The 70,273-nt window shown below is 33.0% G+C and overlaps 9 protein-coding genes, 1 long non-coding RNA gene, 1 other non-coding gene and 1 pseudogene across 12 annotated transcripts in view; 6 read left to right on the forward strand and 6 right to left on the reverse strand.

Annotated features, from left to right (window-relative positions):
* LOC18046662 (cytochrome P450 78A5) overlaps positions 1–1,710 on the forward strand; it is a 2,351-nt gene extending 641 nt beyond the window's left edge. Inside the window, exons 1-2 of the mRNA XM_024188764.1 lie at positions 1–493; positions 819–1,710. The exon at positions 1–493 is cut by the window's left edge and continues 641 nt beyond it. Coding sequence (XP_024044532.1) covers positions 1–493; positions 819–1,430 — 1,105 coding nt within the window. The 3' untranslated portion in view covers positions 1,431–1,710. The remainder of the gene's footprint in view (positions 494–818) is intronic.
* A 9,616-nt stretch (positions 1,711–11,326) lies between these two features.
* Positions 11,327–13,097, forward strand: LOC18046663 (pentatricopeptide repeat-containing protein PNM1, mitochondrial). Its single transcript, XM_006440731.2, has one exon. It carries the CDS (start codon positions 11,347–11,349, stop codon positions 12,856–12,858), a length of 1,512 nt encoding a protein of 503 aa, XP_006440794.1. The 5' UTR covers positions 11,327–11,346; the 3' UTR covers positions 12,859–13,097.
* A 2,475-nt stretch (positions 13,098–15,572) lies between these two features.
* On the reverse strand, positions 15,573–20,129 carry LOC18046664 (cleavage stimulation factor subunit 50). The gene is made up of 14 exons (XM_024187946.1): positions 19,759–20,129; positions 19,590–19,673; positions 19,359–19,501; positions 19,089–19,161; positions 18,920–19,003; positions 18,750–18,836; positions 18,376–18,446; positions 18,083–18,134; positions 17,906–17,963; positions 17,256–17,356; positions 16,999–17,153; positions 16,429–16,537; positions 16,214–16,270; positions 15,573–16,136 (listed from the first exon to the last, which is right to left on the reverse strand). The coding sequence occupies exons 1-14, from the start codon at positions 19,876–19,878 to the stop codon at positions 15,981–15,983; spliced, it is 1,350 nt and encodes a 449-aa protein (XP_024043714.1). The 5' UTR covers positions 19,879–20,129; the 3' UTR covers positions 15,573–15,980.
* On the forward strand, positions 19,388–32,974 carry LOC112100093. Its single transcript, XR_002906365.1, has 2 exons — positions 19,388–19,425; positions 32,584–32,974. It is a non-coding gene; the product is annotated as an uncharacterized LOC112100093 (long non-coding RNA).
* On the forward strand, positions 29,104–32,921 carry LOC18046666 (protein COBRA). Its single transcript, XM_006440734.2, has 5 exons — positions 29,104–29,346; positions 30,090–30,169; positions 30,439–30,895; positions 31,163–31,322; positions 32,506–32,921. Exons 1-5 carry the CDS (start codon positions 29,241–29,243, stop codon positions 32,555–32,557), a joined length of 855 nt encoding a protein of 284 aa, XP_006440797.1. The 5' UTR covers positions 29,104–29,240; the 3' UTR covers positions 32,558–32,921.
* A 6,273-nt stretch (positions 32,975–39,247) lies between the features above and the next one.
* LOC18046667 (protein COBRA) lies at positions 39,248–42,620 on the forward strand. Its single transcript, XM_006440735.2, has 6 exons — positions 39,248–39,465; positions 40,212–40,291; positions 40,561–41,017; positions 41,285–41,444; positions 41,594–41,868; positions 41,972–42,620. Exons 1-6 carry the CDS (start codon positions 39,360–39,362, stop codon positions 42,262–42,264), a joined length of 1,371 nt encoding a protein of 456 aa, XP_006440798.1. The 5' UTR covers positions 39,248–39,359; the 3' UTR covers positions 42,265–42,620.
* A 34-nt stretch (positions 42,621–42,654) lies between these two features.
* LOC18050337 (COBRA-like protein 4) lies at positions 42,655–45,236 on the reverse strand. Its single transcript, XM_006440736.2, has 6 exons — positions 44,991–45,236; positions 44,788–44,867; positions 43,981–44,437; positions 43,728–43,875; positions 43,365–43,642; positions 42,655–43,271 (listed from the first exon to the last, which is right to left on the reverse strand). The coding sequence occupies exons 1-6, from the start codon at positions 45,091–45,093 to the stop codon at positions 42,988–42,990; spliced, it is 1,350 nt and encodes a 449-aa protein (XP_006440799.2). The 5' UTR covers positions 45,094–45,236; the 3' UTR covers positions 42,655–42,987.
* Positions 45,237–47,180: 1,944 nt separating this feature from the next.
* On the reverse strand, positions 47,181–49,304 carry LOC18050338 (COBRA-like protein 4). The gene is made up of 6 exons (XM_024189211.1): positions 49,288–49,304; positions 49,114–49,193; positions 48,451–48,907; positions 47,995–48,142; positions 47,569–47,846; positions 47,181–47,464 (listed from the first exon to the last, which is right to left on the reverse strand). Exons 3-6 carry the CDS (start codon positions 48,893–48,895, stop codon positions 47,181–47,183), a joined length of 1,155 nt encoding a protein of 384 aa, XP_024044979.1. The 5' UTR covers positions 48,896–48,907; positions 49,114–49,193; positions 49,288–49,304.
* Positions 49,305–50,918: 1,614 nt separating this feature from the next.
* Positions 50,919–53,711, reverse strand: LOC112100276 (annotated as a pseudogene).
* A 6,524-nt stretch (positions 53,712–60,235) lies between these two features.
* LOC18050339 (UDP-arabinopyranose mutase 3) lies at positions 60,236–62,955 on the forward strand. Its single transcript, XM_006440738.2, has 4 exons — positions 60,236–60,698; positions 61,619–61,869; positions 61,968–62,136; positions 62,274–62,955. Exons 1-4 carry the CDS (start codon positions 60,366–60,368, stop codon positions 62,622–62,624), a joined length of 1,104 nt encoding a protein of 367 aa, XP_006440801.1. The 5' UTR covers positions 60,236–60,365; the 3' UTR covers positions 62,625–62,955.
* A 952-nt stretch (positions 62,956–63,907) lies between these two features.
* TRNAD-GUC lies at positions 63,908–63,979 on the reverse strand. Its single transcript has one exon. It is a non-coding gene; the product is annotated as a tRNA-Asp (tRNA).
* Positions 63,980–64,136: 157 nt separating this feature from the next.
* Positions 64,137–67,694, reverse strand: LOC18050340 (squamosa promoter-binding-like protein 12). Of its 2 annotated transcripts, none has more exons than XM_024187944.1 (4): positions 67,611–67,694; positions 66,546–67,390; positions 66,038–66,174; positions 64,137–65,484 (listed from the first exon to the last, which is right to left on the reverse strand). In XM_024187944.1, the coding sequence occupies exons 2-4, from the start codon at positions 67,196–67,198 to the stop codon at positions 64,610–64,612; spliced, it is 1,665 nt and encodes a 554-aa protein (XP_024043712.1). In that variant the 5' UTR covers positions 67,199–67,390; positions 67,611–67,694; the 3' UTR covers positions 64,137–64,609. The 2 variants fall into 2 exon arrangements, with proteins under 2 accessions (XP_024043712.1, XP_006440802.1); XM_006440739.2 differs by having other exon boundaries at positions 64,137–65,493.
* Between the last annotated feature and the right edge of the window lie 2,579 nt (positions 67,695–70,273).

A 70,273-nucleotide genomic window follows, 5' to 3' on the forward strand; every position in this document is an offset into this window, starting at 1 on the left:
TGTTCTTGGGAAATTTCGCGAGACTGTTGGGCTAAAAATGGTGAAAGAAATTAGGGTTTTGATGGAGAAAAACGGAGCCGTTGAAGTGAGAAAAGTGTTGCATTTTGGGTCACTGAACAGTGTGATGATGAGTGTGTTTGGAAGGAGTTATGAGTTTGGTGAAAAGTGCAATTATCATGATGATGATGGGAGTCATGAACTTGAGGGTTTGGTGAGGGAAGGGTATGTGTTGCTTGGGACCTTTAACTGGAGTGACCATTTTCCTGTTTTGAGTTGGTTTGATTTACAAGGTGTGAGAAAAAGATGTAGAAAATTGGTGGGTAAAGTCAACAGCTTTGTTAGCAAGATCATTGAGGAGCATAAGGTGAAAAGGATTAACAAGAATATTAATGGAGGTTGCTGTGATGTTGACGAGGGTGATTTTGTTGATGTGTTGCTTGGACTGGACGGAGAAAACAGGCTCACTGACTCTGATATGATTGCTGTTCTGTGGGTATGTTTTATCAAATTTACGGGGGCTTTATTTTTATTCTTCACTAAAACTAAAGTATTTCTGTTGATGTTATGCAGATGCTTTTTGTTCTCATTTTGGGTTTTCAAAGAAGTTGGGAATCTGAATATTTCTTCCTTTCCTCTTGACAGACAAACACTGACTTTTATTCTACTTTCTTGTCTTATTCCTTGCTTTTAGTATGGATCGATCAGAAACAAATCCAGATCTCAATCAACATATCTAATTATCTTATTAACTAATCAATTCCCTAGGTGTATGAGTCTTAATGACTTTTGTTTCTTCTTTTTTTTTTCTTTTATTACAGGAAATGATCTTTCGAGGTACTGATACGGTGGCAATTCTTCTTGAGTGGATTCTTGCAAGAATGGTTCTGCACCCAGATATCCAGGCTAAGGCTCAAATCGAAATCGATAACACGGTCGGCACCGCCCGACTCGTATCCGATGCCGATCTCCCCAACCTCCCCTACCTCCATGCCATTGTGAAAGAAACCCTAAGAATGCATCCACCAGGTCCACTTCTCTCATGGGCTAGGCTTGCCATTCATGACACACAAGTAGGCCAACACTTAGTCCCGGCCGGCACCACTGCCATGGTGAACATGTGGTCTATAACACATGATGAAGAGGTCTGGCCCGAGGCCAATGAATTCAAACCGGAGAGGTTTTTGTATGAAGATTTGAACATTATGGGGTCTAATCTTAGGTTGGCTCCTTTTGGCTCAGGCAGAAGAGTGTGTCCAGGCAAGGCCTTGGGGTTAGCTACAGTTGAGCTTTGGCTTGCTCAGTTGCTTCAAAGTTTCAAATGGGTGCCGTCCGATGCCGGCGGTGTTGATTTATCTGAGTGTTTGAAGCTTTCTTTGGAGATGAAGAACTCCTTGGTGTGCAAAGCTGTTCCGAGGTTTTTTCTTGAGTGATGAAGAACTTAGGTTTTGCCAACTATTAAAACTAAATAGTAAAGTTTGTGTCTTTTAAGAATAAGCTTTTTAGAAGATGTGTTTGGGTTGCAAGAAATTAACGAAAAAGATCAAGAAAAAAAAATGTGCATACGAACATTTACTTCAATATGTACTCAACATGAAGCATTACAAAGTCATAGTTTGTTATTTTGTACGAATTAATTATTTGCTTGGGTGTGGATTCAGTTTGAAGAAGGTTTATGATAATGGAGAGTTATATGGTTTCCATACATTTTTGTTCCCACTTGTTATACATTTCTTGCGATGATTAAATTTCTGTAATTTGCTGCAATATCGGAAAACTCTTCCTCTATTGTACTAGCTTTCTAGTATGTATATATAGGCATGCTTTTTTCATGTGATATAGTCATGTTTATTGTCATTCATGTTACAATCAGAAAGCACGTTAAGCAAAAGCAGATAGTACATGCAAGAGGCCTGAGGGTGGCTGCTTTTGCCATTTCCAACCATCAGTATGACATGCAATTAGCAAATTTGCTTTCTGCATTTATGATTCATACTTAGCTTGTTATTCCAAGCGTTAATTGCGTGAAACATTTACATTTAAAGTAACCTATTGGCTGCATGTTAAATTACTCTCATTTCTCACACATACGAATCGCAGTTTTAAGTTTCTTTGTGCATTGTGAAGGAAGGTTCTCTTCCCATTATATGTCTTGTTTGATCCACTTATTTGGTCTTTCATCATTGGAGAGTATTCATGGATTCAGTACTGAGCTGCACATTTTATAATATGTGATTGGTAATTATTAGAGAAGAAATAATATGTAATTAAATCTTAAGTATTATAAATCCACGCATAGCAAAAGACTGTAAAAAGTTTAATATAACTCAGCTCAGTAGTAAATTCAAATTCTATTAAAAAGCTATCACAGTAGCTCAAGATATATATGTAATTGTTAATATATATAGATCGATATTATGTAATGAGCATTAATTAACATTGCAATATTATTTCAGGAAATTAATAATTACCTGTATATTCATGCGCACATGTATAATAAGGATTAATTATTATTGCAATATTATTACAGGACATTAATAATTACCTATATATTCATGCGCATGCAAATATGGTGACGATGGAGATGGTAATTTTTGTATTATGATCCCTGTGTTCTTAAACTTAGCACACGACAATGCAAATGGAAATTAATGAAAAAATACAAATGAGTTAACAAAGAGTAAAAGTAGTGATCAGTCTCAATCATTACTTTAACTAATTAATTAAGTTTTTTTTTTCCTTAAATTCATTTTTTTTTTTTTTTGCCACAGAAGTGCATGTGGTCCAGTTGAAGAAAAAAGAACTGAAAAAAGCTTCAGGTTATATTATTAAAAAAAATTCCCACTTTTTCTTTTTATTTTGAGAGGAATTAAGTTCCCACTTAAATCACCTAAACTGATTTTTTTTAGCAGTGCTTCATGTGGGGTTTTTAATCAACATATATTTATAAGCCTCGATTAAAAGAAATTAATTAGTATATGAATAATTATTATTATCCTCCCAATTATCTTTAAAGAGTTGTTTAGTTGGTTAACTTTTTGCAATGAAAGCGAGAGGTAATAATTCAAGCCATATTATTAACTTAATTTTGTAGGGTTTAAAATCATTTATTGGACAACCATTTCTTGACTTAGTGGAGTAAACTGAGCTGCAATTGCGAGGTTCAAGTCTTCTTTTGTGTATTATAGAAATGAATTTTCTCTTTGTTTGAGAATTAGAGCTTCAATTAAGCTGCATTAAGACACGTCTCGACATACAGCTGATCATCAACTTTGTAATTATTGAAGATATTTCAGGTGGCAAAAATTGCATGCATGGTGGCCCAAGAAGCTATTCTTTTAGGAATCATATTATTTTACGTACTACAGATGTTTACACGTTGTAATTATCAACTTGAATCAATTTTTTTCATATTCTTCTTTCACTCACCATCTCATTCATTGGGTAACATCATATTTATTTACCTCCTCTTTAACTTTATTCGTTCGTGTTTTTAGTGCATCTTTATCCCTTGAATATAGCCTTTTTGAATGAAAATTTTAATTAAAGAAAGAAAAAAGATTCCTTAATTAAGGCTGTAATTAATGAATCATAAACAAAGAAATTTTGTTCCCTCTTTTGATTTGATCACCACTGTGTAGAATCTTTAAAATGATTGAGGAATAAGAACCCAAACCAAACAATGATATGGCTTACCTCTTTTGCAGGAATGCAAATCCTTCTTAAGAATATATATATTTTTTTTTTCCGAAGCTGTTCTTGGCTTCTTGCATAAAAGCTTTGATCCTTTTTAGCTACCACCTGTAAAAGATCAAAAGATGTATTAGGGATTTGAATATCCAAATTAATTAACATTATTTTTCCTCATATTATCCAAAGCAATGCAATGTATGCAACTTGGCCTTGGGGGTCCTCTTTTCCTACTTTAGCTTTCTTCGTCACACCCATTTCTCTCATATATTCCTTTCCTCTCTCTCTCAAGTCTCACCGTCAATTTATGAACATAATATATACAAGAATATGTGAACAAAAAGCAAATAATTTCTGTTCTGCAAATCGCATGTCCGTACACACTGTTTAACATATTGTATATATGCGGTTGTATGATAGAACACCAATTAATTGATTGGGAGAGTATTGATACTTTTGGATATTTTGCCATGTCTACCTCTCACCAATTATTTAATAAACATATGTATGACAAGAATTTAAAGATGAGTATAACTAAGAGTACCCAAAATTTTTTCTTAATTAATAATTTTTTAAAATAGATGTCAGAACCAAATTAGGGCATTTGGCATTAATATTTGCCAATCATGCTTCCAAAGCAAAGTATTTAGTAACAATTGCAACTTTATTTTGAGAGCCAAGTTGATGATATCCCACAAAACTGCTTAAATTTAACTACCCTTACCTAACTTTATAAGCTACAATTACCAATTAATGTATATATATCCACTTACATTTAATATTCAGTGCTTCATTTCACAACAACGTGACTTTAAAAGTACAATATCACAATCAAGCTAAATCGAATGGAATGTATTTATATGTTTAGTAGTTTGCATTCCATTGTATATAACATTACATTAAAACATTGTTCCTATGATAATCCAGGTTTGGCTACAATTTCTGATTGCATTACACTACATTAGAAAGGTGACAAATAGAATGAAAGGTCTATAAAATAAATCCATGGGGGATAAGGTTTAAGTTGTATTGCATTAAAATGTCGTTCATATATATAATATAATATTGTTTTACATAACACAATCCATACTACACGAAACATAGTATTGCATTACAACTTATGGTGTGTTTATTTTATGGAATGGGAATGAGATGGAATGAGAATTGGCTCAGAATTAGAATCAGGAATAGAAATGAGATTCCAATGTTTACTTGGCAAAAATAAATGGGAATGAGAATGTGCTGAAATGTCATTGATGTGTTTACTTGGTAAAATAAATGTGAATGAGGAATGGAAACGAAAATCAATTTACCAAAATACCCATAGTATTAAATAATGTAATTTTATTAAATAGATACATGTATAAATATTATTATAAAAATAATATTAATTAAAAAAATAAAATTAATAATAAAAATAATAAATGTTAATAATGATAATATTAATAAAAATAACAATAATTAATAATAATTAAAATAATAAAGTTAATAAAAATTAATAATAATAATAATGACATTTAAAATAATAAAATTAATTGTGATTTGAACGAAGGTAATTCGGAAAATATGAAAAAAAAATTAGAGGAATATAAAAGTAAACATGGGTTTCATTTTCATTCATTCATTTACATTCCCAACCGTCCATGAGAATGGAGTTTCCATTCCTTATTCCCAAATTGTGTGAGACCCACACATTTTATTCCTATTCCCATATTACATTTTGCCAAGTAAACATTGGTTTCATTCCTATTCTTTCGTTCCTATTCCCTAAACCCTCAAGTAAGCACACTATTAATATAATGCACCTTAATGTAATATATTATAATACAATATAATTAATACAATATAATGCAACACATTGTACCAAACACAAACCCAATTAATTATTGGTACACTTTCTCTCGTAGTTTCCTTCAACATTTGATGCTTATTCTTGGTCCTAGCTTAGTATGTGTATGGCTGTGATGTCATGAGTAAATCTTATAGGAGAAACTTTATTCATGGAATTGTATCTAAGATTTAATAATTAGTGCAGAAGATTTGATGAAGAATTAACTATAAATTAATCAATAAAGCATATATAGGTAAATATATATACCGTACCTCTAATTGGCGGGTTAGAAAGGAAATTGATTATGCTGCATTCTTTTAGTTCAATAAAGTGATAAAAAATCAAATAATAATAATTAATTTGTCAATAAATAAAGTGATCAAAAATAAAAGTGGGATCGTATTAATTCCTTTGACCACCAATAGACTAGCTTTGCTCTGAAATTGCCAATTCCTTCACTGCCTCTGTTCTTAGCTTTTCTCATTTGGGGTGAAAATGCGTTATACACATAAACCATTTTTAGCATATATATTAGATCTGTATTTGGTGTGAACACTATAATTTTTTAAAAAATATACACGGAATTGAGCTAGTTACAACTTACAAGCATAAGCAGCTGTAACTAATGTTTAAATACAAAAGTTCATCAATTTCTAATGCACGAAAAACACAAAAACATTGCATTAGAGTTCACATTTTATTATTATAATTTTTTTGTATAACTAGTTACTGATATATTAGCTCATATTTGTATTTTACAGGTATGTCTGTACTTAATAATTTTTACTAAAATATTGGAGACAATGAGGTTTTTTTTATTATTTAAATTATTGACTTATGTACGTAAGTTTGAGGGGAAAAAAAGTTTCCTAAAATGAGGATAGTTCTTTTGTTCAAAAATTAAGAAGTATGATTATTTAGTCCTTATAAATATTTTTTTCAAATTTTGAGAGAGTTGTGAGTCACCCACTTCTAGAAAATAATTACAATAAGTTCACAATATTTTTAAAAAATATAAATTAATAAAAGTTTAATACAGTTAATTAATTAAATCATTCCATTAATTTTTTATTAGGTTCTTTGACCATCTTTAATCATAAATTTTAATATAAGCTTTATTTTACTATTTTATTATTATGATGTAAAAATAAAACATGAGTTATTGTGTCTAATAATTTAGATATTTAATTTTGCGACTTATAATCTAATATTTTTAAATGAAACCTAATTATTATTTCACTACTCTTACGTGTAAATGACATAAATTTGACAGCCTACTGATTTACATGAGAATTGTGCCATAAAGACACTATGTTAGTTTAATTAAAAAATAATAATCATACTAATAAATTAGTATTAGAAACAACAAGTTTGGTACAAATTAGAAAAAGATTGAAGTTAAAGTAAATTCTTGATAATTTTACAAAGCAATCTTTGTATTCAAATATATTAAAAAAATCTAAGTCACAAAAAAGTGAATTAAGATAGATTTAATTAATTAATTCTTCAAAACTCTTCTTGATTTTAAAATTTTAAAGATAATGTGCAATTTTTTTAATTATTTTTTGAAAATACAGTGAATTCACAAAAAATGTGGAGCGGAGATATCATCACTCTTTTTTTTTTCCTTCAAAAAAATATGTACGGACGGTTTTGCTTATAATTTTTTTTTTGTGGATATTGAACCCAAAACAAATCTATTCATAATGAATTATTCAAGTGATGAATACTGGCCTTGCGATTCGATTGCTTCTTATAAATTAAGGTATTAGAACATATCCTTCTGTCTCTTTCCCCCTACCCACCCATCCAATTTACACACAATGAATATATAAAAGCCAAAAAAAAAAAAAAAAAACCAAAAGGTGTCTGTGAGAATCCCATAACATGAAACTAACCCTAATGAAGATAGAGGAAAGTGTATAATATTTTTCCGGATGCCTCTAGCATGCTAGCTAGCACATGAGGCCCACCATGGCCTTCATGCTTGCCCTCGAGGAAGCCATGATTTAGGGCGAAATAAACAATTACAAAAAGCAGTGTTGCATTACTATTCAACTTGATTACAAAAGGGAACCAAAAGGAAAACCCTAGAAGAATTAAGCATTTGAACAAATCATCACTCACCACCATAACCCTCGTTACCTAGATATACCTCCATTTAAAATTCGAATATTAAAATATCTTGTACTAGCTGGGATTATTAAAAAATTTAAAAAAAAAAAACTTTTTTCAGGTTAAATGTAATGCCTACACATATAGTGGATGATTTGGTAAAACCATCATCATAATATTCTCTTGTTCGATGCTTCTCCAGCGTACACATGTGGCTTTAACATAAAAGTACCTATCTGCTCCTAACGGGCTACTATTAAAATTGATGAAGTGCTTAATTAGTTAATTAGATTAATCATGTACTCAAAGGGATGCTGATTGAGCAATCAACGAACGATTATGCTGGGGATTATAAGACCAACCTTCTTCACAGGGTGCAAATTAGAAAATTTCTACGAAAAAATTGTTTGGCGGCGTCAAAGGATTCATACCGTAGGCTAATAATTAATTTATATAGTGGATCCCTTTCTTGATCATCAAATTATCCCATCTTATGCTTTTTTTTCATATCCTAATTTCCTTTATTTTTCATTTTATATGTAGGTCCATGCGAATTGGGTATGTTCTTTATTTATGCTCTATGTCAATGAATTGAATGGGATCCAGAGTTCATACCTAAGTTCCTAATTATGCATCTTCTTTATCATCTCTACCGTTATGTGATTGCAACGATGACAATGACAATTAAAATCACAGTAATACTAAGAAAGAGGGGTAAAAACTTGTTTAATCCCTATATTATGAGGTTAGTGTCCATTTAGTCCTTGTATTTTTAAAAACACCTCAAAACGTCCCTGCTACTAAATATTGACACTTATGCCATTATTTTTTATTATTTTTAACTTGCTTTTACACTATTACATTTTTACAATAATGTTTCTTTTTTGGATATTAATAAAAAATTAAATTATCAAATTAAACTCAAAAATAAAATAAAAACAAAAAAGGTATATATTAATTTTTGTGGAAGCTCACGTATGTCTAAAAAATTAATATCGTAAAAAATTACATTATCAATTTTTTTAGAAAAATTAATATTTTAACTCAAGAGTGTGTTCCACAAAAATTAATATATATTTTTATTTTATTTTATTTTTTGGTGTTAAACTGGCAATTTATTTTTTTCTTTTTAATAATGTCTAAAAAAATTATTATAATAGGGTTATTTTTTTCTTTTTAATAATGTCTAAAAAATTATTATAATAGGGCAATATTATAAAAATAAGTTAAAAGGAACAAAAGATAATGGCAAAAGTGTCAATAATTTAATGGTAGGGATGATTTGAGATATTTTTAAAAATATAGGGACTAAACGGGCACTAACTTCAAAATATAGGGACTAAACGAGCTTTTACCCTAAGAAAGAGCATAATCAAGTTTCTTAAACATTTGTATTAGTGCCATGTCGGATGAGCAAGATATGCGGAAGATGGGGGGGCTTGCCTCTCCCTTCCCTTTTACCTATGCCATGATGCTCATGGGCAGCCTTTCTTCGGGTTCGTAGAGTCGGGGTCATAATCAAGTTTCTTAAACATTTGTATTAGTTTTGAGTGTGAATATTTTCCTATTACAGTTCAAGGCAAAGCAATACAATCGAAACCTTTGATTTTGACTAGTTTCATCAATTTTAGTGCAAATTGATTGGTACTTATTCCTCTTAAAATGTTTGCTATCTTTCTATTAGTTATGGCGAATGAGATGGGACAAACTTGATTAATCATATGCAATTTTCCGCAACACATGAATTTGTATTGCTCAGAACTTTGTATAAATATAGTTAATTAGTAAAAGATAATAAATACGTAAAACCTGGCAGAAATTATATTCCAATATGATGGCCAAGACCATAGTATTATCAATGATGAGTTGCATTTAAATCGTTTTAATTGTTATGCAGATTAAATTCAATTGGCGTTCAATTGATGTGAACTCTATTAATGTTTTTCACATTTGATCTATTATATATTCAAACAATTCCTAGATCAACAACTACTTAATTTCCTTACTTACAGTTTTCTTTGATCTTTTGCTTCCATTTTTTCACAATAATTAATTCGAAGCAAATGCCACTTGATATTGTATTTATGAAACATTTTTGCAGTCAATGATGAAGGGATTAGATTTTTTGTCATGCATATATACCTATAAACTAGGTCGAATATTCTTATAATTACATGGCTTCTAAATCCAGGAAATGCTTCCAAAGATTGTCTATTCCAATCTTGTTCAAGGCATTTCCATTTTAATAAAAGAATACCATTTTCCACATGCATCCTCGATTTTATACGTTTCAACTCAAAAAGGTTAGTTCTCATGTCACTATATTCAAAGATTTGTTAGGTTGAATTTAATGTGATTTCCCACGAAGATCACATTACAGTAGTAGGTTTTTTATTAGATATGGCATCCCATAATTAATTAAAAACAGGCAATTTTGACCATAGAAACAACACAAGCTTCTGAACAATAATTACAAAGTTCCAAAGACTTAGATTAATCAATTAACGAATGTATAGAGTCAGCATTTTCGTGTATCTCTGTGTGCGCGTCTGTGTGTGTATATATTGGATATTGATTATTAACTTGTTGTAGGAGATAGTTCTATTTATGGGTTAGTTCTATTAATGGATTATATAATTACCAAGATCTTGAAGTCGACCTCTACCATTTGGTTTCACTTTCCCTCAAATGCAATGTTGGGTAGAAATTTCTCAGAAGTCAGTAACTTGGGAATTGACATGGCGTCCTCACTGATTCCAAATAAATAAATAAATAAGACTTGGTTCGAACAGTGTTACAATCTCGACAAACAGTTGATTACATATTCTAATGTAATTTGGGTTCTGTGATAAGCTAATGGATTATAATCTCTCAAGCTCCAACAATTAAAACACTTACATGCCAATGTCGTATTGGATATTACGATCGTTTCTTGTTATTAAGTCTTACTATTTTAGGTTGATCATGATCAAAGATACAATAACACAATTCAATTATAGCTAATTCAAACCTCAATCTTAAAAGTTAAAAAACACTAGCTAGCTCGAATTCATTGTTTCTTAAACACCGAACTTAGAATGACCTCACCTGTTTTTATAATTATTAAGAATTAGTCTCATACCCCATGTCTTTTGTATACTTATATACGTAATTAAAGTATTATGTCAGTTTTACAACAATCCAATAACTACTTGTCATATGTGAATTTACATTAAAAATGGATAAACAAAGTAATTCAAAATTACATTTGTCTTTTTATCAATTGTTAGTTGTATAACTTGCAATATCAATTGTTGTTGTCATCTTTTATATGTATGAATTTTCATTTTTTCCCAGGCTTACGGACAGAATAATAGTGTAGCAGACACTTTAGCCAATCACGTGTTGGCTATCATGAATTTATTTCCCCAACTATAAGAAAACCATTTTAAGCCTTAGGCTTTCTTTCATCCATATTTTTTGGTGCTTCCTTAATAGAGCCTACCCACATTTTATAAGACTGAAAATGGATAACTAAGCCTAAGTATCATTAGGACATGCTATGTGCTCACTTAGCACCCTTACCCAAACAAAACTCATTTGGGCCCTACGCTCTTGGGTTGGGCAGCCTAATTGGACCAATGTTATGGCCCAAAACCCAATTTTGTAGCTTCTCAATTGCTCCCATCTCAGCGTTTTACTCGACTACCCCCCTTGATTCTGCCTCTGCGAAAATGCCTCCTTCGACCTCTCTGCTACTCGGCAGACTCCTCCTTCAACAGCGCCCCCACCGCTTCATTTCTCCACAATCCACTTATTTTTCCCGTTTTTCCCCCACTCATTACCTCAATTTCCTCTCTAAACCCTTTTCCTCTAAACCCACCTCAAACCCTAAAACCATAGATGACCCAGATCAAGTAATCGCCCGCTCTCTCTCCGGAGAGTTACTCGAGAATCTTGAGGCTGACCCATTACCCATTTCTCAGAGACTCCATCTCATCTTCTCTCACGTAACGCCCACGCCTTCGCTGGTCCAATCCACACTCAATTTTTCGCCTGAAGCCGGCCGTGCGATTCTAGGGTTTAACCACTGGCTTACTCAAAATGCAAATTTTTCACACACTGATGAAACGCTGTCCTTTTTCACTGACTATTTCGGTCGCAGAAAGGATTTCAAAGCCATCCATGATTTTCTTGTTGACAATAAGGAAGTTTTGGGACCTAAAACCTTAGCATCTTGCATTGATAGATTGGTTAGGGCGGGTAGGCCTACTCAGGTTTTAGGGTTTTTTGAGAGAATGGAGAGAGATTATGGGTTTAAAAGGGATAAAGATTCTCTTAGATTGGTTGTAGAGAAGTTATGTGAAAATGGGTATGCAAGTTATGCGGAGAAATTGGTGAAAGACACTGCTAATGAGATATTCCCCGATGATAAGATATGTGATTTGTTGATTAAAGGTTGGTGTGTTGATGGGAAGCTTGATGAAGCAAAAAGATTAGCTGGGGAGATGTACAGAGGGGGCTTTGAGCTTGGTACAGTCGCTTACAACTGTATTCTTGATTGTGTTTCTAAGCTTTGTAGGAAAAAAGACCCGTTTAGGCTTGATTCTGAGGCTGAGAAGGTGTTGTTGGATATGGAGTATAATGGGGTTCCAAGAAATGTGGAGACATTCAATGTGTTGATTAGTAACTTGTGCAAGATTAGGAGAACTGAGGATGCAGTTAAGTTGTTTTATAGGATGGGAGAATGGGGCTGTCATCCGAATGAGACTACATTCCTTGTTTTGATTAAGAGTTTGTATCAGGCTGCAAGGGTTGGAGAAGGTGATGAAATGATTGATAGAATGAAAAGTGCTGGTTATGCAATTGGTAAGAAGGATTATTATGAGTTCTTGACGAGACTGTGTGGGATTGAGAGGATCGAACAGGCGATGAGTGTGTTTGAGAAGATGAAGACAGATGGGCACAATCCTGATTCCGAGACATATGATTTGTTGATGACGAAATGGTGTGCTCATAATCGAGTTGATAAGGCTAATGCATTGTTCGATGAGGCAGTGAGAAATGGGGTGGAGGTTAAGCCAAAGGAGTATAGGGTGGATCCAAGGTACTTGAAGAAACCGATTGCAGTGAAAAAAGGGAAGAAGAGGGAGACATTACCTGAGAAAATGGCAAGAAAGAGGAGACGCCTGAAGCAAATCCGATTAAGTTTTGTGAAGAAGCCAAAACGAATGATGATGCGATGAAACTTTTGGTGTTCACTTAATTTTTTTTTGCAATGTGGAATTACCAAGGGCCAAGGTCCTATTCTGAAATTTGCTAATTTGTTTTTGAGGTTCAGTGTTGTTTTTAATGTTCTTGTTGTTATCCTTTCAGTAATTGCAACATTAGAAAAATAAACTTTTGTTTACTCTTGATTTGAAGTATACTCTCTTCATTTTTTCATGAGCATCGATTGTTTAGTCTAGTGAACCCTTTGATGTCTCAAATTATTCTTTGTACTAATAGAACCTGTGAATTTTTTGCTTCGCTTGCTTGTAATCTTTATCAATTTTGTTTATTTGATAGATGTAAAATATTTGATCTGTTTATGTGATCTACATTTTATTCTATTTTTGTTCGAGAAATGTGTAGTAAAATAATTAAGATAAAATCATAAATAAGTTGCGGTGGAAAATAGAATATGGTTATAAATAAAACAAATAAAAGTCAGGGCGTGCTGTGCACGGTCTTTAAGACTACATTTGCCCCTCAAAATAATATTTTGATGCAAATAGGTTATTCATATATAATTTTCAGGATACACACTCAATACAATAATTTGGAACACTAGAGAAAATATACAATATGATTAAAGATGGTCAACGAACATGCCGTCAAATTTTGGTCCACTAGGGTCCATGGGCTGACATGGTATAACCCATCAAGTTGGTGGGTTATGCCTAAATTTTTTTTATAAGGGCCCGGCACGGCGCACGGCTCACGGCATGAGCCCACTCGTGCCGTTCCCAAAAAAGACTCATCAATTTTTTTTTCTTCAAACCCACATGTCAAGCGTGCTCCCACGTGCCTGACATATTTTATTCAAGCTCACGTGTTTGGAGTACTTTTTTAAGCCGATCAACAACAACAACAACAATTTTTATTAAGAGAACAATTAACATTTTATTATTAGTTTATCATAATTTTACAATTATATATTTAATTTCACAATAACTAATCATAACATAACAATATATAAATTTAATTCCATAAATCATAGTAATAATTAATGAAAATTAAAATTACAATCCTAGAATAACGATTACAAGATGTCACAACTACAAGATATCAATTATAACAAATCACAAGTCACAACCTACAAATATTTCGTTCATAATTTTTTTTGTGTATAAATACGTAAAATATTAATGTCGTAAAAATGAACTAGGCTATGATTTCAAAAATGAAATATTAATGTTGTAAAAAATTTATTTATCATTTATAAAATTATTATATTTATAATTTTATTTATTAAAATCATTATATTTATTAAAATCATTATATTTATTTATTCATTTAATAAATTATAAACACAAAACAGTTATAATATTTATTTAAACTAAGACTTAAATTAATTTTTAAAAACTTATGCTAAAAAATATATTAAAAATTTTAATTTTAAGATATTTATAAAATCATAACATTTTATATTTACTTTTCATTAAAATTTTTTATTTTGATATACTTTGGCCCATGTGCTATTGATAACTCACGGGCCGCGTGTTATCCCATCAATCAAGTGTGTTTATTACGTGTCTTTTCGCGTGCCGTGCTTTGGTCTATCTCTAATCGTGTCGTACTTTTAAGATCCGCGTGCCTAAAATTCTAGAACCGGCCCAACTCACGTGCACGTCGAACCTTGACGCGTGCCCTATCGAAACGCTCTCATGCTGTGTTGTGCCGCATGTTGCCCGGCTCATTGGCCATCTTTAAACATGATGATTTATGTTGTAGTGTTTGGAATGTGGAAGAAGTAGAGTTGAAGAAGAAGTATTAGAAGAAAAATGTACAATACGTTGATTTATATTGTAGTGTTTGGAATATAGAAGTAGAGTTGAAGAAGTAGTAAAAAGAAAATTCGATATTTTACCGTAATCTGTAGACTCCTATTTATAGAATAACGGCATTTATTCCAAATATCTCTTGGAATAGTCGCCATTTAATTTAATTCTCTTTTAACTACTTTCAACCTTTTTTTAACCTTATTTTCGTAAGTACCATAACTTCCACAGAAACGTTTAAATTTGAACTCTTGTAGTTTGATTCAAATTCAATCATGCAGGATTCAGTATTTTGAAATGCGCTCGCATGCTCACAACAAAATGAATATTCAGATTATGGTCATTTTCAAATGGTTAATCTTTGGGATCAGGCTTTTATGTTCGGGTTTATTAATATCTGATTGTATCATTTTTATCAAACCAGAAGGATGAGAAGTTTTACTGTTTTTCCTCTGGGGTCCTTTTTGAACGTACTTTTATGCATTTGGCGTAGATAAAAATGTGGTTTCCTTACTAATCTGGATGCTTTGTATTTGTTTGGATTCCAGTAAGATGAATTTACAAGGCGGCAAATAAATGATGTTATAATTGATGGTACTTAAATGCAAACTCAACAGATGTTAGAAACTGCTTAACATCTTTGAAGTTGTATGTTTGTGAATAAAGAAAAATTTTAATCTTTGAAGTTGTATATTTGTGAATAAAGAAAGATCTGAGATGTGGCTGCGAAGGGCGTTTTCACAAAATGAAAATGGTAGCTTCAATTATGCATTGCGGGAAGATACGTGTGATTAATTTTCAAGTCATCGTTTGCTGCAAGGAGCTCAATACAACATGATTGATCGTCAGTACCATTTGACATGTATTGCATGGCGTAACGACGATCTAAAAATTCATTCGCTGAGAATTGTGGATGATCTGTAGATTCGAGGATGCTTGTTCGTAAGAAATTTCATTGTCATTTGCCCTTGGGCTCATTACATACTTTCATGAAATAGCGGAAGAGACAAGCACGTACAAATATTAGTAACAGTTAAAAAGGATGCAACTTTTATCTTAGTTTTTTTACCAATGAAGGCAACGCACAAGTATTACACTTTCGATGTAATTGGTACCACTTAACTGTACAAAGTGTTCTAAGATTAATAATAGCGGTAAAAGCACTCAAAATTGGACTTAAAAGGGGAATTTGCTTTAGCATTTCAAGATTCGTTGTGCTCGCGCAAAAATGTTGTAGTCAATTCTCAATCACTTTTGAGTCTTCATCAGACAAACACATGAGATGCTTTGAGTTGAGAAGGCCATTCCAAAGCTCTTCCATGTCCCTACAGAATCTCTTTCCAGAACCGGACTGACCTGTCAGTCCCACAGGTAATGAAGGCAGCCTCTGCTGGAGAATGCTCAATCCAACGAGGTGCGCCAATATGATTCGACGACCACTTTGCCACCTTTTCAGCTGTTAAAGCATCCCAGATAACAATCTGCAAACATCCAGATTTATATGTAAAACACAAATGAATGACGGGACAATATTGCTTAACTTATTAGCTCAACAAACCTCATTGCTAGGTTCGTCAATGGACAGTACAAACTCTTCAGTGTCGTTAAAAACAGCCTGCAGATATTATTCATAAAATAGTGGTGAGATAGAAACAGTATCATTTGCTAAGGGCATTTGGATGTACATGGAATTTTTGAAAGAGGTTAATTAAAATTCAAGGCAAAAGAACAAATACACAGTTAATTCCAAAACGAAGCCATTTTTCAATGTACCTGGAATCGTAGTTGTGTATGCGTGGCTCCAAGATATTGTTTGACCAATCTTCCACTACTAACTTCCCAAAGCTTCACAGTTGAATCCTTCCCACAGGAAAGAACAAACCTAGAAAGTCACCACTTCAGCCATACTGCTAAACCATTTGCAAAGACTTACCATTTGAAGCAGCAATGTTCCATCTACATTACCAATTGTTGAAAGAAATGAAATATACTACTTCACAAGAAATCTGTGCTGTAACCATTTTCTGCTCTGGAAAATAAACTCTAATTCATCCCCATAAACTAATTACTTTGCTTTGCTACTTGTTGCAATTAAGATTCAGAAAAAGAGAGTGCTAGTTGACAATAAAGATTAGCATGGAAATTTATTTCAACCCTTGACAAATAAGTGCACAAGAACTTCTAAGAAACCTACAGCCACATATTCCTCCAAATCATGTTCCTAGATCATTAATCATTTTACTCATCCATAATTCATGAAATAGCTTGCTTGACCTAACATGATTTTACACATGTAGCAACCAACAATATGCGGTGTTTCTGTACATATTCTGTTAAGCATACCTTTGATCCTTCGTAAAGTTTGCGCTGGTGGCCTCCGCAGTTCCATGTGCACCGACTATGGAGCGCACACAATTGGCACTTACCCCATCCCACAAACGAATAGCACCATCTTTGGATGCCGTAACATACATACCGCCTGTGGATGAATACCTCACCTTCATAACCGAAGAGATCAAATTGATTATCTCCATGAACTCAACCTAATATATAAATATGGATAACATGTCAAACTGAGAAAAATAGGTCTTTGACCATACCTGATTTATGGCTCCATTAACACTGATCTCTGGAACATTTGCAGATAGGTAACACTGAAAAGTATTAACATCATACAAGTGCGCAATTGGATGATCAGTTCCTGTGTTGTTTTTCCATATCAATCTTGTGAGTGGCCATATGCCATTACAGATTAAGATTAATATAAGATATAGTATTAATACAGAACTTCCATTACAACCTTCCAAGGACAAAAGGTTCATGCAATAACACATCACTGACATACTAATCACTGGTGAAGCAGTAAGTAACATATTCATATATCCACGAGGAAGATAAATGTTTTTACAAAAAGATCCTGCTGGCATTCTAATCATCTAGAATTTATGGTCAATACAGTAAGACATAAAATTAATAACAGTACTTCTATTTTAACCTTCAAAATAAACAAAGTTTACGCAATAACACATTACTTACTAATTGGAGGAACAGTCAGGAATATATTTATACAACCGCCAGGAAGACAGATGAAACTACCAAAAGAAATTTCCAGCTTTCTAATCATCTGGGAAATTATCGATTCCTCTGTAAGGTATTAGAGAAAAAGATCCCACTGACTACCTAGATACTTTTTTGGCTGTTAGTCAGCATACCTATAGGGTTTAGTGGAGAACGCAAAGGAAATAGCTACCTGCAAGAAGGAAATCCCCAGAAGGATGAAATGATACGGAACGCACATTGTGAGTATCCTGTCTCATTACAAACACAAAAATTCATTAAAACAAGTCTATATATGCCTGAGTCATAAAATCTACAGTTCAACACCATGAATCCATGATTAAATCTACATCAAGATAACAAGAAAAACCTGGATAACTCTGAATGCTCTTTTTGCAGTAGCTTTCGAAAAATCGAAGAACCTGAAAGTAGTTAATAAGCACCATAAGAAAAAAGTGAGCTCAATATCAATTTCTTAAACACCAAAATAAGACCATTGGTCTTATAAGACATTTAAAAGTGGATTAGAAACAATTAGGTGTACCATAATTGGCAAAACATTATACAATTTTGAAAAATACACTAAAATAGGAACGTAGTTAAAGATTAGGCTGAACATAAATTAATGAAGACACCTATTTTTCACAGTAGAATAAACCATACTTTATTGTGTGATCCTTGCCCCCAGATATCAGGACAGTGTTTTGAGGATGGAAATCCAAATCATTTATAGGCTGCAGATGCATCGGCAAAACAAAAGTCAACAAGAGATAGATCTTAAGACATTCACATCAGAAGGGAGTACATCAGTGTTTTGAACAGGGTATAAAAGAATGGAAGAATTACTAAGTGGTAGATTGGTAAAAAGAAAATTGAAAAAAGAACTTGGAAACTTGAGGCGAATAAAGCACAACTAGTCAGTTTTCTAAACTAAAAATGGAAATGCAAGAAACTAGACTCCACAGAACAGTTTAATGTAGTAGAGACTTTTAGAGCAGTTGGCACACAGCAATAGCCAGAAAATAAGGTGGGTTTACTTGTATATGGTCATAAAAAGTCCGTATGACTGGCCGCACAGGACCATCCGTTGAATCTGGCAGCATCATTTGCTTGATTTTTGCGACCTGAAAGAGAATATAAGAACTTTGGAGTTAGACACAGACACCCAGAAGAAAAAAGGTCAGGATAAGATTATAAATATCAAAACCTCAAAGAGCTTGATCGATGTGTCTGCACTTCCAGTCGCAATAAATCTTCCATCAGGACTAAATCTTGCACATCTGGCAATGTTCTAGAAAACGAGACCCATCAGTCCATAAACAGAAAACTAACACGAATTGTAGAAGCCACATTTATTTTCCCCTACAATGGCATACCTTGTGCTCAGAAAGATGCCGTGTCTCATGCTTAGGAAAACTCTTCGACGAGCCTTTTGTGTCTTGTACAGCACTGATTTTACAGTAGGCATGCAATATTAGTCTTTTTTGTTTCCATAACAAGTTAACTAATAACTTCTAACAGAGAACAGATTTGGGTATGAAATCCAGACACCAGCAGTAGTCATTTCACCGAAATACTAGTCCTTGAACACAATATTACATAATAAGGAAACAATTAAAGCAAGTGTTTTTGCAGAAATGCATTGCCTGAAATCAACAACAGTAGCAGCACGGGGAGCCGGGATTGAGCCGTATGCTGCAGTAGCAGTAGCAGGTATCAATGTGCTGGTGTCATACAATGAATTAGACGGAACCCCTCTTAATATCTCATCTTTCTCCACTGCAAGACCCTGTTATTGCCTTAGAACCAATGTCCAAAAGTGATCCAATAGAATTTTCTCCATTAATTTTTTCAATTTTAAAATAAAAACCAATAACCTTGGCAACCAGTTCAGTGAGCCTGTTTTGGGGAGCTTCAGCATTTAAAGGCGTCATTGTGGCTGAAGCAACAGCATTTGCAGCCTACAAAAAATTATCAATTTTATTTTTCAGTGCGCGCGTGTGTGTGTATACTAAAGATTTTGATAAAACGAGAAAAGGGGGTTGCCTGAGAGAGATTGTGGTCGCGAAGATGAGCCACAATCAGGGAATTGACTTGACGAAACAGCTTCCCGTCCCGCAATGTCTTCTCTAAGATGCTGCAGCTGTTGTTATTGTTGCTATCCATTTTTGGTTTGCTTAAACCCTATAAACAAAAAATAATAATTCTGAATTTTGCTTCACTTCTATTGCCTTAAACCCTAACTTTTCACTTCAGCGACTTGGGCCATCCAGATTTTCCACTTCTTCATCTAATTTAGACTAGTCACGTAAATTTCTGCCAGTACTTCATTCAATTTTAATGCTTGAAATCTTTTGTTCTCTCCTTCGGTACAAGAAATTTGCAGGAATTAGTCCCGGCCATACCTATTTTTAAAAAATAGGGTATTTAGCTAAATACATGTATTGTTTATAGTTATGTAATTGGATTTTATAAGCAATTAGTCATTTACTACCTGTTTATTCAAATATTTTTAAAAATACACAAACGCCTGTGCCGCTTGAAATTAATATTTTATTACACTCATCTACTTTCATCTTATATTAATTAATAAATTTAATCGAATATTAATTAAATAACCTTTTTTATTTTATGTGTAAAATTGTTATTTTACCTAGAATAATGTTGGTGGTATGTATGTATTGGGAATGACAAATGTAGAGAATTACAGTAATAATGGTAAAATTTTATTGTGTTAAAATAATGTGTTTACAACTCTATGTGTAGGAATAAAATAATATTAATAGGTAAACTGTAAAAAAATAATATGTACTTCAAAGCATGTTATAAATATCATTTTTCTTAAGATGTTATTTGTCCCTATAAATTGAGTGATGCACATGGGTTAAGCAAATACATTTTCATGATACAATGAATTACTTATTTATTTGTTTGCATTATGCATCGACGAAAGCAAACCATAATATTCTTAAATATTACAAGTCTGTCAAGAATCAATATATTATTCGTACATAAAACAATCTATTGGATATTTAAGGCACAAAAAATATATGATTTATGATTAAATTCATTTTAAAAAAGAGGACTGAGAAAAAAGTGGTGTGAGATTATTATTTTCATATCTAAATAGCCTAAACATGTCCCCTATATATAGATAAATTTGTGTCCCTCTATTTTGGTTGTCACCTTTTATGATATATCTCTTCATTCAGGCCATTGGATCAAGATTTGATATTAATCAATGGTTCAAATTGAATCATTACCATTTCAAATCAAATGCTACCATGAATGGATGTATCTTTGAGTAAAAAGATATCTCTTTTGTAAGTCGTAATTAATTAGATATGTCTTTAAATTCAAATACCATTTATTTTGAAAAATGTTCCAACAAATAAATGCCCGAAAAATAGCAATTGCAATTTCTAATGGAGTGGTAGTTCTTTAATTAAATATATTAGAACCTTAGAAAGCTCGGCATAAATAAAGGTAATTTATACCGACTTTAACCATTATTTATTTCTTTATTTCAAAAAGTCACAAAATAAGGAAGGGGGAAAAAAAAAAAAAAAAAGGCTACAGCGAAACTATTTGTAAGCCTTAGAAGAGCGGGGGCTACCTCCAAAATATTTTGAAAATTCGAAAAAAAAATTTTGGAGTTAGGTGAATAAGAAATAATGCACGTTGCGAAATTATCAATGTTGGCCCCACGACAATCTTAGACGCACGTACGCACGTATGACAATTTACTTCATCAGATAACAAAAAAGCTCGCGAGATCGCAAAATTCTGATTTTTTTTTTTTTTCAATTTCCCTCGAGATAGGTATGTGATTGAAGTGATGCAATATTGTCGTATTTTTTCATAAGATTTTAGTATTTTACATGTAATATAAGGTACAATCTCTCACAAAACTGTGGATCCAAGTGAGATCCATAATGCAGCTCTCTTTTTTATATATTAAAGATTTGAATAATATAAATTTTTTTATTTTTGCTGCAATATTCTTTTTTACATATTAATATTTTTAAGCTAAACTTTAAATTTATCCGATGAATATAATTCTAATCAAACATTTAAACAAGTACACTTTGTCCCATCAAACTGAAATTTTATTTTCACTTTCGCCACTACTACGGTACTATTCGATGGATCTACTGCAGCTTATGGCTTGTGAGTCATAGCTGTGACATCAAATATGCAATGCCTCATAGTTGGGCACTATCAAGCATCAAGTAGTGAGAAAGCTATTAGAAGTCAAATAAGACATGATCATTTGTGAAATATCTTACTTCGGGTTATTTTAGTCATGGGCTACTTTTATTGATTTTATGGTAAATGCCGCCCAAAATATTTTTTAAAAATATTAAAAATATATTGTTATTTGGATTTAATTATGTTGTAACTGTACCAATAGGCCTTTGGCCCAGTGAGAGAACCCTTACATTTATAATGTTGAGTATAAGGGTTCGAGCTTCCATAAAAGCATTATGAGGTTTAATTTTAATCCTCATTCAATTATCAAATAATTGAGTGGAACCAATTTATTCATCACGAAATGTGAGTGGAGGGTTTAAATAATCTGTTGTATAATCTATTTGTAAATAATAATTGTCTTGGTCGCGCTTCAGAGGAGTACATGTCACGAAGAAAGTCTCAGTTTGTATAATCTGTTTGTAAATAATAATATCTGATGTAATATCAGTAATAGTTCTGTATAGCAGTATTTAAAAAAAAAACTATATTGTAACTATGATACAAAGAAAAAAATTTGTAATTTTGAAAATTGACCACATCCTCCTCCGAAGTCAACAATGGCGCAGTGGGAGCTTTATCAATAACTCCACAATCTCGCAACACCTCTTAGCCTCAATTGCTCACTTTCACTCCCTTCTATTGTATCTCCCTCAATTCCTATGTGTACTGCGGCCATGGCGACAAGAAAATAGCCAAAAGAAAGTGTTTCAATCACTCCTTCGAGAACCCGAGGTAGTGTGCCAAAGAAGAAAGGTAGAGGACCACCCAGAGTGATGGCACCTACTACCCGCCGAGGGGAGACTGGTTTGTGACTATGAGAAATTGGGTATATTTTTAAGCCTATTTCGTTGATGAAAATGGATGGAAATTGCAGATAAATTGGCTAAGTCTAAGCGTAATCAGGCAACAGAGTTAAACACGAAGGTGGTTGATGGAAACTAGAGAAAAATGGTGTTTGTTGCTCGCCTCAGTTAGAAATAGTATCGTATTTGTTTTATTTTTCTTTTTCAGTTGAGTTAAACGACATTAATTTTTCTTTTTTTCCCACAAATCACGTTATACGATGTACTTTTCACATGTAGTTTTCACTGTACGAATGAAATGACCATTTACCCCTCCAATGTCAGCAACATTCTAACAGCATCAAGACGGAAATAAACGAGTGCATAAAATGCTAACTTCAAGTGGCGCATTGAAAAAAAAAATATTTGTGTACTTCTGAAAATGTCCGAAAAATAAGTGGTTAATAGATAATTATCCAAATTTTACTGATAGAATTTGTCATAACCAAGTCACTGTTTGATTTAGCTTATTTGATAGTTTTATTTAATTTCGTAATTTTAATAGAATTTTTAAAGATTAAATAGGTTGTTTTATTTTTATTAGAAAAATTTTAAATTTTAAGATTTTGAAAATAGATATTAAAAAGTTTTCTCAAAATGTTAACATATTTAAAATAACTTTTATTTATTTAACAATCTTATCTCATTTCTTTCGTAACATAACTTTAAAAAATTTATCTGTTAAAATAATTTTATAAATTTTAATAAAAACTCTCATTGATAATTAAACAACTAATTTTTTTTGTTGTAAAAACTCTATTTAAATAAATTCTATTTAAAAAATTATATTAAATGAAGAATTTTAAGTGTTATCTTATGCACAAGTGTGAACGTATTTTATATTTGTGAGCGTACTATTGGCCAATATTAATCTTTTGAGTGAAAAACATATTTATCCTTTAAAACATTTGAATGATATGTTAAAGAAAATTGAGATTATTTTAACTATTTTTTAATTTATGAAGTAACATGAAAAAAAAAAGATCATACACATAAATAAATTATGATCTTAGATAAAAAAAAATGTCTAAGTTATAATTTACCTTGAAGATTCAAGTATATAAAATCCACGTGAGGATGGCGCGTTACACATTTTTCACTTGTGGTAGATTGAATTCAAGTGGAAGTGGTGTTTCGCATATAAGAGATTGAAACACTCTTAATATTCGTGAGTTTTCATGTGACTAAGGGCTTGTTTCTTTGTGATTGCTTTTAAAAGGTCAAAAGTGATTTTTTTTAGGATAAAAATTTATTTAATTATTATATTTTGAAGTTAATACATGTTTAGTTTTTATATTTTTTAAAATACCTCAAAACACTCATGCCGTTAAATTATTGACATCTCTATTGTTACTTTTTTTTTTTTGCTTGCTTTTACATTTACCTTCCTACAATAACATTCTTTTGTTTTTGGACATTAATAAAAAGAAAAAAATTAAATTACCAATTTAACCTCAAAAAATAAAATAGAACAAAAGAATATACATTGATTTTTGTGGAATACTCTACTAAGGAGTTAATATATTAATTTATTTATTAATATCCAAAAAAATTGATAATTTAATTTTTTGACAATATTAATTTTTTTGGACATACATGAGATTCCACCAAAATTAATATATATAGTTTTTATTTTATTTTTGGGATTAAATTTGTAATTTAATTTTTTATTAAAGTCCAAAAAAAGAAACGTTATTGTAATAGAGTAATATTATAAAAGCAAGATAAAAGGAATAAAACGTAACAACAGTGGCATCAATAATTTAACGACATAGATGTTTTGAGATATTTTTTAAAAAATAGCACTAACCTTAAAATATAGTGACTGAATAAGGTTTTACCCATTTTTTTATAAATTACTTTTAGTAAAATAACTCATCCTACAACAATTTTGAAAAGAAAGAAAAGAATAGCATTTCAAAATTTAATTTTAAAAATAAGTTTTATACATAATACAATTTCATACACATGTAAAATATATTATAAAAATCTAAAATTATCCTTAATTCAATCAAGAAATAAAACGATCAAATTCAAAGAGATTACTATTATTACCAATTATATTGAGATAACAAAATAAAAAGTACAATTAATAAAATAAAAATATTTATTTTAGTTATCAATTATTATATATACATATAAAATTTTATATATATATATGTTTGTGTGTGTGTGTGTGTGTGTGTGTGTGTGTGTGTGTATGTATGTATTTATAAATATATAGATAAATTTTATTTAACATTATGTTCATTTCAATCATTTACATTTTTACAGTATTTTATTGGTGAAATTTACCAAATATATACGGTTATTTTTAAAACTCACAGCATTTCTAAAAATAAATTTCACCAAATAGTTAATGGTAATTATTTCTCTTCACAACTAATTATTTCTATAATATAATTAACAGTAATTATTTTAAAAACTACAATATTATCAAATTGGCACGAAGAATATCATATCAATGTAAATAAATGAAAAAAATAGAAAAAAAAACAGATTTACTATACTATATAATTTAACACAATGCTTTTGCAAGTATTTTACAATCTCACAAGTCAATTCACATAAAATAACAACCATTCAAGAGTGAAAATGACCCATAGAGACTAGTGATTATATTATTGATTATTTGGAAGAGACAACAGTACGTTGAACATTGAGCAAATCAGGTATCATGTTTCCATCAATCTTAGGGTAACATGCATCAACGACAGCTATTATACATTAGGCTTCATTGCATGCACAATATTTTATTTGATAAGCAATAATTAAAATATTCATGCTATTAATGTGCAAAAGAGTATCATGCATAACATACGTTATGTGAATAGTAAAGTTACATATAATATAATTTACATCAGAAATTATAATCTAAAAGTGATACTCAGTAATTTATAAAAATTGATTATTAAAATTGCATTTGAATTTTTTGTTTTTAGTGTTAGTTTAGTTTGATGTAACTTAAAAAGTTGTACATTTGATTGATATTTTTCTTATTTTTCTGTCGGCACAAATCCAATTTCGGGTGGTTGTTTATTACAAAAATCTTAATTTAGACTACAATTTTTTTTTTTTGTGGTAATTTAGCATAATATATAATCGATAGTCCACAATTTTGTTGAAGAAATGTAGGGCACAAATAATTAGCTTTACAAGTTTCTTAGAATAAAAACAAAATCTAATATATATATATATATATATATATATATATATATATATATATATATATATATATATATATATATATGAGGAAGAAGCAGCTTAGGATAAGGATTTTGAACTTTGCTAGAAGTTGTGGACTATCGATTATATAAAAAATTTGTTATAAAAAAATTTGTAAAAAGATACCAGAAGGAAATAGGATCGAAGGATGGATGTGTTTTCGAAATAATTCTTTATTGATTGCTTTAGAAAAAACAAATTGGATCGCGGTTGTTCAAATTTTAAATTCAGTTACCAACTTTAGATTAAGTAGATTTGCTTTGGATCGTGGTTGGTCAGGTTTTATATTTATTAAATTAGTACGTGGCGTTGTTAAACCAGATCGATGCAGAAAGGAATCTGCCTTTGGACCCAGATCTGACTTAGAACAGATCAATAGCCCGCACGTTCGGGTTTCCAGCCGATATACCAACTTAATTTTGCTTTATCAAATAATAATTAAGTTCTTTAAACGCGGTTGTCAGATTTTAAACAATTTACCAAATCTTTATTAAATTCTTTAGCAAGCCTAGCAACACATACATCTAAAGGCTTTGGTACAAACACAGTACCAGATCCGGTTCCCGGAAATGGTGCTCTGAAGGAATGGAGGGAGAAGAGAAGATTTACAACTGAGGATCGAGATCTGGTCTCTTTGCCTCAGAGGAACGTACAATTTATATGGCAGATCAGATACAGATCAGTCTGCAGAGCATGCATAGAAAGCTTTAAAAGACTGAAATTTAAATGGTTTAAATGTAAATTGCGGAAATTTAAATGTTACATAAAATTAAATTACAGAAATTTAAATTGCTGAAATTTAAAGTGCGGAAATTAAATTACTTTAAATAAAATTACAAATGCTTTAATAAAACTGGAATGAAATGCTTACATCGGTTGGTTTTCTTTGTAGAGAAGAAAGGAAAATAATGGGAAATTAATCTGAAAACAGGAGAAATTCCTTATATATATATATGTATAATTTGTTGGGTTAGGAGAAGATTAAAGATTCAGACAATCAACTGAAACATCTCAAGACTTGAGTCATCGATTTTTTTTTTTGGTAATTTTTAAAAACCTCCCCTGAGGTTTAAGGCTGTTGCAAGTAGATGGTGAAAATTATTTTATTTGTAAAAGACCCCCTACCGTTAGTTAAAATTTTTATTGACTAACTGTTGACTTTAAAAAGACAATATTACCCCCAATAATAGTTTACGTCAGTTAAAATTTCCTTAAAATCTTAAAAAAATAAAATTACAAACTTAAAAAAATTATATTTTATATCAAATAATTAAAATTTGTAATTTTATTACAAACTTTAAAAAATTACATTTTTATATCAAATAATTAAGATTTGTAATTTTATTACAAACTTAAAAAAAAAGTTTACGTCAGTTAAAATTTCCTTAAAATCTTAAAAAAAATTAAAATTACAAACTTAAAAAAAATTATATTTTTATATCAAATAATTAAGATTTGTAATTTTATTACAAACTTTAAAAAATTATATTTTTATATCAAATAATTAAGATTTGTAATTTTATTACAAACTTAAAAAAATTATTTTAAGATTTGTAATTTTATTTTTTTAAGATTTTAAGGAAATATCAATAACTTGATCATGGTGAAAATAATTGTTTTAATTACTTATGAAATTGTAAATATTTAGAATTGTAAATATTAGGGATAATATTATCTTTTCAAAATCAACAGTTAGTCAATAAAAATTTTAACTAATGGTAGAAGACCTTTTACAAATAAAATAATTTTCACCATCTATTTACAACAGCCTCAAACCTCAGTGGAGGTTTTTAAAAATTATTCTTTTTTTTTTCTTTCCTGCACCGACAGAGAGCGATTAGAAAAATTCAAGCCAAGGCCTACATGGCCCACATTCCTAGCTGGCTTGTGTTTCCCGAGTCTTTTTACACCGTTAGATTTTTTTTTAATTATTTTTTTCCTTTTGACACTTCTACTGCCTACGCGCCCCGCGAACTACCGAAATTACTAAAATATCCCTACTGAGTTTTTATACGTAGGTTTATTTTATGAATTTATAGAGAAGTTATAATTTTACCTAAGCAAATTTTAGTTTGATTTGTGTTTTCTTATATATTCATATTACATAAAATTTTCATTTAAAAAAGAACAAAGAATTTTCATGGAGTTTTGCTTGTATTGGTACAAAGCAAAATTATACAAAGTGGTCTAATGAATTTTGTTAATTATTAGTATTATGTCTCAACTAACACTTTTTTTAAAGAATAAAATGAGCATGAATCATTCTTATTAAATAAAGATATAACATTTTTCATTACCATAATTTAATAATGGAGTTTCTTTTATTTGATTGTGTTATTACAAAAATACTCTAAATTGTTCATCATTCTGTGAATTGAATGCCCAGAATCAAGAATTTAAGAAGATTAATGTATTCAAGCTGACCATGAGTAGATATAGTAATGATAATACATGTATGAGAAGTTTTACAAAAGTAAATTTTTTATCTTGATAAAGGAAGGAACAAATAAAAAAATAAAATAAAACACTAATGCATTGTATTTTGTTTTGTACTATATTGAATTTTTTTTTTAATCTTTTAGTTTGTCTAACCGTTTTGATATTAAGTTTAAAACGCTATAAACTTTCTTTTTCGCACTACAATGAATTGTATTTCATAAATTTTGACAAAAATATGTTTGCTAAAATTTTTAAAAGTTGCTTATTATAAGCACCCCATTAAATAAGCCATATATATATATATAATATTTGTTTTATGTTAATAATTTTAGTAGATATATTATATTTGCACAAATATATTTTTTAAATAATAGCATACAAATATGAGTAATTTTATAATAAGAGAATTCTCATAATCAAACACATCAATTACATCAATGATAACGATATTCTTTAATAACAAGTTTGCTAAGAAAAATAACGATTTTCATTAAATTACGATGAAATTATAATAATAATTTGTTAACTCCCACAAGGGTATTATAGTAACATGACTCAGCACGCACGTGAATGTGATTACAGTTAACCTTGAGCTAATTCGTATATAAGTCAGTCCCGTAGCTATGTGAATGAGAAAAGAAGTCTTCTTTACTGCTCTCTCTCTCTCTCTCTCTCTCTCTATCTCTGTGTTTCATTTCACTTTGAAGCAGATCTTGAGTTTGGAGTCATTGATCATTCGTTCCTTAGGAAACCTCTATTTCAAGGAAAATGGAATCTTTAAGGGGTTCGGTCACTGGATCCATTACCAGCAAGCTCAGTGGCTTCACCATTCTGCTTCTGTTTTTGCTTTCTTGCTCCACTTTTACTTCCACAGGTCAGTCTCTCTCCGGCCTGTGTACAAGTTCCTAAAGATCCTTTTTTGTGGCTTTAAGTGTTTCTCTTGTTTTCTGAACCTGGGTATCGGTTATCTTCTTTAGAAGTGTAACATTTTGCATGAATTTGGACGTTTAATGGGAAATTTAGTACTTTACTGAATTTTTTGTTGCCAACTTTGATTTGTTAATTTCTTTATATCGTGTATGTCTTGAGATTTAAGAATGGGATAGGTGGCTAGTGATATGCAGGAGAATAGAAAGATTTAATCTTTCACTGAGTTAGTGAGTCAGAACTCAGAATTTTTTTGATCTGGTTAAGTCACAAGTTAAAAAAGAGCGTGTTTCTCATTCAGTGCAATAATTTGGTTTATTTGTTTCCAAGTCAAGTGATTCAACCTGAAATGATTTATATTTTCGCAATAAATTATGTTGTGGTCTTGTAATGATTTCTACCTATGATTTGGGGTTTAAACGTTTCAGTTAGCATATGCTCGGAGAGTTGAAGAGAAACAGGATTGATCCTATAATCATATTCTATATAGTGAAAATTTCTGGTTGTCTTTGTCAATGTAGGCCGAAAACCAAAATATGCAAATCATTTTACGTACTGTGTATTGCTGTTTGCCGGTGTATTTTCTTTACTTCTTTTCAAGTTCTTTTCAAGTTTTTCATCTTAAACCTTAATTATGTTTTTGCAATATTCAGAACTAACGTTTATTTTTCTCTATGGATGTCTATGCAGAAGCCTATGATGCACTTGATCCAAATGGGAATATCACAATAAAATGGGATATAATGTCCTGGACTCCAGATGGCTATGTTGTAAGTATTAGTTAATGATAGATTCTTCAATTATGTAAGGTACATGCAAAAGTTACCTTGGAATCAGAATGAACACTTGCATTAGATTATAATTCAAGCTAACATAGCAACATTTGATAATGTTCCTGCGGCTGCCTTCTAGTTGTCCTCTTAATGTTCTTTTGCATCAACTCAAGTATGAGAAATTTGGAGAATTCATCTAGCTCTGAATCATGATATCTATTTACTTGAATTTTAATGTAAAATATCTCTCTTATTGGTTTTGGCAGGCTGTTGTTACGATTTTCAACTTCCAACAATATCGCCATATTCAAGCACCAGGTTGGACATTGGGGTGGACATGGGCAAAAAAGGAAGTCATCTGGAGCATGATGGGAGGACAAACCACAGAACAAGGAGATTGTTCAAAATATAAAGGGAACATCCCACATTGCTGCAAGAAGGATCCAACAGTTGTAGATTTGTTGCCGGGGACTCCATATAACCAGCAGATTGAAAATTGTTGCAAAGGGGGAGTAATAAGCTCCTGGGCACAGGACCCAACTACTGCATTAAGCTCATTCCAGCTCAGTGTTGGTGCTGCAGGAACAACTAACAAAACTGTCAGAGTACCCAAAAATTTCACACTTAAAGCCCCAGGGCCTGGATATACTTGTGGACCTGCAAAAGTTGGTAAACCAACTAAATTCATTACGTCAGATAAGAGGAGAGTCACACAAGCTATGAGTAAGTTTCTTGTTAAAATCTTTTTGAGTAATGTAGAGGTGACTGCTTATATGTTATTATTGTATTTTCATCCATATAGTTTAGAAGTATAATAACACTGAAGTCCTCTATGTTGTTGTGGGAAAACGTATGCTCTGTGAAATGGTCTAAAGGTTGAAGTAAGATGTAATAACAGCAGTTGGTTTTTGCTCATGATAATGAGTACTACAAAACATTCAATGCCTTGTAACAGTGTTTTAAGTGAACCTTGCCTGTATCTTATTGCAGTGACCTGGAATGTCACATGCACATATTCACAGTTCTTGGCTCAAAAGACACCCACCTGTTGTGTTTCTCTCTCTTCCTTCAACAATGAAACAACGGTAAGCTGCCCAACGTGTGCTTGTGGCTGTCAAAACAATGGAACGGAATCTGGGAGTTGCATAAAGTAAGTTCTTTCATTTATCTTTCGTTTCACAATTTACCTTTTTTTTTTATAACACATTAAAATAAGACCATTGGTCTTATAAGACATTTAAAAGTGGATTAGAAACAATTAGGTGTACCATAATTGGCAAAACGTTATACAATTTTGAAAAATACAGTAAAATAGGAACGTAGTTAAAGATTAGGCTGAACATAAATTAATGAAGGCACCTATTTTTCACCGAAGAATAAACCATACTTTATTGTGTGATCCTTGCCCCCAGATATCAGAACAGTGTTTTGAGGATGGAAATCCAAATCATTTATAGGCTGCATTTGCATCGGCAAAACAAAAGTCAACAAGAGATAGATCTTAAGACATTCACATCAGAAGGGAGTACATTAGTGTTTTGAACAGGGTATAAAAGAATGGAAGAATTACTAAGTGGTAGATTGGTAAAAAGAAAATTGAAAAAAGCACAAATAGTCAGTTTTCTAAACTAAAAATGGAAATGCAAGAAACTAGACTCCACAGAACAGTTTAATGTAGTAGAGACTTTTAGAGCAGTTGGCACTCAGCAATAGCCAGAAAATAAGGTGGGTTTACTTGTATATGATCATAAAAAGTCCGTATGACTGGCCGCACAGGACCATCCGTTGAATCTGGCAGCATCATTTGCTTCATTTTTGCGACCTGAAAAAGAATATAAGAACTTTGGAGTTAGACACAGACACCCAGAAGAAAAAAGGTCACGATAAGATTACAAATATCAAAACCTCAAAGAGCTTGATTGGTGTGTCTGCACTTCCAGTCACAATAAATCTTCCATCAGGACTAAATCTCGCACATCTGGCAATGTTCTAGAAAACGAGACCCATCAGTCCATAAACAGAAAACTAACACGAATTGTAGAAGCCACATTTATTTTCCCCTACAATGGCATACCTTGTGCTCAGAAAGATGCCGTGTCTCATGCTTAGGAAAACTCTTCGACGAGCCTTTTGTGTCTTGTACAGCACTGATTTTACAGTAGGCATGCAATATTAGTCTTTTTTGTTTCCATAACAAGTTAACTAATAACTTCTAACAGAGAACAGATTTGGGTATGAAATCCAGACACCAGCAGTAGTCATTTCACCGAAATATTAGTCCTTGAACACAGTATTACATAATGAGGAAACAATTAAAGCAAGTGTTTTTGCAGAAATGCATTGCCTGAAATCAACAACAGCAGCAGCACGGGGAGCCGGGATTGAGCCGTATGCTGCAGTAGCAGTAGCAGTAGCAGGTATCAATGTGCTGGTGTCATACAATGAATTAGACGGAACCCCTCTTAATATCTCATCTTTCTCCACTGCAAGACCCTGTTATTGCCTTAGAACCAATGTCCAAAAGTGATCCAATAGAATTTTCTCCATTAATTTTTTTAATTTTAAAATAAAACCAATAACCTTGGCAACCAGTTCAGTGAGCCTGTTTTGGGGAGCTTCAGCATTTAAAGGCGTCATTGTGGCTGAAGCAACAGCATTTGCAGCCTACAAAAAATTATCAATTTTGTTTTTCAGTGTGTGTGTGTATACTAAAGATTTCGATAAAAGGAGACAAGGGGGTTGCCTGAGAGATTATATTGTTTATAGTTATGTAATTGGATTTTATAAGCAATTATTCATTTACTACCTGTTTATTCAAATATTTTTAAAAATACACAAACACGTGTGCCGGTTGAAATTAATATTTTATTACACTCATCTACTTTCATCTTGTATTAATTAATAAATTTAATAGAATATTAATCAAATGACCTTTTTATTCTATATGTAAAATTGTTATTTTACCTAAAATAATATTGGTGGTATGTATTTATTGGGAATGACAAATGTAGAGAATTACGGTAATAATGGTAAAATTTTATTTTGTTAAAATAATGTGTTTACAACTCTATATATAGGAAGAAAATAATATTAATAGGTAAACTGTAAAAAAAAAATATGGACTTCAAAGCATGTTATAAATGTCATTTTTTTTAAGACGTTATTTGCCCTTACAAATTGAGTAATGCACATGGGTTAAGCAAATACATCTCCAAGATACAATGACTTATTTGTTTGTTTGCATTGTGCATTTACTAAAACAAATCATAATACTCTTAAATGTTGCAAGCCTGCCAAGAATCAATATATTATTCCTACAGAAAACAATAAATTGAATATTTAAGGCACAAAAAATATATGATTTATGATGAAATTCATTTTAAAAAAGAGGACTGAGAAAAGAGTAGTGTAAGATTATTATTTTCATATCTAAATAGCCTAAACATGTCCCTTATATATAGATAAACTTGTGCTCCTCTATTTTGGTTGTCACCTTTTATGATATATCTCTTCATTCATGGCCATTGGATCAAGATTTGATATTAATCAATGGTTCAAATTGAACCATTACCATTTCAAATGAAATGCTACCATGAATAAATGTATCTTTGAGTAAAAAGATATCTCTTTTATAAGGCGTAATTAATTAGATATGTCTTTACATTCAAATACCATATATTTTGAAAAATGTTCCAACAAATAAATGCCAGAAAAATAGCAATTGCAATTTCTAATGGGGTGGCAGTTCTTTAATTAAATATATTAGAACTTTAGAAGGCAAGGCATAAATAAAGGTAATTTATACCGACTTTAACCATTATTTAAGTCACAAAATAAGGAAAAGCATTATAGGGGAGGAAAAAAAAGGCAACAGCAAGTCAACAATGGCGCAGTGGGAGCTTTATCAATAACTCCACAATCTCGCAACACCTATTAGCCTCAATTGCTCACTTTCACTCCCTTCTACTGTATCTCCCTCAATTCCCTATGTGTACTGTGGCCATGGCGACAAGAAAATAGCCAAAAGAAAGCGTTTCAATCACTCCTTCGAGAACCCGAGGCAGTGTGACAAAGAAGAAAGGTAGAGGACCACCCAGAGTGATGGCTACTACCCGCCGAGGGGAGATTGGTTTGTGACTATGAGAAATTGGGTAGATTTTTAAGCCTATTTCGTTGATGAAAATGGATGGAAATTGCAGATAAATTGGCTAAGTCTAAGCGTCATCAGGCAACAGAGTTAAACACGAAGGTGGTTGATGGAAACTAGAGAAAAATGGTGTTTGTTGCTCGCCTCAGTTAGAAATAGTATCGTATTTGTTTTATTTTTCTTTTTCAATTGAGCTAAACGACATTAATTTTTATTTTTTTTCCCACAAATCACGTTATACGATGTAGTTTTCACTATACGAATAAAATGACCATTTACCCCTACAATGTCAGCAACGTTCTAACAGCATCAAGAGGGAAATAAACGAATGCATAAAATGCTAACTTCAAGTGGCGCATTGAAAAAAAAAATATTTGTGTACGTCTGAAAATGTCCCAAAAATAAGTGGTCAGTAGATAATTATCCGAATTTTACCGATAGAATTTTTCGTAACCAAGTCACTGTTTGATTTAGCTTATTTGATAGTTTTATTTAATTTCGTAATTTTAATAGAATTTTTAAAGATTAAATAGGTTGTTTTATTTTTATTAGAAAAATTTTAAATTTTAAGATTTTGAAAATAGATATTAAAAAGTTTTCTCAAAATGTTAACATATTTAAAATAACTTTTATTTATTTAACAATCTTATCTCATTTCTTTCGTAACATAACTTTAAAAAATTTATCTGTTAAAATAATTTTATAAATTTTAATAAAAAATCTCATTGATAATTAAACAACTAATTTTTTTTTTTGTAAAAACTCTATTTAAAAAATTATAGTAAACGAAGAATCTTAAGTGTTATCTTATGTACAAGTGTGAACATATTTTATATTTGTGCGCGTACTATTGGCCAATATTAATCTTTTGAGTGAAAAACATATTTATCCTTTAAAACATTTGAATGATATGTTAAAGAAAACTGAGAATATTTTAACTATTTTTTAATTTATGAAGTAACATGAAAAAAAAAAAGATCATACACATAAATAAATTATGATCTTAGATAAAAAAAAAATGTCTAAGTTATAATTTACCTTGAAGATTCAAGTATATAAAATCCACGTGAGGATGGCGCGTTACACATTTTTCACTTGCGGAAGATTGAATTCAAGTGGAAGTGGTTTTTCGCATATAAGAGATTGAAACACTCTTAATATACGTGAGTTTTCATGTGACTAAGGGCTTGTTTCTTTGTAATTGTTTTTAAAAGGTCAAAAGTGATTTTTTTAAGGATAAAAATGTGTTTAATTCTTATATTTTGAAGTTAATGCATGTTTAGTCTTTATATTTTTTAAAATATATCAAAACATCCCTGCCGTTAAATTATTGACATCCCTATCGTTACCTTTTTTTTGGGGCTTGCTTTTACATTTACCTTCCTACAATAACGTTCCTTTGTTTTTAGACATTAATAAAAAGAAAAAAAATTAAATTACCAATTTAACCCCAAAATATAAAATAGAACAAAAGAATATACATTAATTTTTGTGGAATACTCTACTAAGGAGTTAATATATTAATTTATTTATTAATATCCAAAAAAATTGATAATTTAATTTTTTTAGACATACATGAGATTCCACCAAAATTAATATATATTTGTTTTAATTTTATTTTTGGGATTAAATTTGTAATTTAATTTTTTATTAAAGTCCAACAAAAAGAAATATTATTATAAGAGAGTAATATTATAAAAGCAGGATAAAAGGAACAAAATGTAACAACAGTGGCATCAATGATATAACGACATAGATGTTTTGAGATATTTTTTTAAAAAAGAGCACTAACCTTAAAATATAGTGACTAAATAATTTTTTATCCTTTTTTTTATAAATTACTTTTAGTAAACTAACTCATCATACAGTAGATTTTGAAAAGAAAGAAAAGAATAACATTTCAAATTTTAATTTTGAAAATAAGTTTTATACATAATACAATTTCATACACATGTAAAATATATTATAAAAATCTAAAATTATCCTCAATTCAATCAAGAAATAAAACGATCAAATTCAAAGCGATTACTATTATTACCAATTATATTGAGATAACAAAATAAAAAGTACAATTAATAAAATAAAAATATTTATTTTAGTTATCAATTATTATATATACATATAAAATAATATATATATATATATATATATATATATATATCTCTCTCTCTCTCTCTCTCTCTCTGTGTGTGTATGTATGTATGTATTTATAAATATATAGATAAGTTTTATTTAACATTATGTTCATTTCAATCATTTATATTCTTACAATATTTTAGCGGTGAAATTTACTAAACATATACGGTTATTTTTAAAATTCACAGCATTTTTAAAAATAAATTTCACCAAACGGTTAATAGTAACTATTTCTCTTCACAACTAATTATTTCTATAATTTAATTAACAGTAATTATTTTAAAAACTATAATATTATCAAATTGGCACGAAGAATATCATAATAATGTAAATAAATGAGAAAAATGGAAAAAAAAAAACAGATTTACTATACTATATAATTTAACACAATGCTTTTGCAAGTATTTTACAATCTCACAAGTCAATTCACATAAAATAACAACCATTCAAGAGTGAAAATGACCCATAGAGACTAGTGATTATATTATTGATTATTTGGAAGAGACAACAGTAGGTTGAACATTGAGCAAATTAGGTATCATGTTTCCATCAATCTTAGGGTAACATGCATCAACGACAGCTATTATACATTAGGCTTCATTGCATGTCCAATATTTTATTTGATAAGCAATAATTAAAATATTCATACTATTAATGTGCAAAAGAGTATCATGCATAACATACGTTATGTGAATAGTAAAGTTACATATAATATAATTTACATTAGAAATTACAATCTAAAAGTAATACTCAGTAATTTATAAAAATTGACTATTAAAGTTGCATTTGAATTTTTTTTTAGTGTTAGTTTAGTTTGATGTAACTTAAAAAAGTTGTACATTTGATTGATATATTTCTTATTTTTCTGTCGGCACAAATCCAATTTCGGGTGGTTGTTTATTACAAAAATCTTAATTTAGACTACAATTATTATTATTATTTTTTTTTGGTACTTTAACATAATATGTAATCGATATTCCACAATTTTGTTGAAGAAATGTAGGGCACAAATAATTAGCTTTACAAGTTTCTTTAGAATAAAAACAAAATCTAATACACGTACACACATATATATTAATAACAAATTGAAACAATTTGCTGGTGTAGAAGAAGATTCAGACAATCAACAGAAACATCTCTTGAGTCATCGGGTTTTTTCTCTCCACCGACAGAATTCGATTATAAAAATTCAAGCCAAGGCCTACATGGCCCACGTTCCTAGCTGGCTGTGTTTACCGAGTCTTTTTACACCGTTAGATTTTTTTTTTCCCCGTTTTGACACTTCTACTGTCTACGCGCCCCGCGAACTACCGAAATTACTACAATATCCCTGCTGATGTTTTTTATACATTGGTTTATTTTATGAATTTATAGAGAAGTTACAATTTTACCTAAGTAAATTTTAGTTTGATTTGTGTTTTCTTATCTATTCATATGTATTATAATTTTACCTAAGCAAACTTTAGTTTGATTTGTGTTTTCTTATCTATTCATATTACATAAAATTTTCATTAAAAAAAAAAAAGAACAAAGAATTTCATGGAACTTTGCTTGTATTGGTATGAAGCAAAATTATACGAACCATAAAGTGGTCCAATGAACTCTGTTAATCATTAGTATTATGTCTCAGCTAACACTTTTTTAAGGAATAAAATGAGTATGAATCATTCTTATTGAATAAAGATATAACATTTTTCATTACCATAATTTATTAATGGAGTTTTTTTTTTTGTATGTGTTATTACGAAAATACTCTGAATTGTTTCATCATTTTGTTACTTGAATGCCCAGGATCAGAATTTAAGAAGATTGATGTATTCAAGTTGACCATGAGCATATATAATAATGATAATACATGTATGAGAAGTTTTACAAAAGAATTTTTTTTACCTTAATAAAGTGAGGAACAAGTTAAAAGATAAAATAAATCACTAATGCAATGTATTTTATTCTGTACTATATTGAATTTTTTTTTCTTTTAGTTTGTCTTACGGCTTTGATATTGAGTTTAAAACGCTATAAACTTTCTTTTTCGAACTGCAATGAATTGTATTTCATAAATTTTGGCAAAAAAAATGTTTGCTAAATTTTTTAAAAGTTGCTTATTATAACCACCTCATTAAATAAGCTACATACTTTTTTTAAAGTTCTTAGTATAATCTTAATATTTAAATATATATTAAACTTATTTATATTTTACCCATTAAAATAATAAACATGACATTTTCGTAATAAAATTTACTAATGCATATATTATATTTTTTAAATTCATAGCAACTGCAACAATACAATTTACCTAACAACAAGATTTTTTTAATTAATAACTTATTTAATGCACATTGCTGAAGCAGCTTTTTAAAAATAAAGAATTCTCTTATTATAAAATTACTCATATTTGTATACTATTATTTTAAAAAAAAATTGTACAAATATAATATATCTACTAAAACTATTAACATAAAACAAATATTATATATATATATGGCGTACGGCCTACCCCACTCCCAAGATAATCACAATTATTGGCTATAACTAACCACTTCCGCAAAAAGAGAGTAATCTCATAATCAAACACATCAATTACATCAATGATAACGATATTCTTCAATAACAAGTTTGTTAAGAAAAATAAACGATTTTCATTAAATTACACTGAAATTATAATAATAATTTGTTAACTCCCACAAGGGTATTATAGTAATATGACTCAGCACGCACGTGAATGTGATTACAGTTAACCTTGAGCTAATTCGTATATAAGTCGGACCCTCAGCTATGTGAATGAGAAAAGAAGTCTTCTTTACTGCTCTCTCTCTCTCTCTCTGTTTCATTTCACTTTGAAGCAGATCTTGAGTTTTGAGTCATTGATCATTCGTTCCTTAGGAAACCTCTACATCAAGGAAAATGGAATCTTTAAGGGGTTCAGTCACTGGATCCATTGCCAACAAGCTCAGTGGCTTCACCATTATGCTTCTGTTTTTGCTTTCTTGCTCCACTTTTACTTCCACAGGTCAGTCTCTCTCCGGCCTGTGTACAAGTTCCTAAAGATCATTTTTTGTGCTTTCTTTAAGTGTTTCTCTTGTTTTCTGAACCTGGGTATCGGTTATCTTCTTTAGAAGTGTAACATTTTGCATGAATTTGGACGTTTAATGGGAAATTTAGTACTTTACTGAATTTTTTGTTGCCAACTTTGATTTGTTAATTTCTTTATATCGTGTATGTCTTGAGATTTAAGAATGGGATAGGTGGCTAGTGATATGCAGGAGAATAGAAAGATTTAATCTTTCACTGAGTTAGTGAGTCAGAACTCAGAATTTTTTTGATCTGGTTAAGTCACAAGTTAAAAAAGAGCGTGTTTCTCATTCAGTGCAATAATTTGGTTTATTTGTTTCCAAGTCAAGTGATTCAACCTGAAATGATTTATATTTTCGCAATAAATTATGTTGTGGTCTTGTAATGATTTCTACCTACGATTTGGGGTTTAAACTTTTCAGTTAGCATATGCTCGGAGAGTTGAAGAGAAACAGGATTGATCCTATAATCATATTCTATATAGTGAAAATTTCTGGTTGTCTTTGTCAATGTAGGCCGAAAACCAAAATATGCAAATCATTTTACGTACTGTGTATTGCTGTTTGCCGGTGTATTTTCTTTACTTCTTTTCAAGTTCTTTTCAAGTTTTTCATCTTGAACCTTAATTATGTTTTTGCAATATTGAGAACTAACGTTTATTTTTCTCTATGAATGTCTATGCAGAAGCCTATGATGCACTTGATCCAAATGGGAATATCACAATAAAATGGGATATAATGACCTGGAATCCAGATGGCTATGTTGTAAGTATTAGTTAATGATAGATTCTTCAATTATGTAAGGTACATGCAAAAGTTACCTTGGAATCAGAATGAACACTTGCATTAGATTATGATTCAAGCTAACATAGCAACATTTGATAATGTTCCTGCGGCTGCCTTCTAGTTGTCCTCTTAATGTTCTTTTGCATCAACTCAAGTATGAGAAATTTGGAGAATTCATCTAGCTCTGAATCGTGATATCTATTTACTTGAATTTTAATGTAAAATATCTCTCTTATTGGTTTTGGCAGGCTGTTGTTACGATTTTCAACTTCCAACAATATCGCCATATTCAAGCACCAGGTTGGACATTGGGGTGGACATGGGCAAAAAAGGAAGTCATCTGGAGCATGATGGGAGGACTAACAACAGAGCAAGGAGATTGTTCAAAATATAAAGGGAACATCCCACATTGCTGCAAGAAGGATCCAACAGTTGTAGATTTGTTGCCGGGGACTCCATATAACCAGCAGATTGCAAATTGTTGCAAAGGGGGAGTAATAAGCTCCTGGGCACAGGACCCAACTACTGCATTAAGCTCATTCCAGCTCAGTGTTGGTGCTGCAGGAACAACTAACAAAACTGTCAGAGTACCCAAAAATTTCACACTTAAAGCCCCAGGGCCTGGATATACTTGTGGACCTGCAAAAGTTGGTAAACCAACTAAATTCATTACGTCAGATAAGAGGAGAGTCACACAAGCTATGAGTAAGTTTCTTGTTAAAATCTTTTTGAGTAATGTAGAGGCGACTGCTTATATGTTATTATTGTATTTTCATCCATATAGTTTAGAAGTATAATAACACTGAAGTCCTCTATGTTGTTGTTGGAAAACGTATGCTCTGTGAAATGGTCTAAAGGTTGAAGTAAGATGTAATAACAGCAGTTGGTTCTTGCTCATGATAATGAGTACTACAAAACATTCAATGCCTTGTAACAGTGTTTTAAGTGAACCTTGCCTGTATCTTATTGCAGTGACCTGGAATGTCACATGCACATATTCACAGTTCTTGGCTCAAAAGACACCCACCTGTTGTGTTTCTCTCTCTTCCTTCTACAATGAAACAATAGTAAGCTGCCCAACGTGTGCTTGTGGCTGTCAAAACAATGGAACGGAATCTGGGAGTTGCATAAAGTAAGTTCTTTCATTTATCTTTCGTTTCACAATTTACCTTTATTTTTTTCCTTATCCTCTTGAGATGCTCCTCAACACATATCTCCATGCATTTTGGCGGGTTTTCTGAAGCTGCTTCTTATATTTTCACTTTCATCATGTCATAACAGTCCAAAGACTCCACATTTGGCATCAGTTGTGAATACTCCAGGAAAACCCAACAGACCAATGGTCCAGTGTACCAGCCATATGTGTCCCATCCGAGTTCATTGGCATGTCAAGCTCAATTATAAGGAGTACTGGCGTGTGAAGATCACAATCACTAATTTTAATTACGCAATGAATTACTCACTGTGGAATCTAGTCGTGCAACACCCCAACTTTGATAATCTCACACAGCTTTTCAGCTTTTATTACAAGTCATTAACTCCTTATGAAGGCTTAAGTAAGTTAACTCCTGCCAAAGATTAATCCATGTTCCTGTTAAAGATCTGCTTAACTCTATGTTATATTCCTAACATATTGTTGGCAATATCAAAATTTTGCAGATGATACAGCCATGCTGTGGGGAATAAAGTTTTACAATGATTTTCTCTCTGAAGCAGGCTCTAATGGGAACGTGCAGTCAGAGCTGCTGTTTCGAAAAGACGCATCAACATTTACTTTTGAGAAGGGTTGGGCTTTCCCTAGAAGGATTTATTTTAATGGAGATAACTGTGTGATGCCACCTCCAGATGCCTACCCGTGGTTGCCAAACGCAAGTTCCCGGCCTGTTATTTCTCTACTTCGTTCAGCCATAATAATCTTGGCATCTTGGGTATTGTTATTGGCTTGTGTGTGATGAATTATATCTGAGGCCAAAAGGCTAACTTCTAGAACGTTCTTGACGTGCTATCTGGTCTGATATGTGCTGAAGCATATGTAATCCTGGTGCTCGGGTTCAATGTGCAAGTGCTGCAACTTGTACACAGCATAAAGAGGGTTCAGATGCATTACAGCCTGCTGCTGTACATGCTTTTCATCTAATTATGTATTGGGAATCAGAAGTTTTTGCCATATTTTTTTGAGTTATTTGTTGTGTTGTATGTTTATCTATACATACACTTGATAAAAAAATTGTTTGTAGGATATCCCACAAGAAAAGTATTTGTAATAAGGAACTCCATGAAGAAATTATAGTTGATATCTTGTTCTGTTCGTTATTAGCATTTAACGTCTGTCAAAAACTTTCTGTTCTGAATACCTAATTGAAGATTTGGAGAAAAGAAACTGGACACTGATTAACTTCAGGTTTAAGTTGCCTAGTGCAGACAGAAAGTGAAATAAGTTGCTCTCTGGACACAGCACGACACTTATGGAACATTGTGTATTTATGCGTTGAGGCTTTTTTGTTTCTTCGCCGGCAAAAGATTTCTACATCTGAAGGACAGCACACTTACCATGTTATTTGGTAAACAGATAGAAGCTGTGATGGTGTAAAACTGTCAGTCACAGACAGTTCATCCCTCAAAATCATCCTGCTCTTCCTGTATCTGAAAATCTTGTCTTCCTAATAGTAAAACAGTCACCAAATCGACATTACCGCCAATAAAACTGAGGCTGCCATTGTTAAAGATGTAATTGGATTTGCATTTGCAGAGTTTGGCAGAAATGGGTAGGTATCAGGTGGGGGCAGCATGCATTCATCTCCATTGAAGTAAACTTTTCGAGGAAATGCCCATCCCTGCTTGAAGGTGAATGTGTCCTTGTTCTTCTGAAGAAGCAACTCAGATTGAACATTTCCTTGCGGTCCAGCTTCCATTAAGAGGTCATTGTAGAATTTCATGCCATAGAACATACCAGTGTCATCTGTAAATACAAGTAAAAACTAATCAATCAATGTGTTTGATGTGGGGTTATGCAACTGGACTTGAAAATTCGATTAGATTTCCAGGCACTAACTTATCGATTCATAAGGGACGAGAGGTTTGTAATCGAAGCTGAAAACTTGCGTGACATTGTTGAGATTGGGGTGCTGTGCAACGAGAGTCCACTGAGTATAGTTCATCCGATAGTTGAAATTAGTGATGGCTATCTTCACACGCCAATATTCTTTATAGTTCACCTTCACATGCCAGTGCACCCGAATAGGGCACATATGATGTGTGCATTGCAGCAATGGTGTATTGTCTTTCTTTGGAGTGTTTATTCCTGTTCTGTGAGCTGCTTTCGAGTTACTCCTGCACAATCACAGCCAACACCAAAATTGGCTACTCCCATATTTAAAGAAATCAGACATCAGTGAAAATTGAATGGGAGGCTTACATAATGCAGTTGTTTTTGTTGTGGCAGCCGCAAGCACAAGATGGGCAAGGAGTGATTGTTTCATTGTAAAAGCTTGAGAAGGAAACACAACAGCTTGGGTTCTTTGAAGCAAGAAACTGCGAATAGGTGCACGTAACATTCCATGTCACTGCAGGCAAAGACATTCAGATAACGGAAGACATAAGATCGTCAATTATCAACATGATGAATATTTATTTATACGATAGAAAGATTTTGACAGAGATAAGCTTACTAAGTGCTTGAGTTTTCCTCCTGCGATCGGATGTGAGATAAACTGTTGATGGCACAACTTTTGCAGGGCCACAAGTGTACCCTGGTCCTGGACCTTGCAGAGTGAAATTCTTCGGCAGTTTCACGGTCTTATTTGAAGTACCGGCAAGTCCAACACTTACCTGAAAGGCTGAGACTGCACTTGCCGGATCCTGTCCCCATGCTGATAGAACCCCGCCCTTGCAGCAATTTGCGAACTGCTGGTTGTAAGGAACCCCGGGTAGCAAGTCCACAACAATGGGAATTCTTTTGCAGCAGTGTGGTATGTTTGCTTTGAACTTGGAACAGTCTCCTTGCTCTGTGGTTTGTGCCCCCACCATTGTCCAGATTACTTCCTTCTTCGCCCATTGCCATCCCAGAGTCCATCCAGGAGCCCCAATATGGCGATACATTTGAAAATTGTTGATTGTCACCGCAGCCTGGTAGAATACAATTAGCCATGATTAAAATGATGATAATTACCATAAAAGATAGGGCCACCAGGCTGTCTCTTGCCTGGCCATGGATTCAGCGGATAGATAACAAGCATGCTTGATTGTGCTTGTTAATAATTTGATGTTATAGCTAGAATATCTATTATGTTTGCGCGTAATCATTTAATCAGAAAGGTTAACTTGATGCCATGATAAATAGTTCGGCATCTCAAAGCTTGAAATTTGGATGCATCAAGCAGATTTGATTAACATTCATGTATCTTCATCTTGCAATTGCACACCGTGCTCATCAGCAATGAAACAGAAATAAACTATTCATAGATGATGACACTCACCACATAGCCATCTGGTGTCCAAGACATCACGTCCCATTTGATCGTTACGTTGCCAGTCGGATCTAATGGATCGTATGCCTCTACAATCACGAAAGCAGAATCCATTATTAATGAACTAGCGAAAAAAGCTAGGCAGCTAACTGATGATTAAAATTTTTAACTCTTCAGTCTCGTTAGTTGTTAGATGTAGAGCAAACAATTACCTGCATGCGAGAGCATGAAGAATGCAATTGCCAACAATGCGAACTTCAGTTCAAGGAATGAGTGGCACCGCCTCCTTTGGCAGAAGACATTTTTGTGTTCCATGGCCTGAAGTTCACTGGATCACAAACTCTCCGGGATGAATCAAAGTAGAGACTGGCATTTCATTGGGCTACCAATGTGTTAAAAAGGGAAAAGGATGCTTGGAAGGCGTCTCACCAACTGGTTGTTAGGTAATTTTGTAAGATATTTTCATCACCCCTGTCACGCACACCTAATTTGATTTTATTTGTCAGCTTAAGTTTCTGCATCTTGAAGCAAAGCTTTGATGGGAATGATGGAAAAGCTGGCGGGAGACTTTTGAGAGGCTTGAACTCAACGGCTCAACTGTCATTCCCATTCACATTGGTAGTCACATTCACATACTCAAACGTGCTCAAACTCATTTGAGCCTCTCAAGGGATGTGTCAGTGTTTACGGGACCAGCTTTAAGAACAAGTTTCTTCTCTTAACATTTTAAGTCAATCCAGTTCAGGCTGTTCAGCCTCGTGCTTTTGCTCAGTCCTAAATGAGCATTCTGAATCATCACTCTACTGACTTCTCTAGAAGCATATTCATGTTATCAAATATGTTCAAGAATCGTGTGTTTTTTTTTTTTTTTGGGTTATGGAAAAATGCTTGCTGATTACCATCAAGTGTGCTCATAAAAGATGATTACATTTAAAACTTTGATTATGGTAAGCTTTTCAGTAATGATACATCGAAATTTTTGAAGTTCTGCCTAGCTCAGTTATAGCAACAGTTGCATGAAAGAGCAAAGTGAACTTAACCAAAACCCCCACTCTTGTTCGTTAAAACGAATTATATTTTTCCTCGTGTTGTAAATAACCTATACAGTTTTTGGAGACCCATATTAGTCCTCTTTTAGTAGATTAATTTGCCAGTTGAAAAATGGATAGACTTTAACATTAAATTTGAAGCTAAAAAGTTCAAATTTTAAGGGAAGAGTATTGACGTCGAGGGGTTTTAGACTTTTAGTGGATTTCAAACAAAAAGGAAAAATGATTAATTTTCCTAAACAAAAGAATCTCCGCTCCTTTTCCCAAGCAAAAAGCATAATTAATTAGTTCATATCAAATTTTACATTATATCTCTTGTCACGACTTAAGCAAGTGATCATTCTAATCTTAGTAGTCTTTTTTCTTCTCTTTAAGCACTAATTAAGGGAAAAGCATGTAATCATGTATCTATAAATAGTTTGGTATTAGTGGGTCTGTTGATGGTTTTGGTTGGTTTAATAGCATCAGATCTTTAATTCAACATAATGATGTATCAAATCTTAATGTCAAAGTATATTGATGTGGGAGATCAAAATTGGGTCTAATTTTTCTATCACTTACGACAAGAAGATGGTTAGATCAGTGGTCTCTCCCCATCAGATAACGACATATCGTCTGCCTATTAAGTCTTCAAATATGTGTTTAGATTGAAAAAATAATAATAATCTGTTTCTTCTGTCAAATGCCATAATAGCCCATAGGTAACCTTTGGACACAATTAAATCTAGAATTTGATGGAGTATTCATAATTTGATATGGGCAAAATCATTTTAAGTTTTAACCCCCATGAGTAAGTAATACATTTGCAACATCAACAAACTAAAATTATTAGACTTTTTAAGATAATAATGATATGGTGGTCAGACCTTAAAGATATGGTGGTCAGGCTGGGACATTGTTCTAGAATTTTTAATAATCTTTAACCAAACATTAATTGTTTTTTTTTCTTATCCATTTTATGCTCCAAGTCCAAGTAATCGGATAACTTCTGGGATTAAATGATTTGGCCGTGCACGTAATAGACAAAGATGGCTTATCCACTAATATGATATTAAATTATTTAAAGGTTAATAAAAAAAATTATGGTGAGGGTGAATTTTCATTTCAAATCATTCTATCTATAAAGAACTACTCCAGAAAACAAGTTGGAACTCAGTTTATCAGTTTGTATTGAACTGATCAAAACTCTATTAACATTTTAATAGCTCAGCAGTTTGCACACTCATTAAAATTAATATTTTTAACATTGTATGTCTGTGAGTATATATATATATTTCTGATTTGCACAAGATTGTAATAAACGTCTCCTTGTTGATTTAAAGTTTCAAGACACTTATCTCTAATGAAGTTTGATCACCAAAAGGTTAGCAATACCAAGAGCAGAAGAGCAGCTAACGCAGATGAGGCAATTGCTTTTGCGTGGGCAGAATTTGGCAGGTATGGATAGTCTTCGGGAAGCGGCATGCTGCATTCATCCCCATTGAAGTAGATTTTCCGAGGAAATGCCCAACCCTGCTTGTATGTAAATGTGTTCATATCCTTTTGAAGAATCAACTCCGACTGGACATTTCCCTCCGGCCCGGATTGCAATAGTATGTCGTTAAAGAATTTTATACCGTAGAACATGCCTGTGTCATCTGCACATTCGAAACGTTCAATCAAGAATCAGCCTCGGAAGCCATCATAGGAAATGGTGCATTTATGCATCATTTCAACATTCATCCCATGTGCATGGACTTACTTGTGGAGTCATAAGGGATCAGCGGCTTATAGTTGAAGCTGAAAACTTCAGTGACATTGTTGAGATTTGGATGTTGAACGACAAGCGTCCACTCTGTGTAATTAACTTGGTAGTTGAAATTAGTAATGGACATCTTTACACGCCAATACTTCTTGTAGTTGAGCTTCACATGCCAATGCACCCGGATGGGGCACATGTGTTGCGTGCAGTGTAGCAATGGTGCGACGCTTGTTGTTGTGTTCATCATTCCCACAACACTCCGAATATCTGAATCACTCCTGCATGATGCCATAGGCGAGCAAGTTCAAGTAGAAGTGGTGCTCCGTGTGCCACATATTTTGTAAGATATCTAGAGAAAATGTATGTGGAAGTGTCTACATTGGTTTAGCTTTAAAGTGAATTCAAAGATTCAGAAACAAGGCTTACTTGACACAATTGTTCTTGTTCTGGCAGCCGCAGGAGCAGCTTGGACAAGGGGTAATTGTGGAGTTGTAGAAAGATGACATTGAGACACAACAGGTTGGATTCTTAGACGCCAAAATCTGTGAGTACGTACATGTCACGTTCCATGTCACTGTAAATAGCAAACTGAAGATTAAAGAGAAGAACATAACCATTGACCAGGACAGCTAAAAATGTACAAGGCACCATAGATTAACAGTTCAATCGATCGGTTACTTCAAGAAAATGTACTCTGTTGGTGACAAATTGTTAGGTTGTCTAAAAAGTGATGAAATTTTTTTGGAAAAGTAAGCTTGTGTCTTGCAACTAAAAGAAATAGACATACAACTAGGATTCCATAGGTGAGATTATCGTGTTTCCAAACGATAATTGACAGGGCAAAAGACAATTACTGACGACTGTAACAAGAACAACACTTACTCATAGCTTGAGTTCTTCGACGCCCATCAGCCGAGATGAAAGCCGTGGGCAGCACATTTTTGGCTTGGCTGCATGTGTAGCCTCTTCCAGGACCGAGCAAAGTGAAATTCTTGGGTAGTCTCACTGTTTTATTTGAGGAACCAGAACGCCCAACGCTCAGTTGAAAGGAAGAAACTGCAGCTGAAGGGTCTTGTCCCCACGATCCCACAACGCCGCCTTTGCAACAATTGGCAATTTGTTGGTTGTAAGGGACTCCAGGGAGCAAGTCAACTACTGTGGGATTTTTCATACAACTGTGAGGGATGTTTATTTTGAACTTGGAACAGTCTCCTTGCTCTGTAGCTTGAGCTCCCACCATTGACCAGATCACTTCTTTCTTTGCCCATGTCCATCCTAGTGTCCAGCCAGGCTCCATGATGTGCCGATACATTTGGAAGTTGGTCATCGTTACCAGTGCCTGCACATTTATCATCTTAAGCTTCCATCTCTAATGACTACAATGTAACAACTGATATTTAGTGAGAGATATCCAAACATGATTATCATTTCCATATTGTCTTCTCTGTAACTATGAATGAAATAACAAGGATCCTTTTCATTGAATACTTCCCTTATTAATAAAAGAAACGAGTACATAAGATGTCAAATTCAATTCATACTAACCACATAACCATCTGGAGTCCAAGACACAACATCCCATTTGATTGTTATGTTCCCAGTCGGATCCAATGTGTCGTACGCCACTAAATTTACAACACGGAACAAGCAGGGAAGTGTTAAGTAAAGAACATAAATGAGATCAAACTTTCCAATGGAATTTCATGAATTGGAACTCACCTGCATGAGAAAAAATCATAGCGACAACAAAAGTTAACACAAAAAGACATGCATATCTTTTTGAAACCATGCTTAAAGTACACAAATGCCAGAGAAACTCTGCTAAACAAGAGGTGCAAAATGCAGATGGCTAAATTTTTTAAGTCAAATACAAGGCAGCAGAAAAGAGTTATTCAGAGGCGGCTTAACTAATGATTTTGTTAGGTAGTTCGTATCATTAGCTTGCTGTCATTTTCTCATCCATTTTATTTAGTTTTTGTGCATGTGCCAGTTCAAGCCTCTGAACAAATCCTAGTTAAGGTATGATTTAGAACAAGCAGGATATTTTAAAACTGTTTTGGCCATAAATCCCCAACAGACAAAATTCATTATGCAAAAATCCAAATGGCTATATTCGCTAGATACAGCATTTTTGTTATTGAAAGAATGATCCACCAAACAAATGAGTTGACCTACCTCTAAATAAAACAGGAATCACCTAGATACCATAATTCTATTGGAATTGATTGTTAATATCATAATTCAATTGGAATTGATTGTTAACTCCAGTTGGGACTTCGGCACAAGTAGACTTGTTACAGCAAAGAGCTGGATCTAATAGTCAACTCCAGTTGGGAATGATTATGACTTATTAACAGCTTAGACAATCACAGAATTTTTTTCAAATTTTTCAGTCAGCAATACCCAGATGGTGCATTCTAAAAAGGTTAAAAATGAATTAACTGGTTTGACGTTTTCTTCTCCCTCTATTTTTATATCTTTTTTTTAAGAGACAATACAGGTTTGACAAATTGATACAGGGATTGTTCAACCTCCGAGGTTTCTTTATTTAATGGAATTATTTTTTTATTGGATGAATCATCTGAAGCATATCGAGTCATTTTCAACTCAATCTTGGTTCTAGATGACAATCTGGCCATTTTAATCGCTGCAGAACAGACAATTGCCTGTTGATGTTACACAAATAGACACATGCAATATGTTACATGTATGTTATAAAAGCATAATATTTGTTTGGAGTCATGCAGAATTTGATATTTCTAGCTCAAGAAAATTCATCCTAGCTCTGGGTTCATTGTTCATCTCAACAGTCAAACTTCAACCATCTAATATTCACAAACATCTAATTCCATCACATTATGCCATTTAGTAGTAGCGATGTACCTATTTCGGATTTTATCATGTCAACTTGTTTTGTGATGGATAAACAGCAATTTACTATTGGTGAAGACTCAAAACAAAAACCATCAAATTTGTGGTGCTTGAGCACAAGTAGATTTTCCAGCATCCGTCGGAAAGTCACGGTGCAGACTGCTGCTGCCTTCTGAAATAAATCACTATTTACTCCCAGAAAAGCTTGGGCGGTCATATTCTTACAGTCTGTTGTTCAAAGTTCTTTTACGTGTATACATTTTCGTTTCAGAGTTCAGTAGAAATTTCTGTTCAGCATCTAATCTATCTTACATGACCGATAAAACACTTCTATTCGTTAAAATGACCCTTCCAGTTCCTATCATAAGCATCCACACTGATGTAATATTGAGAATGACGGAACTTAGATTTGCGAATTATTCTAGATAATTCCTTGTTAGAATGGAAAGAATTATCCTCCAATTTCTTTCTATGAGAAATCACCAAAATGCTAGCAATATCATAAGCAGAACAGCAGCCAGTGCAGAAGATGCAATAGGGCCAGCATCAGCAGAATTCGGAAGGGATGGATAAGAATCAGGAGGCAGCATCATGCATTCATCTCCATTGGCGTAAACTTTCGAAGGGAAAGCCCGTCCTTTCTCCAATGTGAATGTGTTCTTGTCCTTTCCAAGGATCAATTCTGACTGCAAATAACCATATGGCCCAGCTTCCATCAACAGGTCATTGTAATTCTTTATGCCATAAAACATGCCTGTATCATCTGCGTTTGAAGAAAATAAGTTAGAAGAAGCATTCTGCACTTGCAATTGTATTAATTAGTAGCACAAAAATTTAATGATCATTATGTGGACTTACTCAAGGGTTGGTAAAATTTGAGTGGTTTATAGAGAAAGCGATAAACTTTAGTGACATTTTTGAGATTTGGATGTTGAAAAACGAGAGTCCACTGTGTGAAATCCCTCTGGTTGTTGAAATTGGTTATGGTAATCTTTGCAAGCCAATGCTTCTTGTAGTTAGCCTTCACATGCCAGTGCACCCGGATCGGGCACGTGTTGTGTGCACTGCAGAAGTGGCACATTGTAACTTATTGGTGAGTCCGATCTTGCCATACTTGAAAGTTTAGGATCATTCCTGCATCATACCCAGTTTCATGGCTCATACACTTTTCCGAGAAAGAACAATTTAGAGGGTTAATACATATGGCCTGAGATTTTTCAAAATTTTGAAAACTCTCCTGCAAACATTATGAAAACTCTTCTTCCAAACATAGTTTTCAAATTTCTTTCAGTGGCTCCATTTTGATTACAGTTTTCAGAATAATACAAATTGGCAAAGCCACCACTAAGCCAGGGAAAGGAGAGAATTTGATATTGGAAACCAAATAGGCTACTTACATTACACAGCTATTTTCATTCCCACAACCACAAGAACAAGAAGGACATGGAGTGATCATAGGATTGTAAAAAGATGACAAGGAAACACAACATTTTGGGTTCTTGGATGCGAGTGTCTGTGAGTAAGTGCAAGTCACTGTCCAAGTCACTGCAGATAAGAAACAAAGATTAAAGACAAAAGATCATTGGAGAGGAACTTCAAAAAACAGAATAAATCAAATCAGATGGCCTAATCTATGTACTGTGGACCATTTATCATGTGCCATGCATGAATGCTAATTTTTCTTGGATTTACTTGGAAAATTTTTGAGTTTTTGACTCAAAATATTAACAAGCCTGCAGTTATTTAGGACGAGCTTGTGCAGTGTTACGCATGTTACGAAGAACATATGCCAATTGTTTAGCTTAAATGAGAAGCTACTTGTAAGCTGTTTGAACAAAGAATTTAAATCCCAAACACTATAATAGGTATGTATGTATATAATCATTCTCATGTGTGGGTACCCTTAATTTCTTTAATATTGACACGCATTTAAACTATGAGTTAAAAAGAGTTATTTTTGAATGAATTATAAAAGCATGCAATTTAAGAGAATTAAAAACTAACTTTCATAAATTTTATGGTTTAAAAGCATATCCGTATAAAAAAAAAAAATGAGGGTGTCCAACATTAGTGAAGGACTGTGTGTGTGTGTGTGTCTGTAAAGAACAACAGTAACTCACTCATAGCATAAGTTTTTCTTCGACCATTAGATGAGAAGAATGATGTGGGCACCATGATGGTCGCAGCACCGCATGTGTAGCCAGGTCCTGGACCAAAAATATAAAAATTCTTGGGAAGTCTCACTGTTTTATTTGAGGTACCAGAAAGTCCAACACGTAGCTGAAATGAAGAAACAGCTGAGGCAGGGTCTTGGCCCCAAGAGGCGAGTTCACCACTTTTGCAACAATGTATATAAATTGTTGATTCATCGGGACTCCAGGGAGCAAGTCCACGATCACAGGATTTCTTCTACAGCAATGGGGAATGTTATTTTTGAACTTGGAACAGTCTCCTTGATCAGTGGCTTGGGCTCCCACAATTGACCAAATCACTTCCTTTTTAGCCCACATCCACCCTAAGGTCCAACCAGGGGTCATTATGGACCGATACATTTGGATGTTATTTATTGTCACCAGTGCCTGAAAATACATGGTACAAATTTTTTAATAAATCTATCACTCTACACATTTCACATTCCTTTTCATTGACTAAGGCTGTAAACTGAACTCAGCTCTAATAATAACTAACAAGGCTACCGAGGAGAACATGAGATCATGATTAGCATTTTGAAGTTTGAACCTTTAGATTGGACCTCGGTCTATCAATTCATAAATGCATACTGATAATGACACTATCTAAACACAAGCAAGCTATAGATCAAACACTCTTACATCAGTGATTGCAATGCCAGGTTTATATAAAATCAAATCTTCATGCAGCTAGTTAGCTCAATAAACCTCCGTGATCACTAATAAATCACTCGACCAAAAAGGCCTAGCTAACTTTACCGTAGTAAGACATGCTATACTTTATCCCAAAATCATAGTGACAATGAGCTAAAGCTTTTACACACTAATTGGAAGATAAGCTTTGGTTAGCTTGTTTAAGTGCTAACATTCTGGCTTCCGAAAAAAACAGTACTAGCACTCTACAGTTATCATTATTGCTAAAGAAAAATTAAACGGATTTAAGTTAAAGCTCACCACATAGCCATCTGCGGTCCAAGACATTACATCCCATTTGATGTTAATGCTCCCATGTGGATCCAGTGAATCGTAAGCTGCTACAACTGTTAAGGAAGTAAAAATGCAAGCAATCACAAGAACTGAGTATTCAAATCTTTTAAATTCCATGCTCCAAAAATTTCACTTTTGGTGGAGCCTTCTTGCAGAAGTTACATTCTGGAGTTCGGTATTTATACAACAGAGATCCAGTAGTAGAGCTTACTAGTGCAGGCCGACTCTCTAATTTTGTTGGCATCTTCATCTCAGATTCTCCTGTCATAATCTCAACACATCCGGACATCATAACATAATAATATAACATGATGATTTTCTCACCAATCAAACCAAGAGGCATGATTGCATCTTACATACAGTAGTAATAAATAAACAGCTCTGAGTATTGACTTTTTTGCTAACCTCCTGTAAAGAAATTTCCTAGCTATTGAGAGGAAATAAATAATTCAATCATCCAAGTACTTTCGACAGTAAGAGAATCAATCTACTTTGGAATGAATTTTGAGCATTATGTCAAGCAAATCATGATGCAAAATTAGATAAACATAATTATCACCTATTTTAATTTAGAAAACCTTCAATGCAAATTCAGAATGAAACTAAGACCTTACTATTTGGATCATGATTGCATTACAGAATGGATTGAACTTTTGTTATGTTTACGTATTTGAATTTTAGTACTTGTTTTCTTAGTAGGATTGCTTTGTTCTGGTTATTTATGACTAGATTCTCAGATATATTACAATTACACAGTTGTTAAGGAGCACTTTCTCCTCTAAACCAGCCACACCAACCCCTCTTTTCTAACTTGAGAAAAATCCTATTTTAAAACAATTGTGCAGTGAAAAATGATTTATCAACTACATAATTAACTAGTCATACACAACCTCCTGTGCCTTCCCAGTTATTTAAAGACACCAACCCAAATCCCAAAAATCATATGAAGTCAAAACATTAAATTTTTTTTTTCCTGATTTAATCATATATTCCTTTCAGGTATCTCCATCCCCAGAGGGTATAGTTGTGTTTGTCCCTTTTGGTCCTTATCTCCCTCTTGAACCAAAGATAGTGGTCATCTTTCCATTTGTCGGGACAAGTATGCATTCTTGTATTTCCCAGCACATACAGCAATGACATTAACCAATGCTGAGTCAAACAATATGAATTATTAATCAATTTCTGCAAGTCAATATTGTTTATCATTTATTAAGTACCTTTCTTATGACGATTCTTAAGACCATCATGTTATGCCTCAGCATATCATTGCTTGAAGCTCTTAATCCTGCATACATTAGATGGGATGTAATCATATATCACTTCTTCATCTTGACAACAGGCAACAGAAGGCTAGCAAGTGTCCAGAAAGAAACAGAGCAGGCCTGCAATTGAGTTAGAAGTGACAATCAAGTTTGTCATATACAGATAGCTAAACTTCTGCTAAGGAATTTTGTAGGTACAAGGACATCAAGAAGTTCCACAAACCAAAAAAGAAAAAAGAAAAAAAAAGCTACAATATCTGACTATGCTAACATAATGCACGAATATTTAAAAAATAAAAAATATAAATTCACTTTTGATAGATAAGTGTGTTGCCAATTGGCAATATCAGAAGCCAATCATGACTTAATCACTATTATTGAATTAGGGAAGTGATTACAATGGTAAACAATATAATAAGATTGGAAGTGCTCAAATTAATTTGAAAGGTAAGTTTATATATGCCATTTAGTTTTCTTAGTAAAATAAGAGGTTTGAGGCTTAAATTCCACTCACATGAGTGAAGAGGGATTGAATTGCTGTTAGGTTAAATTTAAAAAGGAAAAATGGAAGGCAAGTGATACTGATGCTTAAATATTGCAGGCCTGAATTAAAGAATCCTCAATAGCAGTTGCCAAGTGAATGATAATTCTGAGAGTAACAGCTAGCAATAGCATGAATAGAAAAGGGATATGCTTCCAGAAACAATAGAAATGGGTGGCATGGGAACGAACCCACTAAAGAAACAAAAACAAAAACCCCCATCAAGATTAACAAAAATTTTTATTTGTTAATTAAAATGAAGATCAGTCCCAGCCAGCCATTTCCACTGGTTCTAAAACCCATTCTCCCATTTCAAATCATCCTAACAACTTGTACATTTGTGTACAAAAGCTTGCAAATTGGCTTTGGTTCCTTTGTGTCTCTGTGTGTGTGTGTATATGGCAGGTTTAAGAGACACAAATTAGACAAAATTTTAGACACAATATTTTTATCATTGATTAGAACAAATCAAATGAAGGGTTGAGATTAAAACTGACATGGCATATTCTAATTTTAAAAACTAACAAATTAATGGAGTAAATTTTACCATAGGATTACAATTATTTCCCTAATTATTCTCTCTCTTACTTCACGTTTTCCCTCTTTCTTATTTCAACAAACGGGATTAAGAGTTTACAATCTTAAGGCACAGATTTAAATTTATTTTTTGCTGAGCAAATCAAATAATTGACTCCTTAAACATTCTTCATAAGTTAATGGGTGCCATATGAACTAGGAATTGTAAATCCGGCTAGGATTAAAATCTATTGGAATATAACACACGAAGCTACTCCGATGTAATTGAATCTTTTGTGACTGTGTTATTGGTCTTCACCAATAACATTCTGCATTCCTCGTTTTCGCTTTCAATCTTGAAATAAGTTTTTCAAGACTTATTATTATTATTATTATTGGCAGGCCTAAGTCTGTCTGGCTCTTGATTCTAAGTTTCTAGCCAATGGTTTGATTTTGAGGCTTCAAAGTGTTGTTAAGATTGAAAATACAGAATGAGGAAAAACGTGAAGTAAGAGAGAGAAGAAAGAGGGATAATTAAATAAAATTTTTTAAAAAAAACTTTATCTCATCTTTAATTTTTAACTTTTATGAACTATAATAGGGATAATTGATTGAAATAAGGATCCCGCTACGTTATATTTAACGTAACGTATACCCACACACAGTAACAATTCCCGTGGTGAAGTCCACAATTGTTGCTGTGTGTAGCGTACGTTACGTTAAACGTAACGTAGCACCAACCTTGAAATAAAGGGGTTTTACAAATAAAAAAACTTTTTTTATTATTATTTTTTAGCATTACTTATTTCTTCAGGCATATTGTGACGGTCCATTTTAAGCAAACTTTCCGTTGGATAATCCCAGCTAAGATTAACACGTACTATTCAAGATATTTATTTCAATACATTTTTTCAAATTTAAAATTTCAACATAAACCTTTATCTTTCAATGTGGATAAATTCGATTTTGATAATGAAATTTAATTAGTAATTGGATCGTTATTAACCTGATACCCCACTTAAAATTCAATAAATACTTAGTAATACACACATAAAAATATTTATACAAATTGATATATCATAACATAATTAATTGAACAAAAATATATATAGTCTACATGATTTATTTATATTATTTTATATTTTTACTCGATCAATCGTGTCTAATACTAATTTGTATAAAAAAAAATTATATTAAAGGTTTTGGGATAGAGTAAAATATTTTTCTAAAGTTATTTGAGACAATAATTTATTTTTTAGAGTTCTTACCAAATTATTATGTAATGTTTATAAAATTTACATTGAAAGAAAAAAATATATAAAAAAAGATACAAATGTTTAAACATATAAGATGACTTGCATATTCTAAATGCCACATTATTACATATACTAATTTATCAAAACTATACCTATCTCTTTTATTAACGTCTGTATATTACATTTGACATTAATTATTAATGTAGTACATACTTATAGGTTTCTTGCACTAAGGATAATTTTAAAACAATAATTTTATAACTACACTTCTATTACATTATAACCTCTTCATAGTGATAAAATTAATTAATCCCAACATTATGACTACAGAGAAATTTTACTGTAACAAAATAAACCAAACCTTTCTCAAGCCTTTTGGTGGGTGGTAATGCAACACTTTCATTAAGTTAGGAGTAAATATATTTCCCAATATGTTATAATAAAAATCTCATTTCTTATTAATCGTAAATTTTCAAGTTATGTTTAGGTAGATCTCATGTTGATCTATAAAAATGTATAAATCTATACTCTAAACATCTCGTATAACCCAAAAATCACAAAGATAATCAACCCCATCAATTTTATTTAATAATTATGAGATTAGAAACTTGTTGCCGTTTCAAAATCCAAAATGATTAATCATCTGTCGAGCAGGACAGTGAAACTGTTTTTTTTTTTTTTTTTTTTACTGCTGGGAAATGGCATTAAAGTCAGACCTGTCGGTGACGTTACTTTCCAGTTCAACCGAAGCTGGGTTGGACGGTGACCCAACTGTGTTCTTCGAGACAGCCCCAATTAGCCAATAATATGCTTCCACGCTTACATGAAATGTCTGTACAACAAGTAATTGGGGATTACAAGTGAAACGGAATCCCGTACACTCAACCGTACGATTACTACCGTATGGATCAGCTGCTGATCCACTAGAAACTCATCATCTTTTCTCGCGTTGAGATGACGCCGCGAATATATATTTAAAAGCCTGCAGAATTTGGAGACCAAAATTTAATTCGAAGATTTTTATGGTACGTCGGCATTCGACATTTTGGGTTTCGTAAGTTTTCAAGGAAGGAAAAACAAAATAATGTGAAAAGCGTTAAGTAAACATCCTTTACTAGGATTCCCCTTAGGTGCAACAGTGGCACCGTGCCCTGATCCCCTTTACTAAGGCTTATTTATCTCTTTCATATAATTATTATGATAAATATTTCTTAATTACCATGATAGTTACTGTTTATTTCTTAATTACCATCCATTGAGTTGTTTTAGACAATGTTAAGTGTGTGTTAAACTTGTATGAAATCCTGCGAGAAATGGTGTACTAAGAAGATATAAAAACACTAAAGTAGAAGAATTAATTGTTTCTTAATTTTTAGGTTAATTACACCCGTGATTTGGCATTTTTTTTTTATAACATACGAGACTGAGGTCAAAACGGATGGTTTATGAAAGGTAATCAAAGCTAACAATAAAGGTTAATAATCAATTCAAAAATTCAGCCCTCTCAATCAATACACAAACATTAATTTTATATATAATAAAAAATAAACCCAAATCCTTAGATTAGGATTCTTTAAAGATCTTATGTTATACGTCATACAATAATAATAATATATGAATATAATTCAACTTTTTTTTTTTTGGCATTAATCACCTATTAAGATTCCACTAATAACTCACAAGTGCCATTGTTATTGAGAATTGAATGCTTGATTCATACAACAGATTCCACTAGTAACTTATTAATCACGACCTTTTACATAACTTTCGATCTGGGTTCATGTCTCTTGTTCATAAAAAAAAATAAAAATTAAAAATCATCATAATTTGCCGTCGTAATTCAATTACCGGCTAACAAAAAGAAAAAAAAGTGGTCAAATTTACTCCGCGGTCAAGAACTAAAGAAGATCATGCTTTTATTTGACCATTGGCATCATCGGGTAAGAGAACAATCATCACAATGTGAATTACTGAGACGCCGACGGGTTGCCGTTGGAGTCATTGATTCTTTGACTGTGGTAACACCGTCCGATCCACGTAAGACGGTCAGAGGTTGACTTCCGTATCCGGACGTGCCACGTGTAAACGTAAAAGACATGGGTCCGATGTGAAATGATGCAGCGTACGTGCATGGGAACAACTCCCTTTCTGATGTATACATATGTATTTTGAAATCTACGAATACACAGAACACGCTCAAGTCCAAAAGAGCAAATCAGCAAATGCAAAGCCACCGGCGACTTTGATGGAGTCGCCTCCAACTGGTTGGAGCTTTCAGACAAGTACCCTTTTCACACGCCCCCGGCTCCAACCTTCCACGTATCTACTTCAATTGGTGGCATCACCTTTTTTTTTTTTTTTTTCTTCTAAAAACAAGAAAATATTACGATTGACATTGCACATAAAATGAATAATTTTTTTTTATTAAATTTAGTTCTAGTTGCATCATTTTTAAAAAAAATTCTATTTTTACAAACACAACATAATGATTTTGAATTTCAAAATTATGACATTGCGAATGAAAGAAAATGCTCTATGATTTGAAAATAAAGTTATCAAATGTAATCATTGGGTCACTACAATCTTAACTTTTATATTGGACACTCCTAGAATGCTAAAATGGTCATCAGTCATTACATTGTATCATGCTATCATTGTAGATTACTCATATTTCAAATGTACACTATTTTAATTTAACATCATTGTACAAAGTGAAAAAGGGCCACGTTGCAAACAATAGTATACATACTACCCAAAATACATCTTTAATTACAATTAAAATTTATTGAAAATAATTAATTACTCTTTAGCCGTGCTCTAACATGTTATGTCCAATTATTTTTCCGTTCCAAGGAAAAAAAAAAAAAGCCACGTGGCAAACTCAAACCCGACACAACATGACACCACCATGATCTTTCCATATTATAAAAACAACAGAAGCCAAGCTGTTTCCTACCAAAACCCCGCCACTCTCGCACGTGCCACCACGTCTTCTCACACGTTACCGTTTTACAGGAGAAATATTCAACTATAAATTCCCCACACCATCCCTCTTCTTTTTCAAGTCCAGCACTCGTCTACGGTCTATCGCTCCTCTCCTCCTGTTCTTCTTCTTACACAAATCAAAGTCTCTCATTTTTCTTTTTCCTTCTTTCTTTCTTTTTTCTGAAACAAAATGGCGGCGGCAGCAACGACAACAAGGCCGGCTGTGCCGCTGCTGAAAGACGAGCTGGACATCGTGATCCCCACGATCCGAAACTTGGACTTCTTGGAGCAGTGGAGGCCGTTTTTTCAGGCCTATCATTTGATCATCGTTCAGGATGGTGACCCTTCGAAGACCATCAAAGTCCCTGAGGGATTTGACTACGAGCTCTATAATCGTAACGATATTAACCGGATTCTGGGTCCCAAGGCTTCTTGCATATCCTTCAAGGACTCTGCCTGCAGGTGCTTTGGCTACATGGTGTCCAAGAAGAAGTATGTTTACACCATTGATGACGATTGCTTTGTAAGTTTTCTTCCAATTATTTTGCTTTTTCATCATTGATGAGTTTGGACGTGGGTTTTGGGTTTTTATTCGATAAAGTTTAGATCTTTGTTAAATTGAAGTTTTTTTGGATCTTGGCTTTTGGATCTGTGGAGCTTTTTGCTGTTGGTTAAATTGGAAGCAGTAAACAATTATTTCCCTTTTTTTTTTTGAAAAAAAATTGATTTGATTTGATTTGATGGGTGGGACATGTATAAATTCTTATTGCTATTTGGATCTGGGATTGTTGCTCGACAATAATTTTAGCTTAACTGTGTCTTTAAAATCGATCCACTTTTTCTGCATTGTTGCTTGTTGCATGCTTTGTTCTGCGTTGAATTGCACACAACACACGGCATTTTTTTTTCTTTAAAAGAAATTATCTTGTAGCTTAAAAGTTGTTCTGAGTTTTGTCTAGAGGAGAATCATATCTAAGCTCTTTTGCAAGTCATTTTCAGTAAGCATTGTGAGCCTAGATCTGGCATGGGTCTTAATTTAACAAAATTTAACTCAATTCATGATCTAAATTGTGAAATTTGAAAGTCTTGATTGGCTCTTTAAATAAATTTTAAATTAAGTATGCAGATGTCTGTTTTTTTGGCAGACTGTTGATTTAGTATGCTTTGATTTTAATCTGTGCCATGCGTGAGGCTTAGCATTTTGGTGTCTGCCGTTCATGTTTCACTTTCAAATTTCAGTGGTTCTCATTCAATGTTGCATTAATTTTATAAGCAGCTTTCCTGCTTAAATGTTTGCATATTCTCGGATACATTTACGAAAGACACTCCTTGTTCTTACCTTGTTTGCGTTAACTTAAGATTTTTACCACGACATGCTTTTGAGAGTGCGCAATTGCACATGGATCTTGGATCTTAAGTTTTTGAGTATTATTTGATTTGCAGGTTGCTAAAGACCCATCTGGCAAAGAAATTAATGCACTGGAGCAGCACATAAGGAACCTGCTGAGTCCATCCACCCCATTTTTCTTTAACACTCTGTACGACCCATACCGTGATGGAGCTGACTTCGTTCGCGGATATCCGTTCAGTCTTCGTGAGGGTGTCCCCACTGCTGTTTCTCATGGCCTCTGGCTCAACATCCCAGATTATGATGCTCCCACCCAGCTTGTCAAGCCTCTTGAGAGGAACACTAGGTAGATGGTATTTTTAATGCTCCAGGAATCTCATTACTTCAATGCTTTTATGTTTCTATTTAAATTCAATGTTCATATCTTATTCTTGTATATGTCAGGTTTGTGGATGCAATTATGACAATACCAAAGGGAACCCTCTTCCCCATGTGTGGTATGAATCTGGGATTCAACCGTGAATTGATCGGTCCTGCAATGTACTTCGGACTCATGGGTGATGGCCAGCCAATTGGACGCTATGATGACATGTGGGCTGGTTGGTGCTCCAAGGTATCCCCAGCTCTTTTCATCGCTATTTTTTGTGATTTGAAGTACATAATTCCTCCTAAACCAGTGGTAGCTGTTGATATATAAGGTCTAGCTGGTCAGAATGATGTGCACTAATGGTCTTTCTCATTGACATGTAGGTTATTTGTGATCACTTGGGATTGGGTGTGAAGACAGGGTTGCCTTACATCTGGCACAGCAAAGCTAGCAACCCGTTTGTGAATCTCAAGAAGGAATACAAAGGAATCTACTGGCAGGAAGAGCTGATCCCATTCTTCCAATCTGCCACACTTCCAAAGGAATGCACCACCGTGCAGAAGTGCTACATTGAACTGGCCAAGCAAGTTAAGGCAAAACTTGGTAAGGTTGATGAATACTTCATCAAGCTGGCCGACGCAATGGTCACATGGATCGAAGCATGGGATGAACTGAACCCACCATCTGGAGCAAAATCCACAGAGTTGCCTAACGGTGCTGCTGCTACAAAATAGATTACTTGATCAACATTTATCATCCCTTTTGATAGTCATAGACACAGTTCACAGCCATTTGTTCGAGCTTCTGCTTCGGGGCTTGGAATATTTATTTTGCAGATCGGAGGGGTATAATTTTATTTATTACAATGTTATTGAGTTTAGAACAATAAGCAAGCGTCGAGTTTATGTATTGACTAGGTTGAGTGTTAGCTTGTTTCATTGGACGTTGATCGAGATTATTATGATTATTATTGTTTTCGGAAATCTTTCCTTTCCTGTGGCTACTCTTAAATGTTTTGGGCGTTGAATGACTCGTCTCATAGAACTAAAAAGGCCATAAATAGTATAACCCTTGACTCATGAGTCAATTCAAATAAGAAGTTTCGTTGCATGTTGCAAAAGCACAACATAATAATTTTAACTCTTAAGGTCAAATTATTGTCAAGATTTGATGGTTAATGTTTCGCTGTGAAAAATATGATAAGCCACAGTACTCTGCAAATGCCGAAGATGCCCAGCTGTTTTCTTTGTATTCATGTGCACGTCCCACTAGCCTCTAAAACTCGAAAACTTCCAGCGAAGCAAAAGATCCCACAGACAGGACCTATGGCTCTAAATGAGGACATTTTAATTTATACAAACAATGAAACAAAAGTTTTGGGTCTGGCCGTAGCCGGCAGCGTAAAGTAACATTATTTCGCTCGTTCTGCTTGGTGATTCGCGTGATCACTTTCGCGCGCTTAAACAAACAAAACAATTTGCATTATAGAGAGAGATGATTTGATGAGTATTAGGGTCCATGCAACTAAACACGTGGTAGAATTTTATGATTTTTTATAAATAATGTTTAAGCTGTGAAACCATAAAATAAGTATTATCGCTTACTAGATTTTTTTTTTTTTTTAATATATAGACAAATATGAAATTTCTATACTTGTCTACTACATTATTGATATTGAATGGATGGGTCACCGCCACAAGGTGAGTACAATCGCGCACTATATTACTTTTTCTATATAGAGAAATGTAAAATTTATAAATTTACCTGCAACATTATTGATATTGAATAGGTGGATCACTACTCACCAGGAAATTAAGAGGTAAAAACATATAAAATGAATCTTGACAATCATTGTCGAATTGAAGGCACCACTACCCAAATAAATGTAGGCCATGCCTCCCGTTGATGTGTCCCGATCTCACAAACATGTCAGGCTGGGCATATTTCCCCATTGCTAGCTTTTATTACTTTAAGACGTGAACAGCATAAAAAAGTAAATGAAAACGAAAAAAAAACACGCCGTTGCCGGGGATCGAACCCGGGTCACCCGCGTGACAGGCGGGAATACTCACCACTATACTACAACGACCTTATTGATAATATGGCTGTCAAATAAATATTTATTCAAATAAATAGAGTTCGCTACTCATTTGCTAAACAGAGTTAACACACAGAAAGCTCAAAAGACTTCGAGATAAAGGAAAACCGTGATATTGTGGTAATGAATTTGAGTTTTGGCTACTGTAAGCAGGAATCATTCATCAAAGTATACACTAAAAAGTTGAATTTGTAAACAAGTGAATATGTTTTTGACAACATTATTGAGAAAGGAAAATACTTGAAAAGGATTAGGCCTCAAGGACTTGCAACTACCGTTGAACACCAAAGTACAAGAAACGTGGAGTCAGCAGTGGTAATTATTAACTCTAAGAAGAAAAGAAAATGACTTTCTTGATTGCCGTGGGGTGGGCGGGGATCTGAACTTTCGATCTTCCGTAGGTGTGCTTGCTTCCTTGTGTGCTTTGGGCACCTGTTGCAGAGCAAGCAAATTGAGTGGCTGTTTCTCCCCAGTGAAAGTTCTGTATGCATCATTGCCAATAACTACTAGTTTATTTATATGCCTGCCATATAATGAGAAAACGTTCAAATAAACTATCTATTTTTTTTATTGTTTTGACGAAGGAACTTCTTGAAATTTTGCCCTGTCTGCAGAACATTTTTAAGTGATTCGGAGGCAGCAGAAAGAATCATTTTCATCTTTAACTTGCATGAACTGATTCTGATGCTCCACTCGTTGAAGCTGTGATGACAGTTTAAGCAAGTCAATTGTGGCCCCATCTTCACATGAAAGGCGATCCTTGGAACTCATGAAATCTGACCCTCGGTAGAATCGATTGCTGACATCAAAGTTGGCAGCATCACTGCTATCAGACATCAGAATGGAACCTAAGTTGCTTCCTTCAAAAGAATTGTTCCCTGACAAAGAGAATTTATTTGACGCCTGACTTGTCGAAGCCTGTGAGCTGACTCCAATGAGCTTTTCGGAGACTTGACTTATATTGTAATGGGCACCGCCGCTGCCTCCAATGACCAGAGGACGAGCCACAGGAATCCCTGACAAAGGGCTTGGGGAGTTCTGGGATTTAGATGACAGAAGAGGGTGAGCATAGCCAGATTCTGAGATCCTTGATAATCCTTGTATGGTTGATGGTGTATCAAAAATTGAGAATTCTTCGCTTCCCAACGAGATGTCCCGGAACAAAGGACTTGAAACAGATTTTGGCCCTCCAAGGTCTTGCGGATATCTGGCGCTAGTTGCACTGAAAATGCTTTCTGTCGCTGCCTTAACTTCATTGCCATGAAACGGAGGAACCACTTTCTGGAAATCATATTGAGGGAAAAAGGATTTAGGATGCAGATTCCCTTTCGAAATCGAAGTGGCTGACACAACATTATAATCATTCATGTCTTCCACTTTTACACATTTGCACCAATCATTTGTTCTACATTTCTCCGGATAAAAAATTCCCCCAGGGAGTTTATCTGGGCAAATGAATGATGACATTGGTAATGTGGTCCCCTGAAATTTGCAACCTGCAAAAGCTGCATTACGTGAAAAGCAGTCATAAAGACAATTCAAATAATTCTTGACTGGAGACTTGTAAAACAATTTTTTGGTTAAAATTGTTGTTTGAAGGGATAACGACTGGGTATATTCGCAGATTTGATATTGATACTCAAATAACTTTGTCCTTCCATGTCACTTTGGATATTTTAAATACTTCAAGAAAGTGCTAGATAGATTAACCATAGAAGTTTCAAGCACAAACAAGATCAATCATGAATAGGAGCAATTCATGTCTCAGAGATGATGGAAACGGAAAACCAAATTGGATGCCCAAAGCATCATCTCAGGTTTTCTCCTCTGATCGGAGGCTAAAAAATTTCTAGTTCAAAGGCAGCTCCAAAGGGTAAGAGAATTTTCTACTATTTCTTTCCTAATGTCTAGCTTGGCTATTGATCTCCAAGGAGCAATCAACCAACGAATAGTACCGACAGTAGATTCATTGATTGGTTGTTTCCATCGAATTAGGCACATACAGACATCACACATGGGAGACATAGGATGCTGAATAAAAATTTATACCTTCATGTGACCGAAGTAGCTTTGCTGTCCTTCCAGGGTGAACACCAACTTGAGGCTTTCTTCGACGCTCGTTATGGCCTGCTAGGCGTTTACGACAGCTGCGCTTACCATCATCAAATTCATCCAGGAAATGAAACCTGAATAGCCAAACAAACAGCTATGAAGATCCATGTACTAGCTAGTACTAAGCCAAGGTCAATCATAAATAAGGCTAAAATTTTTACCAGAAGTGAAGCTCAAATGAGGCTAATGTTTAAAGATAGCAAATTATTCCAGTTTGGAAATTCCCTCTGCAATAGTATAAGGTCTACACTGATCTTATGAAGAAAAATGATTCAAAGAAGAAAACCTGATTTTGCACCACTAAATGAAAAAGGATAAAACTTGACACGTGCATGAATTTCTTGAAGAACCTGACACTCCATTCAATCGACTAGATTGCATAAGGGAAATAAAAGCTTAAAAAATTATTACAGGAGTACAGAAGACTTCATAAAATAGAACTAACCGACTGCATTGCTGACAAAATCTCTGCTCAATTTCATTGACAATGACTTTGGCCGCCTTTGAGTGAGCCTCACAAACTTTATGCCTCTTGTGGTAGTCTTTTGAGGAGCTCAGGTCCTTGTTGCAACCATAAACTTGGCAATAGGCAGTATGAGAACTTATTCCTGACAACCTCACCCTCTTTGGAGCTGCAGAAGACTTGGAGGAAGAAAATTTTGGGGTTCCATGAGAGAACTTAGAAGTGTGAGAATCTCTTTGATCAACAAACCTTCCAAGATTCAGATCAATTAGGGACGAATCGAGGGTGCTATTTGAGTCCACCACAGAGCTTGATCGCTTTGAAGTGGACTCATCTTCCCCAAAAGACGTAGTTGGGGTAGGCATATTCGGATTCATGAAATGATTTTTACTACTTAAAACATCCTTAATTGGATTATCTTTTGTTAACCGTTTTCCTACCACTTCTTGAAAACCAAATTCCCCAAAACTTTGGTTCCCAGGAGCTTCTCTATGCGACACTAACATGTTATGGCATGAAGTGTTCAATTCCCAACCCATCAAATAACCTTTACTTCGGGAAGAAGAATCAGCAGGTGAAATTCTATCATTTGCTACAGCCCCTTTTCCTTCAGAACCATAGCTCCAAGGCTCCATTACACATGCAAGTTTCACTTAAATCTTATTTAAGGTAAAAAAAAAAACTTCAAATGAGGTCAAAACAACTTAAATTATTAACATTTTAGAATCTCCCCAAGCAACAAACCTACAAAACCCCCACCTCAGAACAAGAGGGAAAGATAACAAACTTTTCTTCTTTGAAGCCTCAAATTCATGAGAAGTCAATTCCTGACATATGAAATATATCATTAAAAAAAAAGGGAATAAAAAATTCATTAGAATTAACCCCCAAAAGAAACATAAAAGGAAAAATATGCTACAACTCAATCGAGAATTATAATATGCAAGAAACAAGTAGAGCAGTTCACGCTAGAAGCACATAATATAGCGGAAAGTAAAGAAAAAACAGTTAAAAGTACTCAAGACCAAAAGTAGAAAGAGGAGTTACTTGAGCAGTGATACACAGAGAGTGAGTGAAGCAGTGGTGCAATGAATGATATGTTTATTGTGTGATGCAGACACAGCCCACTTTAAAAGAAGCTTAGGTGTCCCAAACTCCATGGAAGGAAAGTAGCTTAACTTGTGGTTGCTATTTTAAGAGAGAGAGAGAGAGAGAGAGAGAGGAAATGAAGCTTGGTCTTGAAACAAGTGTTCCAACTTCTTTTTCCTTTTGTTTAGAAAGTTGGAATAAACTATTTATTGAGACAATTTTGCTTTTGAACTCTGTTGAATTTTGACTTTAATACCACAAGTATTTCAATTAATGTAACGTGCGTGATGCATTTAGAACGTATTATAAAATATTGTGTATCAAGTTATTACTTTATTATTTTACTGGGGTAATTTATTCTGCGAGGGTGACAATTTTATTACGTCAGTTAGATTTAGAATATTGCAAAAATAAAGTCTTTTAATGGGTAAAGAATAAAAAGATTTTGTTTGCTTTTCTTGTGCATGCATGGCTTGCCCAACAAGATTTATGTTGCTTTATCTTTATCATAAGATAAGCCAACCTTTCTACAAGAAAAATTAATTTGTAAAAATGAAAATCTTATATATCATTTTAATTTTAATACTTTACAAGAAGTACTTTTATCAATTTTCTCACCTCACCAGGTATAGGGTCCTACAGACCTCTAGTGAAAGCAGAAACTAGATTCAAATACAAATGCGATATATTTATTTCATGTTTTACATAGAAAATTGTTTTTTTTTTTTTTGTCATTGTCATCCTCTCTTTCTCTTTTTATATATTTAGTAGTTTTTCAATCAGTGATCACTGACTTTAATCAAGTCAGAAATTAGTTAAAAGATAAAATAAATACAGACTCCGATGCACTATATTTTGTCATGTAGTGTATTAAAATTTAAATTTTTTTATCTTTTAGCTGATCCCTGACTTTAATAAAGTCATGGATCGCTGATCGGAAAACTACTATATATATATATATATATATATATATATATAGTCAGAGTATCTTCATTTAAAAAAAATAATTCCATTAAATATCAGATAAAACAAATCTCAAAGATAACACTATAGGTGTGGTTGGGAATCCACCCAAAAGATAGAACTAATGCCAAATCGGTTTGTACAAGATAAGTTTACATAAAAGTTTGTGGCTGTCTCGTCACTATTTTACTAATGCATCTGCTGTTGTGTTACAAACCCTTAAAATATGTCAAACCTGAAATTTGTGCTTTGGAGAAAGTAAGGGTACGTTTGGTATAGTTTTTCAAATGATGTTTTTGAATTTGCTTTATAGAATAAGAATGATTAGTTTTTGGTGAATTTGAAAATTTGTTTGGTTGATTGTTTTAAAATAGTATATGAAAATGAAAAAAATAAAAATGTGTTTGGTTGTTTGTCTGAAAATTTGGTGACAATAAAAAAAATAATAAAATAATTTAATGAAATCTTTTTCAATATCTAAATATTTTAAATGGTCTTTTATTATTATTATTATTATTATTATTATTATTATTAATTTTAACAAACAACATAAACAACGAAAATAGTTTTAAAAGGGTATAATTTATAATATAGATTTTAGATCATTTAAAGCATTAGTTAATTATATTGTTGGATGATTTATCCACATAAATTATAGATAATATATAATTATAGTAATTTTATATTCGTTAAAACACTAATTACTATTATTAGGAAAGAACTAAAATAATATTGGTGCACTGTTTTTTAAAATTTATTAGCATATTATAAAAAAAAGTTAAATTATAACATAAATAAATAATATAATATTAACAAAGTAAGTGGATTGTGGGACCCGTGCACTATTATTCACAAATAAAGCATTAAAGTTTTATCGTGAGTGGGCCCCAGAAAAAACAAAAATCAGAAAACGTTAAAAGGTTGTTTTTCAGTTTCCTTTGTTAAAGTGAAAAACAAGATGGTTTCATTTTCTTTGGAAAATAGAAACCGGTATTATTTAATCCTAACCAAAAGCATTTTCTTATTTTGTGTTTTTATAAAATGAAAAATGACAGATGTAAAATGGTACCAAACGCACCCTAAGTTCTTCGCTTCAGAAATGAGTCAAAACAACTCAGTGCGAGTACTAAGTCGATCGGACACAAATTGAATTAAAAGTAAAAATATCAGTAATAAATAAAAAATATAATTTTTAGCATATTAAAGTTTTTATTTTTTTATATTTTAATAACATTCTCACTTTGATGTTCTCTCTAGAAAAAAAAAACTTTATATATAAATATTCGCCCTTGGCTTGAGTTAAAAAAAATTATAATTATGCAAAATAAATAAATAAATAAATAAACAATAATAGAGCGAGAGCGATGCACAACTAGTCTCAGTGAAGTGTCAACACACTGGAATACAATCACAACGAAGTCAATAATGTTGGGATCAAGAAGACAGGCCCCACTTTCTTATTTATCTATTTATTTTTAAATTTTGTGGTCCCCGTCTTTTTTAATTCACAACAAGCAACCCACCTCCACTTATGTAACTGGCGCGTGTAATTCACGCCCAATCATTTTCATTGGTGTTGGCTTGTCAAGCAAAGGCTGTGTTCAGTGTGTTGCCCCGGCCTCCCCGGGTGTCCACGTCTAATTTAATCCAATCAAATA

Source organism: Citrus clementina, unplaced genomic scaffold (assembly GCF_000493195.1).
Source record: "Citrus clementina cultivar Clemenules unplaced genomic scaffold, Citrus_clementina_v1.0 scaffold_3, whole genome shotgun sequence".
Classification (NCBI taxonomy): domain Eukaryota; kingdom Viridiplantae; phylum Streptophyta; class Magnoliopsida; order Sapindales; family Rutaceae; genus Citrus; species Citrus x clementina.

Excerpts from the sequence above, each read along its gene's own strand:
- LOC18046667 (XM_006440735.2), top strand. The coding sequence starts at position 39,360 with ATGGAATCTTTAAGGGGTTCAGTCACTGGATCCATTGCCAACAAGCTC. Across the intron at positions 41,445-41,593 it reads GAATCTGGGAGTTGCATAAA|TCCAAAGACTCCACATTTGG; the intron begins GTAAGTTCTTTC and ends ATGTCATAACAG. Across the intron at positions 41,869-41,971 it reads AACTCCTTATGAAGGCTTAA|ATGATACAGCCATGCTGTGG; the intron begins GTAAGTTAACTC and ends AAAATTTTGCAG.
- LOC18050337 (XM_006440736.2), bottom strand. The coding sequence starts at position 45,093 with ATGGAACACAAAAATGTCTTCTGCCAAAGGAGGCGGTGCCACTCATTC. Across the intron at positions 44,438-44,787 it reads GGACACCAGATGGCTATGTG|GCTGCGGTGACAATCAACAA; the intron begins GTGAGTGTCATC and ends GTATTCTACCAG. Across the intron at positions 43,643-43,727 it reads AACAAAAACAACTGCATTAT|GAGTAACTCGAAAGCAGCTC; the intron begins GTAAGCCTCCCA and ends GTGATTGTGCAG.
- LOC18046666 (XM_006440734.2), top strand. The coding sequence starts at position 29,241 with ATGGAATCTTTAAGGGGTTCGGTCACTGGATCCATTACCAGCAAGCTC. Across the intron at positions 29,347-30,089 it reads CTCCACTTTTACTTCCACAG|AAGCCTATGATGCACTTGAT; the intron begins GTCAGTCTCTCT and ends ATGTCTATGCAG. Across the intron at positions 30,896-31,162 it reads GAGAGTCACACAAGCTATGA|TGACCTGGAATGTCACATGC; the intron begins GTAAGTTTCTTG and ends ATCTTATTGCAG.
- LOC18046664 (XM_024187946.1), bottom strand. The coding sequence starts at position 19,878 with ATGGATAGCAACAATAACAACAGCTGCAGCATCTTAGAGAAGACATTG. Across the intron at positions 19,502-19,589 it reads TCACTGAACTGGTTGCCAAG|GGTCTTGCAGTGGAGAAAGA; the intron begins GTTATTGGTTTT and ends AGGCAATAACAG. Across the intron at positions 18,837-18,919 it reads CATCGATCAAGCTCTTTGAG|GTCGCAAAAATCAAGCAAAT; the intron begins GTTTTGATATTT and ends ATTCTCTTTCAG.
- LOC18046663 (XM_006440731.2), top strand. The coding sequence starts at position 11,347 with ATGCCTCCTTCGACCTCTCTGCTACTCGGCAGACTCCTCCTTCAACAG.
- LOC18050339 (XM_006440738.2), top strand. The coding sequence starts at position 60,366 with ATGGCGGCGGCAGCAACGACAACAAGGCCGGCTGTGCCGCTGCTGAAA. Across the intron at positions 61,870-61,967 it reads CCTCTTGAGAGGAACACTAG|GTTTGTGGATGCAATTATGA; the intron begins GTAGATGGTATT and ends TGTATATGTCAG. Across the intron at positions 62,137-62,273 it reads GGGCTGGTTGGTGCTCCAAG|GTTATTTGTGATCACTTGGG; the intron begins GTATCCCCAGCT and ends ATTGACATGTAG.
- LOC18050340 (XM_006440739.2), bottom strand. The coding sequence starts at position 67,198 with ATGGAGCCTTGGAGCTATGGTTCTGAAGGAAAAGGGGCTGTAGCAAAT. Across the intron at positions 66,175-66,545 it reads TTTTGTCAGCAATGCAGTCG|GTTTCATTTCCTGGATGAAT; the intron begins GTTAGTTCTATT and ends TTGGCTATTCAG. Across the intron at positions 65,494-66,037 it reads GCTACTTCGGTCACATGAAG|CTTTTGCAGGTTGCAAATTT; the intron begins GTATAAATTTTT and ends CACGTAATGCAG.
- LOC18050338 (XM_024189211.1), bottom strand. The coding sequence starts at position 48,895 with ATGACCAACTTCCAAATGTATCGGCACATCATGGAGCCTGGCTGGACA. Across the intron at positions 48,143-48,450 it reads TCGAAGAACTCAAGCTATGA|TGACATGGAACGTGACATGT; the intron begins GTAAGTGTTGTT and ends TGCTATTTACAG. Across the intron at positions 47,847-47,994 it reads AACAAGAACAATTGTGTCAA|GAGTGATTCAGATATTCGGA; the intron begins GTAAGCCTTGTT and ends GGCATCATGCAG.